Genomic DNA, 72,089 nt, shown 5'->3' with positions numbered 1-72,089 from the left:
AAAGATAGATGAGAACAAGAAGCTGAAAGATGGACCAAACACTGGCACAGCCAAAATGCTGACATTGCGGTTCAAGCTATAAAATACATGTTAAATATTCATTAGATCTTTGCTTAATTTTAAATATTAATCACAAATTATCTGAATGCCAAATGATCTGGAAGGATACAAAAAAAAAAACCCCATCATTTATGTAATATAATGAACGATTGATTTAGAAGGTAACGATGGGACTAGATGTCACTATTTTCATGTAACAATTTATTCCTTCTCTAGTTCAAGAAAGATTCACTGGATGTGTACCATTTGCCAGCTACCTTGCTAGCCAATGGCGATAGATGTGGAATGAGATGACGGAGATGATATAAATAGAGGCAAAGTTATCTCAATATTCCCTGAAAATAACTGATGTTTACAGCAACAACGTCAGACAGAATTTTATTACTTCTAATTCTCTTATGCCAAAACACACAGATAACTGGACAAAAAAAGCTAAGAAATACATAGGCAATTCAACTTCATGAAGGTGCGTCTTAGCACCCGAGATGGCCAAATCAGAGCTAAAAACTTCTGCTTATGAGTAAATGGAGTAGACAGCTTTTCCTATTCCCCCCACTAAGTGTCAGTAAACCCCCTGGACATTATACATATAAGGAACACAAGAAGACACTGAAAGGGGCAAAGAAAGCAGATTAGCTCCAGACCTTGGGGCTGAGACACAACATGTTGGTGAGATTCCTAGGATTTCTTTTGCTTCAACCATCCCAAAGAAGCCAGCAACTCAGAAACACCAACTGGGACAGACAAGAAAAGCCTCAGCAAAATCCTGCTCTCTCTAGCTAAAGGACTATGAAAGGGCAGCCTAGAAAGACAGAGGGCTTATAGATAGTAACAAAACCACAGAAATTAACAGTGCCTCCATCCCATCTCAGCTAGCAGCAAGGGCTGAATGGGAGCCTGGAATTCCAACCCTGCCAGGCTGTGCTAAGAAGTCCTTCCCCTCCCTCACTGGAATCAGATAAGATGAGTAGGAAGCTGAGACTTTTTACAGTTGATCTTTGAATAACATGGGTTTGAACTGCACAGGTCCACTTACACAAGAATTTTTTTCAATCAATAATTTGGAATTTTTTTGGAAATTTGTGACAATTTAAAGAAGCATGCTCTTTTCTCCAGCTTACTTTATGTAAGAATACAGTACGTAATGCATGTAACATACAAAATACATATTAATCAACCATTTATGTTATTGGTAAGACTTCCAGCTAACAGTAGGCTATTAGCAATTCAGTTTTGGGGGAATAAAGAGTCATAAGCTGATTTTTGATTTCCTAGAAGGTTGCCACACCTAGCCACTGCGTTGTTCAAAGGTCAGGTCAGCTATATTTTGATAAAAATAAACACATGGAGCAATGGCACTGCATAGACTCAAAAACAGACCCATATGTAATATGCACAAGTGAGTTTTCAAAAGGTACAAACAGTTAAATGGAGGGTAAATATCCTTTTCAACAAATGATACCAGAGGAATGCCCATAGGCAAAAGAATAAACATTGACCTAAGTCTCACACATTATAGCACAATGCACACAAATTGGATCACAAATTAAATAGTAAAACATGAAACTTGAGAAACTTCTAGAATTAAAAACAACAGTGGGAAGATATCTTCAAGATCTAGGGATAGGAAAAGAGTTCTTAAGCTTACACAAAAGGCATGATCCATAAAAGAAAATAATAACTCCTAGGAAAAATTCACCAAAAAACTAAAAATGAGAAATAAAGAGAAATCTGTGATGTGTGGCCGTGTGTGTGTAGAGAACCAAACTTTATATGCCTCAAAGATTGCCAAACTGAGATATTAACAAAAACAGACAAATAAACCCAATGGTCCAGGTTGTGTTAATTATAGGGCATCAACTGAAACAAACTCAAAATTTTGTGAGATGAGGTAGACAAAGAATAGTTCCCAAGGCATTGTAAGCTGAGCAATCTCAGAACTCCCAGGTTACTGGAAATGTTTTAAATTATGGCAAGACAAAATAGAGAGATCTCAGAAACACATGGGTTACTCATGACAGACACCAAATAGTTACATTTTAGTATTTGGGCTAAAATAGTTCTAGAGTAAAGGTCACTGTAGGCCATGCAAAAACAAACAACTTTTAAAAAATCTTGGAAATTATCAAGCTGATCTACAAGTAATTTGAGTGTCTATTAGAACAAAGTCAATAATATTTAAGAGATAACAGAAAAGCCAAACATACAAATGATAACATCCACAATGTCCAACATTCAAAAATATTTACCAGACTTTAAAAGAATCAGGAAAATGCGACCATAACTAGGAAAAATACATAGAATACATTTTTATTAAAAATAAAAACAAATAGAAAGATGCAGAAATGACAGGGATGGCAGTGCAGACCAAACTTAAGTACAGCTTTATGAACATGCTCAAGAATAAGATGAAATCATAAAAAGTACTGAGGAAGAAAATGGAAAATCGCAGAAAAGATGTCAATTTTACAAACCGAACCACTCAGTGATCTGTGTGGGCCAAAAGGAATCATTTGATTGGGCATGAAACTGAAGTGCCAAACTGTAGTTCATCTGGACAAGGGAATATTACCCAGTGACATAACGGAAGAAGCTCCCATGCCATGAAAGGATTTCAAGGAAACGGAAATGAACATTGGTAAGAAGTCAACCTGAAAAGACTACGTACTGTATGATTCCATGTACATGACATTCTGAAAAAGGCAAAACTGTGGAGGCAGCAAAAACATCAGTGGTTGCCAGGTGTTCAGGGGGATGGAGCAAGGGAAGGATGAATAGGTGGGGCCCAGAGGATTTTTATGGTAGTGAAACTATGTACTGTGATATACTGTATTAGTGGATTAATGTCATTATATGTTTGTCAAAACCCATAGAATGTACAACACAAAGAGTTAGACATATTGTAAATAATGTAAACTATTACATTATGTAAATTAAAACAAATGTACTAAACTAAAGCAAGATGTTAATAATAGGGGAAATTACAAGTGTAATGGGGGTAGGAGGTGTATGGAAACTCTCTATACTTCATGACAATTTTTCAGTAAACCTTAAAGAGCTCAAGGAAAGTCTTTTACTTAAAAAATAATTATCAGTATCACCAAAGGGACACTTGTTCATTCTGAGAATCATTTTATTTAATAAAAATAAAAATTTTCTTACTCGTTTCATACATGCAAACCATTAATGTACAAAAATTAAATGTCATTTTCAAAAAATGTCATAAAGAATTCTTTCAAGAAATACTGCTATACTAAACTTTTATTGAGTTTTTAAAAAATGCATACAATTTCTTTTAAGAAGTTGTCAAATTTTCATGCTTTTTATTACTTCAAGTGGACCCTCTCTATAGTTCAGTTTACATTAGTGAGAGTTAACACATATTAACAAAGGCTACTGAGATCATTTAAATTCTGGGGTATATTTGTAAAATAATTTTTTAATCTAAATTTTTTTCAGGCCTCTAAGATATCAAAACATTGCACATTTTGAGGATTTGTTAGTCATGAAAAGCTCAAATTTCCCATATGTATGAATCACATAAAGAACTACTTTTCATATGGTCAAAGAAGCACATCTTCTTGTAGATGGCAAAGATATTCTACTTTAATTCATTTATAAACATACATATTTATATTTTGTATATAACACATTTATATATGTTTATCTAACACATAAATACACACATATACACACAAACACTCATAAAACTATTTCTTCAATCAACCACAAGTTAAATGATAAAACATCAAAGACACACTTAAAAAAAAATCATACATGAGGGTCAATGAAAAGAAACAGCAGTTTTCTTTTTCCTGTACTATTATTATCTTGCATTTGTTTAGCCCAATTAGTTTGAGTAATTTAGGCAACTCACATAAATGGAATCACCATAGTCTTGATATTTGGGGATCCCAGATATTTTTGGCATCCAGGAAATGAGAAAACAATACTGACATCAGCATTTGTGTCAGGCAACCAGATTCCATTCTTTCGGAAAAATTTAGGGTCCAAAATCCCTAATAGGTAAGAGGACAGCGACACTGGGTAAGGTAGATTCTGGGAGCCCTTAGGACTCAGGATCAAGAGTGGGTTCTGACACAAACAGCAACAATAATAAAGCAGAGGCCAAATGTTTGCACTAGTAATGTTTATTGTCAAGTATAGGACAAACCAGGAGACCGGGGAGAAACTTTCTTTTCCAGAATCAACATTGTATGTATATTATTCTGACTTACATGGGATTCTCCTCAGGCTCTGTAATGGTAGTCTTTTTATAATACATTTGACAAGTTAGTAGTTAATTTCTTTTAAAATTAAACTTAAATAGCATGTTTAGAATGTTTTTAGGTTTCCAGGAAAATTGAAAAAATAGTACAAAGAATTCCAATATACCTAGTTGTCCCTATTATGACCATTGTACATTAATATGCTATATTTGCTAAAATTAATGAACCAATGTTGATACATTATTACTTACTAAACTTCATAGATTATTCATATTTCCTCAGCTTTCACCTAGTATCTTTCTCAGTTCTAGGAGCCCATCAAGGATACTAAATTATACTTAGTCATCATGTTTCTTTAGATTCTATTTGATTATGATAGTTTCTCAGACTGTCCTATTTTTTTGATGACCTTGACCATTCTTAGGAGTACTGGTAACTGTTTTGTAGAATGCACCTGTATGTCAATAACTATTGTATTTATTTGGGAAAAAAATCAGGAGTAAAAAAATCCTGTGTTTATCCTTCTAAAGATGAAAGACATATAATTTCCTTGTCTCAATAGGGTTTTGAAAATTATATTCTATAGAATTCTTTAGCTGAAAGGGACAAAAGACTGATTCAAACATGCTTGGGTATAAAACCAATCTTCTTGTCTCAAGCAACTGCAAGAGGCAAGGATGTCCATGAATTCAACTCAGCAGAAGACTCTTGTGTTTCTCTTTCTGCAATCTATTCCCATGACAGAGATTACAGCTATCTAAATTTAGGCTTACATTCTTGGAAACTTTTTGCCAGAAAAGAATAACACCTGTTCTAATCCAGGTTGAAATAATGCGGAGAAGTTACCTGAATATTTCTGGTTTGGGGTATGAGATAACTGTTTGGATCAGGTCACTGTGACCATGGATGTAAGGTATCATGACTGAATGAGCAAGAATAGGTATGTATTGCATTATGTTAATTTCAATAAAAAAGAACAAAATCTCATACAACTTCAGGAAAAATAAGTCCATATTTTCTTTTCAAAGTTCAGCAAATTTTATTTTGTCAAGGTGACTTCAATCAAGAGATTATACATCTACAATAATTAATTAAAACATATTCCTAAATACTCAAAAAGCAATTGGAAGTGTTAGAGAATCTAAAAACAGGGGCAGAGTGTAAACGTAATAAGCAAGAGATTTCTTGGAAGCATCATGAATATTATAAAGGAAGACAACATCGGTTGGAACTGCAAATGATCTCTTTATTTCATCCCTTGAGCATGGTGATCACACTCTCACTCACCTTGGAAAATAATTTAGGACTTACAAAATAAAAGTGTATCATATTTTGTGAATATAAGTACATCTATTAGACTCTAAAGATCTTGCCTGTATGCATTAAGGCTTTGGAAAGATTTGATCCTCTTGGCTGTTCGGAAGACTCACATTTTGGAAGAGATTTCTTCCAATCGTATAAGTAATTGAATATGTAGGACCGAAAAATAAAAAATAAAAGAAAGAAACAAAAAACCTGATACATTCAAAGCCTTATGATGACTGCTATGTGGTAATGATTCCTCCTTACCCTCAGAAATGCTCAGAAAACACAAACCAGATGCAAATGTCACATGAATACAAAACACTAAGGAAACAAGGAAAACAGCTACGTGGGAGAGGGCTGCCTGCTTGGTCATTGTGGGAAGCAGGAATACAAGACAGGCAAAGCCATGAAAATGGTGGGTTCTCGTATTTTATGATCTTCACTCATGACTTCTGGCAAGGGACAAAGTGTGGTTGGCTCTGGCTTATGATGGGAACGTGCTCTGTGTTGTCAGACAGCTACTAATTGAGAACATAGGAGAGAGAGGCTAGAAACTGGGCTTCAGGCTGCTCACATCCACATGCCCCTATTACCAGAGAAGAGCAACTACATTCTTTCCCCAAATTCCTTTTTCTCATATACATACCTTCAGCCAGAATAAGGATTTGAAAGAAAGTATGGGTAATCCTCTTTTGCGAAAGCAAAAACTAGATTTCTTTATCTTTCTCGCCCTACCCTGACCCCCAGAATATTTTTTTGAGATGTGAACGGAAACTAAATGCTAGTGGCAAAACAAGAGAGCGTCACACAAGTCTGTAAGAGTACCCTAAATTGCCAAGACTTCAGCTTTCACAGTAATTAGAAGAAACCTATCTACAGTCTTTGCCACAGAAGCACACCTTTAAGAGCTTGCCTGTTGGAAAATGAAAAGAACATGTAGAAGAGTTAGTGGGAACAGCCTGGGGCGGACCTCTCTCATCATCCGTGCTCAATCGTCACCGTGGGGTACTCGGTGTCTTTCTGAAACTGGAAGCCACCACCAGCAGATTCTTCTCTTGCCCCATGTAGAAAAGCCATTTTTCCTCTGAACTGCAAGCCTTTTTTTTTTCTTTTCATTTTATTCCAGCTCTGCCCATCACATCTGTAGTATTTCTAAAAAGCCACTTGTCTAGCAGACCACAGTCCTTCTTAATGAGCTTAAGTTCACTGCCATTCACCACTCCTCGTGGTAATGGGGAAAAGATGCTGTGGAGCGCCAAAATCTCTTGGTTAAAAATATTTAGCAAACCATTGCAACTGGAGGAAATTTACTCAGAATATTTTCCTACACTGCTCTGTGCCATAAAATTTTACGAAGAGTCAATTAGATAATTAATATGTTCAGGCAAATGTTTACTGTTGTATTCACAAGAAACTGTTTTGAAAATGAGTCTTAGATCTTCAACAATGAGACAAGCATTTCATCCCAAGCCTGAGAGACCTGATTACTTTTAGGACTGTGTGCTAAGATTTGTGAGTTGTGTCGATATTAGCTTCAAAGGAAACCCTTTTCAATTTTTGACTTTGAATATATATTTCACACTCTCATAAGATCTGCTTATAAACAAAGGGTTATTCATCTGCTATAACCAGGATTAAACAGACAAAAGAAGCTGAGTCACCAATGCTCCATATGGCTGACATTCATTTAAATACTATAGGAATGAAGAGAAAGAAGAATGATTCTGACTAATATGACATGACTTACACGAGGTAAGGAGCAAGTACATTTTTGAGTATTTCTTAGTGGGGAAATATATATTTCTCTAAACTGCCACTTTCAATTTTCAAGAAGAGAAAAACTGCTTTATAAGATACTGTTTCCTTGACTGTATACCTTACTCAGTCACTCAAGGAAATCCTCCAAGTTTTAATGAGAGTTTGCTGATGGTTTGTAGAACTGAGTGTTCTATTTATGCAGCCATATAAGCAAGTTATAAACGAATGGTTCATAGAACTAGATAAGAAATGATGATTAGCTCACCAGCCCACATTTCACCGATGAGGAAACTGAGACCGAAAGGAAATAGCTCTCCAAAGTCAGACTCAGTCTGAGGTTATAAAGCCTTTCTAGGGAGGCCAAATTCTCAGGGTTCATTTACTGGAATACAGAATAATGTAAAGTTAAATATCCTCTAGGTACCCTTCTTAAATTTCCTTTGCCACTATCTGATTTTTAAATTATATTCTTAAATTTCCTTTGCCACTATCTGATTTTTACTGAAATGAATTACATGAGTAGAAGTATTTAGCTGCCCTTGGACACTTCCCAATATCTTACATGCAACAACAAATATTTGTATTTTGATCATTTTAGCCACAAAGGCAATTCTTAAAGAACACAAAAATAACTGCCAAAAGCTTTGAGGATATCCAATAATGCATAATGATCAGAAATAGCAGCCAAACTTTGTATTTTGTAAAACTTAGTCTTCTATGTACTTTGGCATATGTGAAGCTGCTCTTCAATAGACTCTGGAATAATTTTCTACCATTGTATACAAAATGATTTTCTCAAAGAAATATATGTATTGTGCATATAAACATTCTGTGTCCTTCAATCACTGCAATCTTTTTCTCATGATAACAGTGAATAAAGAGCTTTATCTTACAGTCTTTTAAATTATACTTCCCCAAATACTTTTTATTACAATCCCCTAATGAGGACCTACAATTAAGTTTGAAAATGACATATAAAATCAAGTAACATAAGTATTAAGGAAGAAAGGGAAAAGAGAGCAGTCTTAAGAAAGCATTAAAATCATTTTCACAAATTAGATTCTTTAAAAAGGAACACCACTGAAATGGTAAAAAATCAAGACAAGAAATAAAAATTTCAATTGCATGTTGAGTCATACTATGTATCAGTCACTGTATTAAACATTTAATTTTATTTAAACATCTTTCAAACAACCATGGGAAGCTGTTATTATCCTGATTTTATAAATGAGAAAAATGAGGCTCAGAGCTGTCTATTCCTTATTCATTCATTTATTGAACACATAGTTATTGAATGTCTGCTATGTTTACTATTTTGTTCAGTGAACAAAGACATAGATCATCCCTAAGGTCATGAATTTACAATATAGCAAGGGAGATAGACAATAGAAACAGATATCTTCTCTAGGTCTTGGTAAAGATCAAGAGCAAAATTTAGGCAGAGTAGGGAATGTGGGTAATAACGTAAGAGTTTGTGTTGCTATTTTAAACAGTGATTGAAGTTGACTGTTCTAATATGCTAGTATCCAAGTAGAGATCTGAGTCAAGTGAGGTAGAAAACCATGGCAATGATTAAGTAAGAGAATTTCAGATAAAGGAAATACCAAGGGCAAAGTTCCTGCAGGCAGATTACCCAGAGTGACTCCCCAGGTAAATGATGGGTTCAAGATTCAAATCCTCTCCTTAAGGACTTCAAAGCCTTTGAGCTTACCAGCTATAGAATAGCAGTTTCTGGAAAGTAAGCATCTTCTGAGAGACAAGAACTAAGACATTATATATTATAAAGGCATATTTTTATGTAATGCATGATTTGCTACAATTAAGTATAATACAATCTTTTTTAGCTATATTTTTATTATTTTATTACAAATTTATATCCCTGGCAATCAGCGTTCTGTATTTGGAAATGGCTTAAAATAATAATTTTGTTTCTATACTTTTGTACATATTGTAGTTACATTTTACTCTAAGAAATCCCAATTTCTGATTATTAAAATTTGCAAACCATATTTTATCTTAAAAGATTCTTTAAATTATAATTTTCATATAACATTCAATCATTTAGTGCATTTATCTTTATTATTATTGGTCACTAATTAGGTTCCTGGGCTCAATTTCAATGTGTGTTTCAATTTCAGCACCTCCAAGAAGCAATGCTCCAACCCTGGCTAGATGTCCTATAATTCAACTCAATTCTGACACCATCTACCAAAGATAGCATCAGGTCCCACAGGTTAAAGGTTCAGTCCTATGAGACTGCCCCACACCACTTCAGATGCCAATCCTAAGTCCAGGTTGTCAGATCAGAGGTTCCCACAACCCCCTCCTGTTGTTCATCTAATTTGCTAGAACAGCTCACAGAACTTGGAGAAACATTTTACTTACTAGATCACTGGTTCGTTATAAAAGGATATAACTCAAGAATAATTTAGATGGAAGAGATGCATAGGGAAAGGCATGGGGAAGGGTTCAGAAGTTCCATGCCTGCTCAGGACATGCCACTGTCTCTCCATCTCCACATGTTCACCAACCCAGGAGGTCTCTGAACATTGCCCTTTTGGGTTTTTATGGAGGTTTCTTGACATAGGCATGATTGATTAAATCATTGACCATTGGTGATTGAATTCAATCTCCATCCCTTCTTCTCTTCCCAGATGTCAGAAAGTTCCCTCCATTCACTTGGATAGCTCCTCTGGCAACAGGTTCCACCCTTAAGGGCTTTCCAAAAGTTACCTATTTAACATAACTAAGACATCTTTATCACTCTCAACACTTCAGAAATTTCAGGGGTTTTAGGAACCAGGAACTACGCAGGAGACCAAATACATAAGACAAAGAAAGAGACCAACTATATAAGAAAAACACATATTTGGTCATCTTAAAATTTGTGTTTGCTTATAAGTCACAGTACTGTAGCCACTAGCCAATACTGGCTAAATGTAATATAATTCAACTCAATTCTTACACTTTCAATGTAAAACATACAGGATGTAAAAATTTCTTCCTTCTGGATGCTTGCCACTAATCTGACTCCAAAACGTGTTCATTTTAACAGGTTATCACATATCTTATCAAATACCTGTAGAAGATGTTGATAAACACCAGATTTTTAATTGGTCTCTAAAAAATACAGACCATTGTTGGACTTCCCATGATTTCACCAGCATTGGGTTATTTCAGGCATTTCAAATTTTAACAATTAAAAAGCTCACAGACTAGTTTATGTTCTTTTCCTTTTGCAATTCATTACTAATGGTTGAGTATTTTTTATAAATTTACCAATTATTTGTATTTCTTTTTCTCTAAATTGCCTATTCAAAGTCATTGTTTATTTTTATACTGGGTTGTTCACTTCCTGAAACTTAGATGTATGCGTACACAATTGAATATGTACACATCTATATATAATATTAATACTTCAGTTTATTACACAAAACATTTTGTTGTTTATTTATCATTTAAATTTTTTAGGGAGTTTTGTACTGATGGATGTTCTGAATTTATAAACACATAAATCATTAATTTTTTTCAAGGCTTAATCTGGACAATTATAAATTGAGTTAAGTATTGATTTTCATACATTTCAGAATAAAATCATCACCCATTATCTGTCATCTTCTGTTTCTATCAATCATGACAATGATATTTAAGTTCTTCACTATTGATTGGACTATTGTTTTAGGCCCCAACCATCATTTTGAATTAATATTTTCTATGTAAAGCATTCTATATATTGCTATTTTGATGAATTTCTCACATTTTCATATCATTTATGTACTCATGTTCGTGGAATACCTTACCATTTTCTTCAGTAGACTCTCCCTACATGCTTTTACTTTTTTTCTAAAGTTCTAATTAGACATATCAAAAAAAAAGTGAAGAAAATAAATGAGTTCTATGGTCAAATAAGTTGAGAAAGTATTGTATCCTATATTTATTCTCTGCTCCTATTCCCATCATTCCATGGGGCAGTTACAAGTCACAGTAAAAACTCTGGGAAGTCTTGCAGTAGATAAAAGATCTTGCTGTGCATTTCTCAAATTTATGTAAGTCTGGGTTATTATTTTTTTCTTATTACATCCATAGACATCTAATGTCATTCTTTTGGGAAAGCTTAGTTTGAAGAGAAAACTCATTACAGCATAACTGTAGGCCCTTCTGCTTCATGGCATTAAACACATCATGCCACTCCCTTCTGGCCTGTAAGGTTTCTGCTGAGAAGTCTGATGTTAGTCTGATGGGCTTTCCTTTGTATGTGATCTTATTTCTGCCTCTGGCTGCTTTTAACAGTCTGTCCTTATCCTTGATCTTTCCCATTCTAATTACTATGTGTCTTGCTGTTATCTTCCTTGGGTCCCTTGTGTTGGTGGATCTGTGTATCTCCATGGCCTGACAGACTATGTCCTTTCCCAGATTGGGGAAGTTTTCAGCAACTACCTCCTCAAAGACACTTTCTATCCCTTTCTCTCTCTCTTCTTCTTCTGGTATCCCCATAATGCAAATATTGTTCCGCTTGGATTGGTCACGCAGTTCTCTCAATATTCTTTCATTCTTAGAGATCCTTTTTTCTCTCTGTGCCTCAGCTTCTTTGTATTCCTCTTCTCTAGTTTCTATTTCATTTATTATCTCCTCCACCATATCCAACCTGCTTTTAATACCCTCCATCGTGCTTTTCAATGATTGGATCTCTGACCTGAATTCATTCCTGAGTTCTCGGATGTCTTTCTGTACCTCCATTAGAATGCTGATGATTTTTATTTTGAACTCCCTTTCAGGAAGAGTCACGAGGTCCATATCATTTAAATCTTTGTCCGGAGTTGTATTAACAATTTTACTCTGGACAAGGTTCCTTTGGCATTTCATGTTTGTATATGGCGCCCTCTAGTGTCCAGAAGCTCTATTCTGGAGCTACTCAGTCCCTGAAGCAATGTCGGGGGTCGCAGGGGAGCGGTACTGGTGTCTGCAGGGAGGAAAGAGCTGTTCCCCGCCTCCCAGCTGCTGTGCCTGTCTCCACTGCGTGAGCCAGTGGGCTGAGCACACAGGTATAAGTTTTTGTCCCAGAGCAGCTGGATGTGGACCCCTGCTTTCCACAAGCAACCGGAATCCCAGTCTCCCCAGGAACTCTGCCTGTATTAACTTTTGAACCCGGTAGTCATGGGAGTCTCATGAAAGCACCATGAAATGTAGGTTTGTGCTCCCAGCGCAGATCTCCAGAGCCAGGTATTCAGCAGTCCCAAGCCTTCCACTCCCTCCCTGATCAGTTTCTCTTCCTCCCGCTGGTGAGCTGGGGTGGGGGAGGGGCTCAGGTCCCATGGAGCCACAGCTCTGGTACATTACCCCATTCGGTGAGGTCTGCTCTTTTCTCCAGGTGTGTGCAGTCTGACGCCATCCACTTTCCTGTTGCTCTCTCAGGATTAGTTGTGCCAATTAAATTTTCTAATTGTATCCAGTTTTAGGAGGACGTCTCTGTCTCCTCTCACGCCGCCATCTTTAATCCCAATACAGCGTAATTGTAAAGGTGTTCTGATTTTGGCCTCAAAATACTCTCTATTTACACCACCTTCTGTTACCAGTACATTAGCACAGTAATTATAAGAATACCTCCCTTCTCTATTTGAGACCTTCATATTATACTGGTTTACCTGGTGCTGCATTTCTCTATGACAAGTTGTTGGTTGGACCTGACCTTCCTCAAAGGCTCCAGATAAATGACAGTCCCTGCACAGAAACATTCAAGTTCCTGTCTTGAAAAGTCATCTCACTTTCAGTGTGGATTTTGGAATGCACATGGTATTTCATCATATAGTGTGGCTATTTGTAAAACATCTAATCTACTAGCTCATTTTAGATGGTATTCCCATTATGATACCTGTCACGGCACTTGATAGAGGTTCAACTGGATTTTAAACTACACTCTTCAGTGTAAGGAAGGCAAATGATACAACTCCTCTGATTTCTCTCTGTGGATTAGTACTTCCTCTCTGTCACTTATTCTTGTTCTAATTAAATTTCCTGATGTAAGAGATACTTATTAGTACTAGTTAGTTTATTGAGCGACAGATAGGAGAGAGAAAACAATTTTTATTCCCAGAGGAGGAGTGTAGTCAATAAATAAGTCAATTTAGGTCATGATTAAATGGGTACAAGCTATCCATTCATTTATGTGTCCTGAAAAATCAATGATTGTAACAGCGCCATTGAAATGAGTCAATGTCCTATGCTAAAATGAATTTGTTACCACATTTTGGATATCATCAAGGGACATACAGACCATCTTCAGTATTCTCTTTGAATTGGAAAGTTCTAAACATAAATTTAGTGATGAATTTCTCAGAAAAAGTGACTCATTTCTAATATTAAACAATTCTTATATTTTGTCCATTCTGCTGTTTACCTTTCCCTCCATCCTACTGACTTCATATCTTTTTTATTTTGGAAGAAAGATCTAAGCATAGGATAATGTCTAAATGTTATGATACCTGTATAATTTCCTAATAAAAGTCAAGATGATACATGTGTAAAATACAAGATTAGAAAAGGCAATATTTAAGTTTCCTACTACCATATTGGTGATTCTATGAACTACATAAAATTTTAAAAAATCATTAAAATAAAGCAATGCAGTTGGTAATAAGTATAATGATTAAGAGTATGAGCTATGAAACTGAACATCAAATGTTACATCTTAACGTCTTATAAACTGAGCAGAAATGGACATAATTTCTTGGTATAAAGTTCTACATAGATTTTATAATCCATTTAATATCTGTAGTCATGTTCTCTCTATTACTCCTGATATCAATAGTGTATGCCTTCTCTCATTTGTCTTGATCAATATGTGGAGTTACATTGATTTTCTTATTCATATAGGACTAACTTTAGGTTTTATTGACTTCTTTTTTTTTCTTTGAATGACTTTAATCTTATTTTTATTTAGTTTTTCCTCCCATCTACTTACATTGGATAACATTTGATCTTATATTTCTAGTTTCTTAATATAGCAATTTAGATGATTGATTTTAAAACCTTTGTTTTTTTAAATATAAACATTTAAAGCTAAATACTTGTTGCAAAGTTCTGTAACCCATAATTTTTAAAGAGCTGCACTTTAATTTCATGCAGTTTAAAATATTTAAAAATTTCCTCTGCTATTCCTCCTGCTTTCTATTTTATTTAGAAGCTTAATTTATTTTCAGTTTTCAAGATATAATTGGCATACAGGTACTGTATAAGCTTAAGGTGTACAGCGTAATAATATAGAAGCATTATTTAATTGCAAATACTTGGGGATTTTCCAAATATTTTTATTCAGTTCATTTTATTGTTGTCAGAGAACATATTCTGTGCAATACAAAACTTTTAAATTAATTGAGACTTGTTTTATGACTCTGATTATTGTCTATCTTGGTTAACATACTATGTGCATTTAAAAAGAATATTTATTCTGCAGTTGGTGAATGGAGTGTTCTGTAAATTTCCATTAAGCCAAGTTGGTTGATGATGCTAAGTCTCCATATCCTTGTCATCTAGATATTCTAGCAGTTATTGAAGAGTATTGAAATCTTCACCTAAAATTGTGGATTTGTTTGTTGTGCTTTAAGTTATGTCGTTTTTTGTTTTTTTTTTTACTTAATGTACTTTGGAGCTCTGTTATCAATTTAGAATTACTATATCTTCTTGATTAATAATTAACCCCTTCCATTATGATATTCCCCTTACTATCTGATAATACTGTTTTGGGTCTGTTGTTCCTGGTATTAACATAGCTATCCAGACATATTATGATTTTCATTATTATTATTATTTCTTTTTTTCTTTTAACCGGTCTTTGTCTCTAAATTAAAATGGGGATTTTTTTAGACAACAGGAGTTGCATTTTTCTTTTTAATCCAATTTTTTTTGAAAGTCAGTCTTTTAGTTGGAATGTTAGTGTATTTATACTTAATGTAAATATCATATGATGGATTTTAATATACTATCTAGTTATTTGTTTTCTATCTGCTTGATTTTCATTTATTTCTTTCTTTTCTTGTCTTCTTTCATTTTATAACTGAGTTTGTTTTAATGTTCTATTTTATGTCCAATGTTGCCTGTTAGAAGTCCTCTTTGTTTTAAATTTTAGTGGTTGCTTTTGGGGTAATGATAAGCATTTTGTCAAATCATAACCTACCTTGAAATAATAACATAATACTTCACATATAATTACAACCATACATTATACTACCATTTATCCTACATTTTAGTTCTACATATGATGTAAATATATAACAATACATTATTACTATTTTGGTTTAAATCATCCTTTGTCCTTTAAAGATATGTGAAAATAAGAAAAGTTTTCTTCATTCTTCCCTACAAACTTTCTATTTCTGGAGCAATTTTTTCCAAGGTTCCTTCTGGTGTTTTCTTTCTTTTTTTCCTGTACAAAGAACTTCCTTTAACATTTTCCATAGTGCAGATTTGCTGGCACTGTATTTTTTTATAGTTTTTCACCAAAAATGTTTGAATTGGCTAAGGTTGTTCTTCAGTAGTTTTCCCCAAAGAAAAGCTTGCATGTTAAAAAGTATTCAACTATGTCATTTGTTTTTGAGGACTATTTAGTTTTTGGCTCGCATTTTCTTTTCTTAAAAATCTTATAACTATCACACCATCATCATCTGTTCTTGAATTTTGCCATGTAATTGCCAGAGTCTGATTTTTTCCCCCTTTAAATGTGTCTTAATATTTTTTGCCTGACTGCCCAGAGGATTTTTTCTTTAGTTTTGAAGTTCAGTAATTTAAGTAATGTGCATCCTTGTGTTGACAAGGGTAGGTCAATTTTTACTGATATACTAGATTCTCTTTGTGGAGCTTTAAGGCATCTTTTGCTTTAGAAAAGTGTTTCTGAATTATCGTATTTTTTAATTATAATAGTTGGACTTAATTTCAGGGATTCCAATTTTACATATATATATAGAGAGAGTCAACTTTGAATTTTATGTCTGTAATTTCCTCTCAAATCTTTAAAACATATTTATTTCCAAGATATTTTATTTATTCTTCTCATTTCTAGCTTATATGTCTCTTTTGCTTTCCTTAATGCCTTTTCATCCATGGTTTCTTCAATTTTATTTTATGTCAGTGATAATTTTACTTTTTCTTATACTTCCCTCTGCAGTTCTGTCAGCTCCAGTGCAACTACTTTTGCCTTCTTCCCACTCTTCCATGTATCCTTGCATTTCTAGTTTATGTTATTACTTTTTAGAATTGATTGCTTTGTATTTCATTAAAAATATATGTATGTGACTTCAATTTTCCTTTCCTACCTGGCAACACTTATCTGCTGAGTAGTTCTTTATCTTTCACTAAGACATGCTCTTCTGTTTCCCTTATTCATAAAACATTTTTACATAGATACTTAATCAACTGCTTTTAATTACTCACTATTGAATGGACTGGGTTTCCTAGACCAGCTATTTTGGAGGTTTTTGTGATAAAGCACAGGAAGTGTTTAGGATCTCTTCCTCCCAGCATTTCAGGGAAAGGCTATTTCTAAAAATAAAGCTTGCATGGCACCATCTCTTATGTATTTGTAAAATGTACTGGCTCTAGTGGTGCTTCTGTTACCATGTCGACTTTCATACTAGCTTAAAAGACACAACATATAGCTTTTGTACGGGGCTTTCTCATTTACAGGAAATGTATTCTTGTTGATTCTTTAGACATCTGTAGGCACTGGCCTCTCTTCAGCTTCTCTCTACTTCCTATCACGTATCTCCTGCAGTTTCAACTGGCTTTTGCCATTCTGCAATTAATTTGGAATCTCTCTCTAGTTTTTTCAGTATTTAGATTTGCATCATTTTTGTCATTCTTTCCTTTTAGTTTTTCCTAAATTTCTAGGAGTATAAGGGGGAATGCTGACTTTAAACATTCATTTAATATTAGGAAGTTTTTATCACCATGTGAATTTATTTATTCTATTACAAAATAAGCAATTTTATAAACTCCAAAAACACTGGAACTACCCACTGTATTTTCACTGAGTGTTTTACTTTTTGACCTTTCATCATATGCTTTTTGGAAAAAGTCTCCAACCATTGAATTAAAGGGCCATAAAATCGCCAGCAGCTTACAGAACTGAGTTGATTACTAAATCCAAAACCCTTCAATCTCAGCCATAGGTATTGCACATTGTTTTCTTTTTGTTACATTATTGGTCTCAGGCATTTTAAGGGAAAATATAAAATATTACTCTAAAGTTACATGAGTTTTTTCTTTTTGTATTCAAAATCCCACAGTACATTTAAATACATTTGAGTTATCATATTATAGAATGACTACCAAATGCCAAGTATTTCAGAAGTTGCTTTTATTTCAGAAATACTTGAAGACATGGGCTAGGGAAACCTAATGATATAGGGAGTCTGTAGACATCACTTCTTAAAGCAAGGTGACCACAAAAAGTTTATTTTAGAGTTCTGGCTTCAAAGTCCCTATGTGGGAATAACTGACTAATATAAATTCTAATTATCATAAACAAAATCAGTATAATTTGCAGATATTTAGAAATACTGTGCTAACATGCTTTCTTTTATAATAACTTTTTACTTTGTTAAGTTCTTTCCGTATGTGCATATTCATATATTCCCTCTGAAAATATGTATCCTATTGAAGGTATATTTCAAACTTAAATTTGTCTTTGTGCATGAGAGTTGAAAGAAACAGCAATGACTGGGTATTAATTTTGCCTGGTGATTGGTTGCATCTTGTTTCCATGGTGATTAACACAGGGCCCAGTTGCTGGTTTATTAAATATAACTTACATTCAGTTATGGGAACTGAAGCCAGATTTTAGTTAACTGTAATTCTGCCAGAAAGAACTTAAATGTGGTAGTCCTAGTAAGACTTGGCTTATAGAGAGACTTAATGATAGCATGTTTTCTTACTTTTTCATGTTTACCCATCTCCCTCACTGTGTATGTCAATCTCTCCAGTTAGGATGGAACTTGATATGTAGATGGGCAAAGATTGACAACTAAGAGTTACTAGTGGCTGTGACCTTCATTTCCTTGTTCATCTACGTTGTATTTATCTGTTTTCTTAGTGGCAAAACTTCAAGGTAGTTATGTTATCTATTTGTAAGTTACTTTTGATTCATGAGAAATGATTTAATTCCATTTAGATCATAGAACAATTGAGTAAAAGGTTGCTTAAAATTTAGACATGGTCCATTGCAGTTTACCACGATAAAATAATTTCTGGTTTTCGTTTCAGTGAAATCAAAGGAGTAGATTTGAACTAATTAGAGTAGGAGAGACCTTGATCTCCAGAAGAAACCAATTCCTCAAGAAGCCAGTGTTGCTTTGGAGGAAAAAATAGCTTTCTAGCTTTCGGTGGTGAGGAGGGGGAGAAGGCAAGGATGCCAATTAGAGTTTCTTAACTGAATGGAATTATACAATATTGAAGAGGTTTGTTTCTCTGACTAGATTCCTAGGTTGAAACTGTACATACTTCTAAGCTTCATACTCCAACCTCAGCATATTTTCCAGTATAGCTCAGACAATTTTTTAAATGCTTTTTATATCTGGTTTAATGGTATTAACATGTATGTAGCATTTTATAGACAAATGTCAAACTTATTGTACAGTAACTCTGTATAGTAATGGGTTCCTGTCTTAAAACTAAGCCCAAAGATGTAAAGTGAGTGGGTCTGGACTTTATACCTTAAAGTCTGATCCTGTGACCAATATCCAGCATCTTACTACTCTATCTTACAGATTTTCCTGAGCGTCTAGACCATAGTCTCCCATCCAACTACTTCTCCTTAGCTTATGTAGAGACACTAGAAATCATCTATACCAAACTTCATTGACATTACAAACAAAAAAACTGAACTCCAATGTTATACTTACTGGCCTAAGGGTACAGAGCCAATTAGTCACAGAATTGAAGAAAAACACAGGAGAGACTTGACATCATGCTACTAATGTCTATAGTGGGGTGTGTGTGTGTGTGTGTGTGTGTGTGTGTGTGTGTGTGTGCACATCTTGGGGAGTCGGGCAACAGGGCTGGGAAGACAGTGAATGAAGCAGTACCTACTTCATTGGAGGAGTGCTCTATAGAAGACATGAAGGCTTCTCTGGAAATCTAAAGGCAAGAAATAGTTCGTTCCCCCCCTCTCAATTCACTGCTTTGCTAGCACAGTCTCTTCTTCATGTTTTGAATATGAGTATTTTTTCCCAACACAAGTGGTTGAAATTTATTAGATGTTTCCATCTTTTTGCAAGCCTCCCTGTACCAGGACAGTAGGTTCTGAAGGCACTGGATCCTAAACATAGAGGGTACACTCTTCTGTCTCTAGTATTTAAGGATTTCCTGTGAACTACTAAAAACAGGGAATGGAATTTTGGTGAGCAGAGCCCTTAAGGTAAGGAAAATTTCATCCCCAGAATAATGAATATATTTTATATTTCTGTATTCTTTAAAGTCTATAAAGGGCTTTCTGATTTATGTGGCATATCAGACTGGGCTGCTAGTAGTGGTTGACCCTGGGTGTAGGTAAGAAGGTGATGAATTATCTGTAGAGAATATAAACAGTAATGAAACCGATTATAATCAGTCTGATTTTTATTAGCATCATGAATGGACAGTTTTGAACAATTACAAAGATAAAATACACTTCTGTGCCAAGTTGGACAGCTCCCACCATCTGCACTCCCGTCAATATCCCACGGACTAAATGATGAATCAGTTTTATGTTGCAATCACTTACATCATTTTGGCTATGTGAAGCTTGAAGTAGATTGATTAGGAAAGCTCCTGAGAATAACATTTTCTGAGTTCTTCCATTTTCAAGCACGTTTTGTATTTTTTCTCATGGCCTTCATGAAGAAAGACAAGTTTGGCTAGGTGCAGAATACTTCAGTTACATTTTATTTCCTATATTACCTTAAATATGCCAATTCATTGCTTTCTGGAATAGAGAATTGCTTTTAGAGCCTGGTAACAATTTTGTACTTCTTAATAATTTGTGTTTGGATTTCCAGCTGAGTTTTAGCTTTTAAAAGTGGTTAATTTTTATCTTATGTTTTTCAGTTAGGTACTTTTTAGCAGTCTTAGGCTTACAGAAAAATGTAAAGGAAAGTACAGAATTTCCACTATCCCCTCATCCCAACCTCCCCATATTCCCTATTATTAACATCTTGCATGAGTGTATTGCATTTGTTATAATTGATGGGTGAATATTGGTACATTATACTAAAGGCCATAGCTCACGTTAGGTTTCACTCTTTGTGTTGTACAGTATATGAGTATAATGACATGTGCCATCATTACAGATTCATGCAGAATAACTTAGCTACCCTAAAAATCCTCTCTGCTTTATTCATAGCACCTCCCTCCCCAGCATAGATCTTGTACTGTCTCCATAGTTTTGCCTTTTCTAGAATGTCTTACAGTAGGAATCATACATGTAGCCTTTCAGACTGTTTTTTTAACTTAGTAATGTATATTTGTTTCTCTCATATCTTGTTAATAACCTGATAGCTCTTTCCTTTTTAGCACTGAGTAACATTCCACCATCTAGATATACCATGGTTTAGCAATTTACCTACTGTAGGACATCTTGGTTTCTTCAAAGTTTTGGCAGTTATGAGGAAAACTCTTTTCCAAAGTGTCTGTCCCATTTTCTATTCCCTTCGACAATGAGTGAGAGTCCTGTTGGCAGGAGAGCTTCCTGAGAGCTTCAGTATTTAATACTGTCAGTGCTTGGGATTTTAGCCATTCTGATAGGTGTGTAGCCATATCTCATTGCTGAATTTATTTGCAAATTCCCTAATGATATGTGATGTTGAAACCAATTAATATGTTTATTTGCCATCTACACATCTCTTTCAGAAAGTATCTGCTCAGATCCTTTGCCCATTTTTAAATAGGTTGCTCATTTTCTTATTGGTAACTTTTTAAAGAGTTCTTTGTGTATTTGGATACCAGCCCCTTAACAGATATGTGTTTTGTAAAGATTTTTCTCTCAGTCCATGGCTTGTCTTCTCGTTCTTATAACAGCATCTTTCCCAGAGCAGTTTTTAATTTTAAAGAAACACAATTTGTCATTGCTTCCTTTTCTGGTTTGTGAAAGTCATCTTCAAATCCAAGGCCATTTAGATTTTTTCCCTTTGTATCTCCCAGGAGTTTTACAGCTTTGCATTTTACATTGAAGTCTGTGATGTATTTTGAGTTCATTTTTGTGAGGCATATAAGGTCTATGCCAGAATCTTTTTTTTTTTTAGCATGTGAATGTCCATTATTCCAGTACCATTTGCTGAAAAGACACTTTTTTCTCTTTTGAATTGCTTTTCTCTTTTGTCAAAGATTAATTGACTATATCTGTGTGGGTCTATTTCTGGATGATCTCCTCTACTGCCTTGCTCTATTTGTTCTTTCACCAATATCACACTATCTTGATCACTGTAGTCTTATGGTAAATGTTGGAGTTGAGTAATGTCATTCCTCCCACTTTGTTCTTCTCCTTCAACATTGAGTTGATTGCTATAGGTTTTTGCCTTTCCATGTAAAAATACAACATTTCAAAAATAGCTTGCTGGGATTTTGTTTGGCAGCATATAGAATCTATAGATCAATTTGGGAAGAACTGACATCTTGACAATGTTGAGTCTTCTTATCAATGGGCATGGAATGTGTCTCCATTTATTTGGGTTGGTCTGCAAATGATGGTTTTAAAAATATGTAAAATAAGTTTTAGTTTTACATAAACTAGTTTTACTAAAATAAGTTTCATAACTTTCTTAGGTACACAGTTGGTCTTTTAAATATTTAGCTTAGTGCTTTTTTTTATCACTTTATGAATATTCTATGGAGTAATACTTTAGTAGGAATTTGTCCCATTGCTTTGGTTGTATCTTTTTGGACTTCTACTAAATGTAAGTTGACCAGTTTATCTATCTTCTGTTATCTATTACTTTGTCCTTGTTCTGAATCCTTTTTATTCCTGTCTTCATTTATTTTTAGTTTTTAAAAATGGTTCTTCCCATTTTATATAACTAAGACAGTATCCATTATATTTATTTACTCTAGTGCTTTTTCCAGCTTGTCTTGATTTTTGAAATTTTTTTCTCCTTTTTCCCTGAGTTTTGTGTCCCCTCTTCTCGACTCATTCTTTATATACACCTTATTTTGAGCTTTTTAAAAAAATCTGGATTACATTATTCTTTCATAATTTTTGTTATTTTTAATGCCATTTTCAAAATCTAGGTAACAATTTTCATTTTGTAGCTTTATCTGTTTAAAGTGTTTTTATTATAGGGACTTTGTTATGCTTGATATTCATATACATAATTTGATTGCAATAGCTTTTATTAACAATTTTAAGTGAAATAAGTTTTTTTGTACCTTTAGAAGGGAGGGAAAGGGCAAGATAACTTTTCCATTTCTGTCGCTCTGGAACTATCTTGTACTGTTTTCATTAAGTGATTAAAAAAGAAAAAGAAAGTACTTTTAACTCTCTGAGATCTGCTTTCTCTGCTCCCTTCCTCACTTCTTTCTGTATCTTCTGATTCCTGGGATATTTTACATATCATTTCCCCTTCAGTATTGGGCTTTATTTTGGAAGAGAGCTCCATATTTTTAATTCCAAAAGGGGTTGGATGCCAGACTGTTTGCAGAATTATTTATGATCCCCTCTGGTTCCATTTGCTAATTGGCTTCTTCTGAAACCCCTCCTGTTTTCAGCTGTGACCTCAGAGATATCTGTGTACTTGGCAGAAGAGGGCTTCTGTTTTTCCCTGCTTCCCTGTGCACGTTAACTCGCAGCACATGGCTCGTGCAACTGCCCTGCTTTGCTTCTGTCTATCGGTATATTGCACCAAGTTTCCTTGTAGATACCATCTTTGGGTTTGTTCACCTGGCTGCCTTGCTTGTTCTAACTATTTTAATTGGAGGAGAAAGGAGTTTCAGAAACTAGAACACTCTTGACATTGTCTTCCCAGAATTCATTTGCTGACTTTATAATATTTTCTAAATGCTGCATGATGGGATCCTTCCCTCACTACTTTGCACTCTGATCTCAGAATATGGCACTTGCTCATTTTTATTCAACAAATACGTATTGCATTTTTTATGCATCGGGCAACTAGGAGAGAAACAAAACTCATAAAGCTCACATTCTAATAGTGAGAGATCAAAATTAAGAAATAAACAAGCACCTATATAATATGTCAGAGAGTGACAAGCACTGTGACAAGAGACAAATGAAATTGGGTTGCAGAATGAAGAATACAGAGAGAAAGCAAGCTTACTGCTTTAAAGAGGGTAGGTAAGAGAGGCATCTCTGATAGTTTTATATTTTTACAAAGACTGGAAAATAAGGGAAATATTTAGATTTATGTTTCCTGGGTGCACAGAGTAAACACTCCAGACTGAGGAAGTAGTATGGCAACAGACCCTAGGAGAGGCCAGGTGCGTTCCTGAGTAACCGTAAGACAGCAGCAATACACCCAGTATGGATGAAAACCAGTGTGTAAGAGTCAGAGTATAGGAGAAAAAGGCAGAGACGTCAGTGTGCAAGGTATGCAGGCTCTTGTAGGTCATTGCAAGGATTTTGGATCCTTGTTTGAGTGAAATGGGGAGCTACTATAGAGCTTTCTGCAGATTAATACCATGATTTCACTGATGTATTAAAAAGATGATCACCTCTCGGGAGGATACATTTAGGAAAGTGAGGGCAGAAGGGAGACCAGTTATCAATCCATAGCGATACCCTGGGAGAGGTTAGAAAGCTTGGATGAGGGTGGACAGGGACATAAAAGAGGCAATAACAAGTGGCAAAGACCTAGGCCTGTTCTGACGGTAGCAAGTTTCAGACAGTGATCTAGATCTCAGAAAGCAGAGTGAGTGCTGTACCTTCATATCTCAACCCTAAAGGGAAGTCCTGTAACCAGTCCGTGTGACAGACGACACACAGTTTCCAGTCTGTGCTTTGAGGTCCATTTGAGTCTCTCACTTACCCCCACAATAAATACTATTAATAATAATGTCATCTTTACCTTGCATCATTCAGAGTAAGTTTAAGAGACAGATGAATCCCAGCAGTTCTTCCCACGTCCTGTTTCCTTTCCTCTCAAACGTTGTGACACCTGCCATGCTCAGGAGCTTCTCTGTTTCCTCAGGAAAAGCTCTCAGAGGCTTTTTCTCGGTTCCCTGCTCCAGCCTGTTCTTTTCCCTTCTCCTTCTTCTCCATCAGCTCTGCTGTGCAAACAGATTCAGCTTCCTTCACCAGGGGCCTTCTCTGCCTCTCGCCTTTTTCCCTCATGCTTCCCCCTTCTCTGTGGATCGATTATGTGTTTCTGCAGCGCCGGTGCAGCAAAACACCCTCCCCGGCGGGGCCGCGGCTGCAGCAGGGGCGAGGGAAGAGAGGAGCAGAGGGGCGCAGGGGAGCTGAGGGAGAAAACCTGCTCTCCTTTCTCCAGTGGCTGCGGGGAGAGTGGGAACATGACACATTAATCAACTCCGTTTTTTCCTTTCTAGTTTATGCTGTCACCTTCTTTCTATATGGTGGCACAAGGAAATGATTTATGGTGTCTAACAACTTGAGAAACCAAAAAGCATTTATGCTCCCTCAAAACCACCCCGACTATATGGAACTCTGGGGAAAATAAAAGTGAGATTCTGAAACATTAGGTCAAGGACAAATAAGAAATGTGAACTCAACAGATTAAGGAATACGTATAGAGGTACTGATACCTCTGCTGTTGTCTTATTCCGTCCCCACCAGCCATGTGTTAAATGTGTTACCAACAGGCTCCAAGATGAGCGGACAGAGAGTTTTAAGAGAACAAGAGGGGGCAGGGCTGCGTCTTTTCCCTTTGACCCCTCTCAGGCCAAATCTTAGGCAGGACAACAAAATGAAGAAACATGAGAGGATTCTTTTTGACGGCAGCACTATCCTAGTACAGCATCTTATTTTCCTTTTGCAAAATTTTGAAGGCAGATTGTACTGTTAAGTATTTTATGACAAGACATGAGAAAAATGTAGTAACATTGCTCTAAAGGGGAGACAGTGGGACCTGCTCTGTGAATTGTCTACAGAAAGGAAAGAAACTGGTGTTCTGACCAAAGGTGGGCTGGAGGAGAAAGTGAAATGCTCTTTAAAGGGGATATAGCTTGTACTGCAGGTTAATGGCAGCTTGGACCTTATCTGACAGTAGATGGTTCACGAATCTCATGCTACTTCAGCTCCTTCTGCCAAACTTACTCAGATGCCTAGCTAAATTCACACCCTCTCAGCTGCAAAAGACGTGGTGAAATGTAATTTCTTAATGAACAGCCAGCATATCAAAGTTTCGCTTCTAAATCCTATCACTAAAGAGATAAAAAGACAATAGGTAATAACGAGAATTTTACTGTATCTGCCAAAAAAAACAAATGAGTATTAGACAGAGAACCTGGTATATCTGGAATGCACTATATTGCTTAACTCAGATTAAGTTATGAACTCAGAATCATATTTACTTTTGGAATAAATAAAATAACACTTTTGCACACCAAGAAGTAAGTGTGAGAGACAGTCCCAGATGAATCTGTAACAGGATATATAGTCTGATGATTGCTATAATAATCTGATCTAAGGGTGTAACTGGTTTACACAAATGCATTTCTGTAGTTTCTCCTTTGGGGAGGAACAGATAAGTTTCTTTAACTTTTATAAAATGCCTGAGGTTATCTGAAAAGGTATCCAGCTATAGTTCTTATACTAGAGTCATGAAAGCCCAGTGGAAAGAACTCAAATGTGTTCACAAATGGAGTCCAAAAGTAGAATGGCATTACCAATGGTCTGGGGGCTAGAGAGAGACTAAGTGGAATCAAAAGAAAGCAAATGTAGTCTTTTGTGCATAATATCCAGTGATAGTCTGGGAACTTAGCTAAGCAAAGCCACACTTCCTGAGTATCAAGGATGATTGTTTCAAATGTAGAGTCAGTCTGAACTTAAATGTGCACAATTCCAGGTCCTGGAGCTGTACGGGAGAGCTCCATTACCCAACAGGTCTGGCTGCCCTGTGGAATTCCCACTGCTCCTTCCTGGAGCCTGAGGCTCTGTGAAGAGCTGGGCTTTTAAAGAGGAAGGTCTGTCCTTTCTAGTTAGAGAAAAGGAGCATCAGGTGTGAAGAGGCAGGTGCTATGAGAACTTCGTATTAGTGAAGGCAAGTGTCTTATTTTCAAATGAGAATTCCCGACAGCATTAAAAGTCCAGTGGTGCACAGCTGTCTGTCTAGATCCAGGAATGAGAGCAAGAGAGGAAGCTGACCCTCCTGTCATCCACTTTGGGTTGGATTAACACACTGTGACTTGAGAGAGGGTGATTTCTTTAAAATTATGTGAGCTGGGAAATTTAGTGCTGATATAATGCCTCTGTCCCCCACATTTGTCAGGTTTTGAATTCTGTTCAACTGTCACTCTACCATCTCTAGAAAGCTGTGCTCCCTACATTCAATTTCACAAGTATGTCACAGAAATCAGGAAGAGACAATGCAAAGGATATGTGGATAAAATTTCATTATTATGGATAAATGGGAGGAAAGATAGGGTCAACTAGAAATCTCTTTCCCAAATGTAAAATACAGCAGTAGAAATGAGAAAAATATCCATTCAGTGGAATGAAATAGAAGAAAAAAACCATGGAAAACAATTCACAATTTCTTGTTAATGGAATACATAAGATATAGGCATTCTACAAAAGAACTCAGCTAGAGTGCTGGACAGAGAGATGTAATGTAACTGGAAGTAAAATCTGGGTCCTAGGATTCTAGATACAGGTAATCCTCCCGCTTTTCAAAAGGTCACATTATACCACTTCACGTTTACAAAAGACTTATAACAGCACTTGTTTTTGGTAACTGAAATCCAAAGAGGATTTTCGCTTTTATGAAAAAAGATGATAAGCAAAAATAGTGCTTGGCATTTGTGTTGCAGCGGGCCATTATAAGGACAGTGTACACCCCAAGGAGAGGGGGTGGCCTGTCAGGTTCCTTCCCCAGGAGCCACCGTCAGCACCTTAGCATCAAGCTGTCTTAGCTTTGACGTGTGTCTGCAAGCACCTGTGATCTACCTCAATTTATTTGGAGCAGCCATTAGCAAGATGTGTCTTAAGATACCAGAAAAGCATAAGGGAGGTTAGTTTTTGGATCTGGGAATGCAAAAAAAAATTGTCCATATAAATTGATGGCAATTGCTTCTTCATTTTATGCCATTTCAGCTTACAAAAGATTTCATAGGAATGCTCTACTTTTGGATAGCAGGAAAACCTGTATATATAATTTTTAATTCTTTGCTTTTTGTGAGAATAAAAATGTGTCTTTTAATACTAAAATCAATGGATGTTTCTTTAAAACATCTACCTCTGCCTTTCCCCAAAATATTTGGTCAACACAAAACATTTTTAACATGGAAATGTAAGCTTATTTTAACACTTCTTCATCATCCTATTTTCTCATTCCTTGGCTCAGAGGTAGTAAGATATGAATATTTCATGTCAATTTTGGGGGCAGTTTTTACATATGGAACAGCTTTCTTGCCTGATCACTTGACATCTATAATTTTGAATGATGTAACATCACAGGACACTCTTCTTAAAAATCTCTCAAATATACACATCCTATGTGCTTGCCAAATATAAATTAATTAAGTAAATGAGAAAGGGGAAAGGAAGGGATACATACAAATCAAAGACAAGCAAGTATACCTACATTAGAGCTGAATTCAATTTTCACAACTCTGACTACACTGGCAGAAACTGAATCATTTAAATATTCAGGATTCATGGATATAGTTGCAGAATCCAAATGCTTTCTGTTTTGAACTCACATGGTGACCTTGTACTATTTTTTTTCTCTCATTAGGAAGGGCATGGTTATTTCTATCTCTAATAGATATCTGGTCTGTGAAAGTACCTTAAGTAATAGATAATTCCCATGCTGCCCAAATGCTTAAGTGAATTTGAGGCATGAGTTCATCTTGAAAGCCATTTGGATAGAACAATCAAACATACACAACTGCTAGGACATTACACAAGGGAAGGCAGAAAATGCAATTGTTGGCAAAGATTGTCACTGTGAGTGCAGAGTCTGATAGCAGGAGGCTTTGTGGAATACCATGCTGTGCATTGTGAACAAGTTAAAAAAAGATGTCTTGCTTTAGTTTAAATTTGGAACAAAGTGGCAATGGTATAAGACTCCTTAGTGCATTGGGTAATGAAAGTGTAAAGGTTTTTTCTATTAAGGTCACTAAGAAGTAATAGCCTGAGAGAACTGGCTCACTGGGCATAGCAGAAAGTGTTAGAAGGGTGACAGCCCTGTGGTTTAGAATGACATCTTTTGTTTGGATACGACTATTGTGCTTTCTCTGGGTGTTCCTTTCATTCATACTAGAAAGGAGTAGCAGAGAAGATGAATAGCAGCATTAAGAATATCAAGTACAAATGCAAACACAGATAAGATTATGTATTTGAAAAGTGACTATAATTTTCAATGTGGTGAAAATGAAGAGAAAAACTGTTGAATGCTGAAGATAGAGGTAGTCATGGGTATTATGTTCAGAAAGTATTCACTGCAAGAAATCCAGTTAAAATGAGCTAATGTGCAAGAGGAATATAATCTAGCAGAGACATTCTAAAGCAAAGTATAAAAACTTGAAAAGATATCTGATTGGTAATCTTGATTGATACAAGATATTTGGATTTTACCGAAACATAAGGTAAGAGTCTATGTTTGTTTCATTTTGGCTTTCTAAGGTAAAATACTAGTAGTTTGGTCAACGACAAAAAGCAATGTAATAGAGTCCAAGATCCCTGCATAAAAAGAGAGAAGAGCATTAAAGGGCAGCATCAGGATTACCATGATTCATAAAGGAAGAATCTTATAAATAGTTTCAAAAGCTAAAAATAAAATTAACCTACCACTCTATTTTGAGCTTCTACAAATCACAATTAAGTGTAAAATGAGCATTTTTTGGATCTCAGATAAATTGATTTATATGTGAAAAAAGTAGAAAGGGCTCATCATATGGATGACACTATGATGCGATGTCCTAAATTTTATTTCCTTTGAGGCCCTGTTGTGCTGAGCTGTGATGGTGCAGCCTAATATTTAAACTAGTAAATGACGATTTTTAAATATCCTGTTAATCCACCTGCTATTTACTGCTGGCCTATTGCAACGATCCCCTTTCAATTTATAGTTGACTTCTCTGGCCAAGAACCAAGAGCTCATCTGTCTTAATCCACATATTCATCAATAGACTTGTTTTAGTTTTTCTATCATTATTACTTTGATTGATTTCCCATTAGAGTAGTGGCAGTTGAGTGTACATTTTAGAGATGAACTTCGGATTTCAGGTTCAGGAGAGCTGAGATGTACATCTTTCTTCACTACTAAAATCCAGTGAAAATGAAAAAAGCTATAAGAATAAAAGATAAACCTAGCCACTAGAAAATGCCTATCTCAATTAGTGGGCCTGAAACAGGGAGATGTCCAAAAGATAGAGAGCAAAAATAATTCAATTGCTGAAGCTGTAACCTGCAGACAAATAGGAGATATGAGTATATATTCAGGAAAACCCTTGCATCAGAGACAGCATGATCTGGAATAGAGTAACCCATGAGCAAGAGGAAGATATTTTGACAGAAGATTTCAGAATGGCTGCTCCAGAGGTCAGTCTCAGAGGCCAAGCATTAGTGTGTGCCCTAGGTAGAGCTATAAGAGCAGTTCTATATATGAAGTAGGTCACCTGCTACTTCCAATATTAGAAATTGAGGCCAGAAAGAGAAACACAGGAAGGTCCCCAAGGAATTTCCTCCCACAATAAACATGGAGTACCTCTTCACCAATGGGCACATTCCTGCCAGCTCTGAGAGAGATCCTGACCAGCCATAGAGGCCAGTCTGCTCAAAACAGCCAGGGTTGTGCAATTGACAGCAAATTGGATCACCAGGTAACCCCAGTAAGGTAACAGCCAAGGAAGTTCATCCCATTTGCAAAAAATGATTTAGACTTTCATATATAGAGATAATCTCTCTCTATATATAGATATACATAGAGATAAACAGTTCATGTATGTGCATATATACCTATGTAATATCTATCTATCTATAAATAGAGTTTAAGACTGAGAAGAATAAGTAATAACATGTAGTGGTTACACACAGGTAAATATATATGCATATATTCATGCATATATACATATATAATGTGTATCTCTCTATAAACAGATCACCAAGAGTTTAATACTGAGAAGAATAAATAATAACATGTAGTGGTATAAATAGCTACTGTAAGAAATAGAAAAACACTTCTAAAAATCTGTTCTTTATGCTAGAAGAGACTTAGTTGATAACATAGTTCTTTGAGACAAGTTGCTAAGAATAAACAATCATAAAAATCAAAGATTCTTTATATATTAATGATAACAACCAAGTTGAAGACTAGATGTGGCAGGATTAATCACCACAATAATGGAATTAATTTGACTAGAAGCCAATTAAAAAAGCGAATAAAACAAACAGTCCCCAAAAGAAAACACATGTAATGGGAGACAGAGAGAGAGAGAGATGTATCCAGAAGCTGCAATATTTGTTTAATATTAATTCCAAGAAAGGGAGAGCAAAAAGGAATGAGAGTAAGCAATAATCAAATAACTGTCTAAAAATGTCTCTACTGTAAAAATGACATGCTTCAGATGAAAGTGCTCGCCTAATGTTTTCCAAGAGTCTTAGCCTATCCAGGACAGATTTTCAGTGTCTGGACAATTTGGAATGGGTTATCTGGGAAAGAAAACACATGCTACTTGTAAAATTTGATAATACCTAATCATCATGCACCAAAATTTACTGTTAGACACAAAAGGCAAAGAATCAGAGGCCACAGTATCTATTTCTAAACAGCAGAACAGTTATGGGATATATCCTGGGGGAAAATACAAACTTTAGGGGAAAATCTCCTGAATTATATCTGAAAAAACCCTTAAAATAAACAATTATAAATTATGTGTTCCCAACAGTCAGATTTAACAGGAATGGAAAGGATAGAATGTAGATAGAAATGAAGAAATGAAGAACTTCTGCAGCAAACTGCAGTGTACTCTATTCACAAGAACTATATTAAAATTGTATGAATTTTGCTACTGTTTCAATTAAATCCTCCATTTTAACTCTTTTTCCCCAAAGCATAACAATTACAAAGATAGTTTATTGTGCTGGGATATAAATTTAGCTCTATTTCACTAAGACTTTCAATGACAATATAATTAATAAAACAAAGGCATTGATAAAAGGGTGGAATCAAACAGGAGTAAAATTTGCTTTTAAATCTCTGAATGATGATACTGATCAAGACATCTATAAACTGCCTACACCTAACTGTGTAATTGTTCAACTTACATTTTCGTTTTATTTCCAATAGTATCACAAATTTCTCTTTGAATGTTTTGAGGAACTGAACAAAGGCAGCATGCTGAGATGAACAGATATATGAAATTAGATACATTTGTGCTACAACACAACATCAGTGTAATCTTTAGTACGATAGTAATTTTCCCAAAACCTTACTTTCCCACCTACAAATGGGAATTAGATCTGAGCTGGGCCTGTGACTTGTTTTAACCCATAGAAATAGTAGAAAGGATGCTAAACCAGGTCAGACCTCAGTCTTCAGAAGGCCTGGAAGCTTCTACTCCACAGTCATAGAATCTAGATTTCCAACATGATAAGGAGAGTTTCTCTTTCACCCCCACATGCTGGGTGTGTAAGTCCTTTTGATTACATTCACAAATCTCCTTTCAAACACTTCTGCCCTGGTTTTTATGGGAAGCACTCTGTACTTTGCTGGGAGATGATTTCTCTAATGATTTTATCACATTAGGAATATCAAATCCTGTCTGTGAGACCTACAAACATTTTCCACGTGTTCCCTCTTTTCCCTTCTAGTTTTGGGGAGAAAGAAAACAAGAAAACTCTGCCTTTGTGTATAGTATTCTGCTGCATGAGATGAGAATAATAAACCTAAAAATTATATACTATCCCTCCACACAACCCCAGCTCATTCTAGGGCACCAACCATATATATTAATTGGCGTCTTTCCTGACTCATCTCCAATCCTCACAATGTCTCATGTGAACTGCAGAAAACCTTCTGATGACTCCCATCAAGTCAGTGCAGTCTGTCTTCATGCTCCTCAGAAGGTGTCATTAAACCCTGCTCTCAAAAGCACAGAGGCAGGGAAGCTGCAAAAAGAGGTAGAGTTGCTCTTCCTAAGCATTTTCCAAAGGGGGCAGCTTTTCAAAAAGCATTGAAGGTATTTTTCTGTACAAAATACTTGTGAGTGACAAGAAATTTGAGAAAGAATTTGGAAGAAGTACCCCTTCATTTAAATGCATGAGATGTGACTAGTCAAACACCTTTTTTACTTGTAGACTTCTAGTCATGCCCTGAAGCATCCACCCCCACAGGAGAGCTTATTTTTGCTTCTTCCTGCTGTTGGTCTATATTTTTTGTTTTCAACAATGTCCTCCTCCAGTTATGCTTTCCCCTCTAGACCATTTGTTTAGCTAAGTTGTACCTCTACACAAAATCCACTGTCCTGGGAAAAATCTTTGTGCAATTTGCATGGTTTCAAGGGTACAGATTCTGTTTTTTTGAGTTTATTTCTATTCCTTTCCCTTCTCATAAACAATATCATTCTTAAACTAATTTTGACTATCTACAGCTCCAAAGAATTTCTGTTTCTCCTCCCTCTGTCTTAATTAAGAACTTGAGAACTAAAAAGGAACCTAGAAACCATTCAAGTCTTCTCATTTTGAAGAAATTGAAGGGTAAGAAGGTTAAATGACTTGCCCAAAGTAACCCAGCTAATTAGTGGAAATTGGACGACAGCCCAGGTCTGGTGTTGACTCAGGGCTCATACTACTTAGCTATTAGGTAGGGTTTTATGGACTCTTTTATTAAAACAGCTCAGAAAAATTTTACTTTCTAATTCATAGAGGACAAAGGGGTGATCATTAAATCTTTTCATCTTAAAGCAGCTCCAAAATCCTGGCTAGTTGAGAGGAAAAAAAGACAAACATAAAAGATATCCTTGCAGACAGAATAAAATTTGCTCAAATGTATTTATTTCTTCAATCTAGAAAAGGCCACAGTAACCATACACTTCCTGCTAAACTACCAGGGTAAACATTACAAGGGTCCTACTTGCTCTACAGATCTTTTTGAAAAGTGGGCAGTGGAGAATCTTGAGAGAGCTGCTCTTAGTAAACTTGCCTACAGTCAGTGCCTCTCTCCTTCTATTCATCTCAACTCATTTTCTAGGAGTGTCAGTGATTCCCAGTACAAGGTAGAGGTTCAAGCCTTTTTCAGCAAATTTTGTAACTTTTGAGAGTAGTGACGAAATAATCCACTTTTCCCTTCCGCAGTTGGCAGCTTGCTGCAGGCTTCTGTACTCATTTTGGAAGAACTCTGTTGCTTCTCCATGAGTGTGTCCTGTGCCTTGGGAAGCTTCTATTTGTCATGGATTTGTCCCTTTTTGGGGAATTTGCATGATTATCATGTAGGATAGATTCATGAGGCAGTGGTTTTCAGAACTGTTCCTGTCCTCATGGCAAACATTCAGTCATTCTTTTGTTCAACACATAATTATTTTGTATGTATTTCCATGGCCTGTGCAGATGTTGGAGGAAAAAACAAGTTTTTGAGCAAGGATAACAATGCCCCTGACTTTCCATAGCTATGAATATTTCACAGAGATAAATGCTTAGAGTGTCATAAGTAATACAGTAGGAGAAATAAAAAGTGCTAATAGGGAATAGAGTGGTGGCAGTCTACCAGGTTTCAGCAAAGTCTATCTAGACAGAATGGTTTCTAAGCCAACACTTACGATTCATGGTCGTGAGCCAGCAGGACCAGCTCAAGAGCTTGTGAGCCCAGTGCAAGATGGAAATGTGCAGCCCCTTGTCCAAAAGTTTTTGTGGATTTCAAGAAAACAACAGCCAAGCATGAAACCAAGTCTGGGGCCCTTCTGAGCACAGAGCCCTGTGTGACTCATGAAGCTGGCCTGGAAAAGGAGTAGAGACAGAAGAACATCAGAGGCGGGAGCAGCATGGGTAGCAGCCTGGTGGTAGAGAGAAGGCACTGGATGTGAGAACTCAGCAAAGAACCCGTGGTTAGAAGAAAGAGAACAATATATGAGGCAACGTGGGTACCCTGAGGGCTTCTACCAACCTCAGTAAAATCACAATTAGTTTTTTTCCCAGGTACTGTTTTCCATGTTATGTGAATCATGTAATTCTCATGATGACCCCGTGAGACACACTCTGATTGTTGCCATTTTTAGATGAAGACCCTGAGGCAGGGAAGCTGAGTCATGTGGCCAGGTTCACAGTAGATACTGCATGGTGGTGCTGGGCTTCAAACAAAGACGAAGCAGTTACCAGTGTAGACATATGCAGCCAGGGACCTGCCTCCCTGAAGTCATACTCCCCATAAACCTTACAGACCTCATTTTAGTCCATATAAATTGCTGACTTTGCTTTTATTTATGTAGATAATTCTTCATCAATTCTCTTTGAATGTTTTTTCTCCTACAGACCCATCTCCTCTGTTGAATTCTGATACCTTTCTCAGAGGACTTCTATTCCTTTGTACACTATACCCTACCTTGCCCTACACCTTCTGGAGGTGCTTGCTTCGCACACAGACTCCCTCTGCACTGCTCCAGCAGACTGTATCTCAAATTTTATTCCCAGTCCCAGATTCTGGCTTACTCCCTCCAGACTTCAGGGAAACCCCTGCAAACAAATTGTTGGGTGGGCGCCCCTCACTTTGTGCTGAGTCCCCTGGGATTCTGATCTGTCATGCCAGCCATTCATTGTTCTGTAAATGTTTGACCAGTTTCCCCCTAGTCCAAATCTAAGACACATTCCTTCTCTTTCTGCAGTTCTGTCTAGGCTGAAAGCAGTGGTAGTGTCTCCTTAAAGGGTTCCTTCCTTTCTGGAGTTTGTTTTATTTAGATTTCTTTGTGTTCTCAGGTCTCTGCTGAGGTTAAAAAAATATGATTTGTCACTTTTCTGGATTGTTTTGGTTGTGAGGGTGAAAGTAATGGGTTCTTATAGCTTTGTACATAAAAACCAGCAGAGGAAAGCCTCATATTTGTATCCTAAGGAAATGTTTTACACTTCCCTGTGCTCATAAAAGTTCCTAGAGGCAGCTCATACTGCCTTGAAAAAAAGAAAAGACCTCGAATTCTGAATTTTGAATTATATTTACATCTTATATATACTGTTTGGAAGTAGGCAGTCAAAGAATTCATCTTTATGAATTGTATTTTCTACATATGTGGAAAGGTTGTGATTACATTTATGATATAGGCCTGGCATAGCAATTAAAAGAAGATAGTTCACATGTGGGAGGTCTTTAATTAACTTCAGTCCCTGTATTAGTCTGCTAGGGCTGCTATAACAAAATGTCACTGCCTGGGAGGCTTAAACAGCCATTTATTTCTAACAGTTCTGAAGGCTGAGGATTCCAAGATCAAGGTGACACCTAGTTCAGTTCCTGGTTAGAGCTCTCTTCCTAGCTTGCAGACAGCCCCACCTTCTATGTCCCCACATTGCAGGAGGGAGAGAGACAAAGACAGAGACAGTGAGACAGATAGATACGGATGCAGAGAGACAGAGAGAAAGAGAGAGAGGTAGAAGATATATCACCATTCATGATCTAGCCCCTGAAGTCATAAAGCACCAGCCCCATCTCATACTACCAATCAAAGCATTTACAAAGGTCCACCTGGTTTCAAGGGGACGCAACCCAGACCATACTCTTTGATGGAGATGTGAACATGGCCTATTGTAAGGAGAATGCATGGGATGGGATATATATTTGCAAGGCCACCTTTGGAAACATAACTGCAACATCTGTGAAAGAAATATTAATCATGTTCAGTACAAAATGACCCGGCTGTCACATGATCTAGTTCATTTTTGTGTCTTTTATAACACTCCATGGATGGTGTGACCTGAACAGAGTGGAACACAGCCATTACCTCCTAAGTTTTATTCTTAATTATGTGTAGACTTCAATCTTAAAGAAAATGCAGTGGCTTGTCATGGACTGCTGTTAAGCCATCTCCCACCATCTGTATTTCTACACAGAGGCAGTTGATTTTTAGAATCAAAAGCATTGCTTGAATCTTATACTTGGTCAATTAGATTTATTCCATACTTTTGGATCTTGAAGTTCTGCATACAGTTTTATTCTTTTACTTGTTTTTTACCATATAACTCAAATATGGTAAACATTTTTTATCCTCTTTTATGAAAACATGAAAGAAGCAAAGGTCAAGGCTCTCACTTTCAAAGCTTTAGAAGAGCCCCCTCTGTAGGTTACGTTAATCTTTTCATTGATTAAATAGTAAAACATTAAACCAGCAGTGATTAATCTACATAATTCTCTTGAAGAAATCACCTGTATTTCTCAATCTTGACCAGGGTATCATGAAAAACCATTTTACATACTTGATTGTTATCTCCATTCTCTGTGCTTACAGCATGTGCATTGTTTTACTAAAATAACAATCACATAAACCAAGGAAATATTTTCTATTTTCTTATTGCATTTATTTATGAGTCTGATGAGAACTACTTAGTTACATTTTCCAGCAAAGAACCAACAGACCACATACAAAATTGTTTTCCCTAGGTTATTTTGGTTGGTTAACTCCATCATTTGTGTGATTCACTGTTTTTGCCTATAAGGATAAGAAATGACATTTGCCAAATATCAGCCCCAGAACAGATCTCATCCTCAAATATTGCTCAGAGATTATCAGAAGAGGTCTGAAAATCCTGGTAAGTTCAGTATACATTGATGATGTAACTTTTTTACAGAACTAGTCTTATTTTAAACTTACCAGGCCATGTGTTCTCTTACAAGGTCACCAATTTCCATTGAATTTATTCTACAAATATTTATGATTACTCCATTTCCCCTTTCTAATAAATGGTGTCCCAAGCATCTTTGCAACTATGTGTGAACTAGAAAAATCTCAGAGAAGTTTTGTATTTTCCCCATTGATACACTGCAAGTGTGTGTGTGTGTGTGTGTGTGTGTGTTATCAATTAGTTACCAACTTCTTAAAATTGGGGAAAATTGGATCCACATGGCCAAACATTTGTAATTGGCTAGGACAAAATCCATTGTATTATTTGGAGTTCTTATTATCTATGAAAGAAGCCAAAGTTTAGAGACATCAATAAAATGTTGTAAGGTTAAAAAAAAGCTACTTATTGCCAGAGTCAGTATTTCAGCTGACACTTTGACCTCCACTCATGCCTTCATCCCAGTAGATTCTGCAAATCCTGCAACCATAGTTTAGAGGTGACATTACTAAGATTTACAGGAAACTTATAATTTGCCTAATGTAGCCTAGCTAGTAAGTGGCAAAGACAGAAGCAACTATATCCAGAAAGTGCTTTTTCTACTAAAACCCAGACCCCTATCATTTCCAAATGCACCATTTCTTTAGCTGAGGGTTCGATCTTCCTATTTCTTTAGCTATGATGCAGCCAACCCTGTCTTTCTAACTGATATTATTGCTATAGCCAACCACTGCCTCCCAGTTCTAATGTACTCTGGTGTTTAATAAACTTCATAATAATCTTTATCCCATGTCAGACTCATGAATAGATGTCAGAAATATCTTTCTTAATTAACCTCCTCTATCTTGGTAAAAAAAAAAAAAAGAAAGAAAGGAAAGGAGGAAGGGAGGAAGGAAGGAGTAGAGATCAGAATGCCTCTACGAATATTTATATCCATCCATGATTTCTTAAATAATTACATCTAGTGTGTGTGAGCAACTCTTCCAGGCACTGAGGAAATGGTGAAGAACATATAGGTGGCATTTCTGCTGTAAAGGGGTTTATGTCATAGCAAGGAAAGGAAGAAGGTAGAGAGACATTAATAGATGTTTGAAAGAGAATATATTCTTGGAGTAAAGAAGTCAGGATGAGGAATAAGAGCCTGATGTCCAGAGGATTGGGGTGGTGCATGGGTTACCTGTGGGTGGTCAGGTGAGGCCTCCTTCATGTGCCACCATATGACATGAGACCTGAATGTGAAAAAGGTTTCCATCTGTGCCCACAAGCCTGTTTCTCTTCTTCCATGCCCTGGTTGTGTTTAAGTGCTATGTGATCATGTGTCACAGGGGTCCAACCTGTCACCAGGGGATCAATATTATTTAGTGTATTTAAACAAATCCCGCTGACTGAGGCATTCTCATATACCATATGTAGCCTCAGACAATGAGACGTAAAGAGGCATCTCCTGAGGGCCTCTTCAGAACATTTTCTTCATTTCTGGAAGGGGAAGCATATGCAGACACTGGGCTGTACTAAGAGGCCATCTCTGGAGAATCTACTTGTGACCACAGGGGTTTGGGGGAGCTGCTTACAGATTGGATGGAACAGGGGACAGATAGAAAGATCACCAGCCTCGACGATATCATTAAATGTTTAACCAATCCAAGGAGAGTCTATGTCTGGACTTCTTGCTATAGAAGAAATAAAGCTCTTCATGCTGAAATCTTTGTGCATCTCCAACACCCTAACTGACACAGAAGTGATGCAGTGATGCGTGAGTGTGTGTGTGCCTTTTCATGAACACATGGCAGGTGGAGTCCCTTGTGAGGACCATTACTCTGCTGTCTATTGACTACAAACACTTCTTAGGATAGAGAGACAGCATGGTATGAGAGAGAGCTAGAATTAGAGGAATGACGAAAAAGTTTTGGAATATTTAGGTGATGGCAAGTGACCAGAGCTACATGACTAAAGAATCATTAGTGGGTGAGGCCAGCTAAAATTATGTGATCTGGTTTATAATCTCTCAGGTAAGAAACCATTGTGAATCTAGACAGTCTCTTTGGGACAAACAAGGTTTCTTCCCCCATGTCAGCTAAATTACTTATTAGAAGTTATTTGTGAGCCTGCAGTGATTAATTTTCATAAGTTTAATGGGACTATGTTATATTCATAATTCTGTTTCTTTAAAATATATGTATGATTAAAAACAATTTTAAGATATATGCATATATCAGGAACACCAGTAACTCTTAGTTCAATTGCTATAAAATCTCTGAAGTCATCAAATAGAAACAAATCAAAACTGTCATTTCTGTTTACCAAAGCAGGGGCCTGTCTCCAAGTCAAGACCTATTGCAGCTTTTTTGGCAGCATCTGAGAACACTCCCTCTACGTTCTCCTTCTGTCTGGAGAGCTACAGCGTCCTTCTCATGATTTCTAATGCTAGTCAATACCTGGTAAATAGGGGTATTTATGCCATCTACAGGATTTTTTAGAAAAAATGTATTTTCAAATACCAGATGTTGTCTTCTTTCAAAACTTCAGATGTGTAGTCTATTTTGATTTGTAATCTGAGCACTGAGACATCTTTCCAGTTCTCTGAAAAAATTCTTATAACTTCTTGGTGGATTACTTTTTTCACCCCGCAGACTTGAGTTGGCAAAAAATGGTTGGGTATAGAATTCTGGATAAGGTTTTTTTAAAACAACATTTTATCCTCAAGTCTTTGAATATATCATGCTGTTGTCATCTTGAATATATAGTGGTGCTGATAAAAAGTGTGATATCAGTGTGGCTATCGTTTCATTCTGGGGAACTATTTTTTTCACCTTGGAAACTCCTGGATTGTTTTTCATCCCTTGTCCTTTATCCTGGAAGATCTGGCATTTGTCAAGGTGCTGCTTGTTTTTATTTTTCTATCTTATGTGACCTTCAGTTGACTCAGTCTAAGTACCCAGGTCTTAGCTCTTTGGATTTCTTATCTATGATTCTTTTTTTAATATCTATCCTTCTCTATTTCTCTTCATTAACTCTGGAAGGAGATGGATGCTAGGCCTTGCAGGTATGCTTTATCTGACTCTTGTTTTTCTTTTTACCTTTTCTTATCAATTTTGTATTGCATTCTGGGAAAATTACTCAACTTCATCTTCCAGCTGATAATTTTTTTATTCTTATCCACATATTCAAACCATCTATTAAGCTTTAAAAAACACACTTCAGTTGAGGCTGTTAAAAAATAATGGTCACTAGCACACATTTTCAGCGATGCTTGTGTAAGTGTAAATATTGATGTACAATACCTACATTATCTTTAGTTGGCAGCCTTATCTTGTTTCTTGAATGTGACATTCTCACTTAGGTTTCTCAAGATATTAACTCTTCTTAACCTAGTGTCCTATTTTGTCGGTTCTATTGAATTTTTTAGTGCTATGGGCTCTCCTGCTCTTTGAGCTTCATGTCCCTACCTGCCATTTTTGGCTTTGCCAAAATATCTGTCTGTTCTTGACCACATCTTCATGTTTATACTTAGATTAACTCTGCTAGCAATTTTGTACAACCTGTGGGAATGTTTTTATTTTTTTAACATCCTCAGTTGAGGTGTGATACTGTGAGAGCACCACAGATGAGATGCCGGGGTGTGCGCTTTTTGGCACGTGAGTGCTCTGGTTATTTTCAGTGTTCACCACACCCGAGGGACAAGGTCCTATCCTCCCAACATGGGTTTCTTCCTCCCTTCTAGGTGCAAGTAGAACCTTTACTGCTTCTTTGTGGATCAAGGCAGAGTGACCTTGTTACATGACCCTGGGGATTCTTTAGATTTATGCACCCATCTCCTCTATGCATTAAACACTTTGCTGCTGTGCTTACTCTTAGTGGCTGTAGTCAACCGTCGGTTCTTAGCCATTACTTCCTTTTCCTGTATTATCTTTCACTTGCCAAATTCTACTTCTCATTTGCTAGTTTGGCTCTTCATGAACAAATGCATGAGTGGATGTATATGTGTATTTTTATATTTACCATTGTCATAGATTAGCTAGGAATGGAGAAGTTACAGAGTGCATTTAGCTTATCATCTTGAAGCAAATACTGTCAGTTTTATTGAGTCAAACCATAAGAAATTGCCATTTTTGTAAGTGTTGACAATTTCATATAGTTCTATGTGATAATTTGTTATTCATACCCTCCTGATAGCACAGATTTTGTGTATGGTTTGCATATCTTCCCTTGTTATTTGTAAAAAGGAAGGGCTGTTATTGTATATCACCCACTGTTTTATTTTCTGAAGTGGCTATTTGAACTTTAGTAAAGGAAGTTCTCCAAAAAAGCACACTAAAAAGAACACATCAATTCTTTCATACATCTTTATGGACATGGCCCCTTTGGGAGAAACGATTTCTCCGAAATGAAACAAGTTGAGGGGGTGTAGGCTTACCACTTGCATCTGAGTGGGGGTAACTCTCCGTGGTATGTTATATGTGGTTCGACCCCTGCCACCTTCAATTCTGAGCCTGCTTTGCTTGCCAAATTTCTCAGGGCTATAAACATGAGGGGATCCATTTTTCCTGAGATGTTCTGTGACTGTGCTAATTATGTACTAAGACTAAGATAGGCAAGTTGCCACTGTCTGAACTTGCAGAAATTCTGGATTTTCCCAACCAGAGAGCATTTCTCTGTCCCTTTCTAGAAGGTTTATGGCCTTGCAGGTACAAGGGTCTCATGAGCCCTTGGTTGCTTCCTACTATATAGCCTTTCGGATACAGGCTCCCCTGCCTTCCCATTTGAGCAGCTTGGTTTGGGGAAATCCTCCCAGCTAATGTTGCCCCTTCCTCCTCTGGAGGAGTCCCTCCTTTCACATATCTGGGACTCCCTTCCCACATAGCGTAGGACTTGAGACAAGAGAATGCATATTTTTCACCAGGTCTTGGCTCACTCACTTCCCCTTTCTGACAACTTCTTTTCATTTCTCTGGGTCTAACTAAAGCTGTGGAACACCGGAGCCTCGGCAGATCATGCCTAGTAGTGCTGATCCCTCTCTCCCTCATCTCAGAAGATGCAGGGGCCCTGGCTGCAAGACTGGACTCGTAAGTAACAAAAAATAATACAGCCACATCATTTTCAACAACTTGGAGCCTGGAAGAATAAATCCCTCATAACATTTGACTGGGGTTCTTGCCATCTTCCCCTTTTATCTCAGTTGGCCCCAGCTGAACAGTTTAAATAAAATCATTCCAGAGAGAGGAATTAGTTATTTAACATGCTGTTTTAATTTGAAATTTTTAACTTCCTTATAAAAGCACTTATTTTTCAAGAAGAAAATGGTTTTGAGACCCAGAGCTCCAAACTCCCAATCCTCATCATCAGGGACATTTTCTGATGATGAAACAGCAATAACAATATTAGTACTAATATGATGGGGTGGACTTGGGATTTGTGCAAGACTAAAGCTGGTCTATTCTTAGATGTTTTCCTCAAGGAAAAGAATAAAAAATGACAATCACAGGGTTATTTTAAAAATGAGAAAATGTATTTACAAAGAGAAAAGGAATAACAATTACATTTGTAAAGGCTTCCAGATAGACCAAAACATCACTAAATCCAGAAGAGAATTACAAGATTTTCATTAATCACTGCCTGGCCTCTCCATACTTTTCCTCCCTAATCGTTCAGCTCAATACTCTTTTATAAACTTTCCATATGATAACTATCATGTGGCATCATATGTGATCACAATTGTGTTATTGCTAGTTTAGAAAATTTTCTTTCATCTTCACACCTTTGTATTGGAAGTGTCATGTATGATTTTAGGATTGACAATTTAAGAGCTTAGGGTTTTTTTCACATGTGGGCCTTTTCTTTGTGAATTGTAGGTTTTGTAATACCTGACGGGAATTCCAGTTAATCTTGTTTTGCAATATTCCCATCAAAAAAGGTTTCTCAAAATGTCTAGCAAATTCTTGTATGTACCCTACTTTGAAATATATTTCTAAGAGGAGTGAACTTCCATTTTGACCAGGTGTTGTTGAGAAAAGAATCTACCACTACATCTTTAAGTTGCTGATGACAGGAGGCGTTTTGTAAGGCTGCCGGCAGACTTCATCCAAGGCACAGGGCTCCCAACCTGACTTACACACCTGGCGCCAGGGCTGCAGGGCACGTTCCATTTCAGCGCATCCTCTGGGCCAGCGCCTGCATGTCCCTATGCAAAGTGAGTTGTCACAGGGTGTACAGGCATGTTCATGGGAGCCTTTACACACTGGGAAGGCCAGCAAGAACCTAAGTCTTCTAACGGTGCTAACGGCGACTGTGAACTGTGTAACGTGCTCCATGAAACCCCAGTGTGGTGTGCCTTACAAATCAGCCTCGACTTTGTGGGATTTCAATACCTGTGGTCCATCCAACAGCAGTGGACAGGACGGGAAGCGTCAAAGCAAGTAGTCAGGCACGGCTATAAATTTATAAAGAGCTCATGGCTGTGTCACACACTGCTAGGGCCACTCCCAGGACCTTGAAAGTCCATGCAAACAAGGGGTCTGAAATTTGCTCAGTTTAGATCTTTATTGTAACGCACTTGAATTATAGCAAAATTGCTTAAATTAAAAGTTAAAAGGTGACTCTACTCTTTCTTGTTCCTTCCTCACCCTCCTTTATTTTGCTTCTAGAAAGAGGTATTTCAGTAAGAGTTAATCAAACAAATTGCAAAAATTCAGCCAAAGGGAATGTAATGTGAGTTTTTTCTGTAGGCAGCAATTTATATGCTTCAAACAACTGCTCATATTCTGGAATTCTTATATTACACTGGCAGCCCCATAACAAGGTATGCGCCGATTTGTTACTGTCGGCTAGAGCTACGGTAGATTTGGAAAACTCACATTAAGGTTGTGTCGTTAATACATTATAGACGGCTTTGAAGGAACACCTGAGGAAGTTGGGAAAACCTGAAGGGGCACCACTGTGCTGTCTCTTTGAATTAACGCTCTTGTGTGCCATCTGTGGTCATGATTGTGAAATTAAGCAAAGGATATTCACTCTAATGATAACTCTGTTGCTATTATAAATGGCCAACGTTCTTCCAACCATGGGTCAGTTTTCAGTGTGTATAATTATACTCTGTTGGTCTACAGGGATTGTACAGATGCAACTTAACAGTGCATACTTTCCGTGCCCTGTTCCAAACTTGTAAATAGCATTGTGGTGTATAAACAGCTTGGTGTGAGGTGATTCCTGATAGCCTGTGGCAACTTGAAATGCTTCAAAAGAATGTGAAAAACATCTATATCGAATTTCAAAACTGAATTTTAAGAGCTTGCCAGTATTATAGTGTGGTTTTTTTCCCTCCTGGATTACATAGTTATCCTTGCAGATCCCTTAGGCCCCTGGAATCTATAATTTTTTTCTAAAGGAATCTTTTTTTTTTTTGCAAAAGCTGCTCATTCAAGGCTGCCTCCAAGGAAATCTTTTCTACTTGTGACATGATGGGAATTGAAATGTGCTCCCAAATCATGAGTATGTATTTTGCATAAGTTTCTGTTCTATGGAAGTTTAGATTATCATTCTTGACCCTCAGCATCTTCTAAACTATGGAGATATATACTGGCACAAAAGAGGACATGTTTCCTCAGTGGGTGCTTATGTTGTTAAAAAAAAAAAAAGAAAAGGAAAACACATTTGATAATATTCAACATAAGTCCTACTTCTCTTTTTCTATACAATCTCTCTCACACACACATTCACATGTAAAATTAAGTTCAGTAAAACAATGCTCACTAGCACCACTATTATTTATTACTTATTGGAAGCAAAAGTCAATGCAAGGTGGCAAAAGATAAATCAGAAGCTAAATATCAGGAAAAAAGGAAGCCACATTATTGACAGCCTCTGATTTTCTGTATATCTGTAAATAGCTTTAAAAGCATTGCAGAGGAGTAGGAGACCATAGAACAACAAAGTATAAGATACTATATGACCCAGCAATTCCACTTCTGGGAAATTACCCAAAGAAAACAAAATCATTAATTCAAAAAGATATACACACACCTATGTTCATGGCAGCATTATTTATAATAGCAAAGATAATGGAAGCAGCCATTGATAAATAAATGAATAAAGAACATGTACATATACACAACGGAATATTACTCAGCCATAAAAAAGAAAAGAAATCTTGCCATTTGTGACAACATGGATGGACCTTGAGGGCATCATGCTGAGTGAAATAAGCCAGGCAGAGGAAGACAAGTACCATAAGATTTCACTTAAATGTGGAACCTAAAAAAAACACAAGATAAACAAACAGACCCACAAATAGAGACAACAGACTGTTGGTTACCATAGGGAGGTGGGTGAGGGGATGGATGAAACAGGGGAAGGAGATAAAGAGGTACAAACTGAAAATGTAAAAAAAGTTAATTATAGGAATGGAAGTACCACACAGAGAATATAACCAATAATAATTCTGTAATATCTTGGTATGGCAATGGGCTAACTGTAATTATCATGGCAACATCTAGTAATGTATAATTATCATGTCACTGTGTTGTACATCTGAAACCAATATAATATTGTATATCAACTTTATTCCAATAAAAAAGGAACAGTGTATAACTAGAACCAATAAGATGAACAGCAAGATAAATGGGTAGAAGTAAATATAAATTTTACTTCTATTTCTAGAAATGACAAACTAAAAAATATGATGGAAGCAATATCACTATATGTAATAAAGCCAGAAATATAATAAATGAAAAAGTCTAACAAGATACAAAACCGATAAGGAATCTAAAATATATTTGATTAGTCAAGAAAATAAATAGAAAATAGCTTGATATTAGATCAGGCAATTAATGATTATGTTAGTAGTTCTCAATTTACATCTTCCATGTGACTCGAATTTAAATTTAAAATTAAATACCAAAATAACCACACAATCATGAGACAGAGTACTAAAATGTGAGATTACTAGTAGAAAATATTAAACATGAAATTGTGATTAAAAACTCTGTTACTAAAAAAGAAACTTATACTTCAATGGGTCATATGGAAGCTAGTAACAAATTGACATATATTTATTCTGTGAAATATTGTAGTATCAGTGGAAACATAGGTTAAATTTCTGTATGCCTCTTAATAAAAAATAAGTATTTAAAAATGAATTCACAAGGCACTTGAGGGGAAAAATATGGATAACTGGGATTGTGCATAGCTTTTACAGCTTTTCCAGACTTATTAAACACTTGTATATAGCAAAAAGTACTACAACCAAACTTAAAGCTTATTAGAGATAAGATGGCATTTCAGTAGTTCATTAGTAATTTATTGTCATCCATGTGTGCACTTCACAAATAGAAATAATTTCAAAGTAAAAAAAAGTGCAAAAATTATTTGTAAAACATATGATAAATACACACACCCAAAGATTTTTATTTCTGAGATTTGAATTACTTAGAAATAGATTCTCATTGGGTAAAATAACATCCAATGTTAAGTTCAAACCCTATTCACTGCACCCTGAGATTTCCTCCATCAATGGCAAAAATATTTATTTTCCAAAAAGTCACACACACTACATATACTTGTGTAAATGCTCCCTTCGCACCAAGAATGGCTTCCCTGAAGTCCTGCATATCTAGCATTACTTCTTTTCTGTGTCGTTTTCAGGAGTTTTGAAACACTACAAAAATATTGACAGCTGTAAGTTCCTGTACAATGTATCTGCTTAGGTCAAATGCTATTAGGGAACAAAAAATCCTATAATCTGTCAGTAATCACCAAAACAACATGGGCCAAACCCTTAGTATCATAATGGTGTCTTCATGGTGGTTAGTATAGTCTCTTACCATGTCAAAAGAACACTCATAATAGTTGAAGACATTCTGACATTTTTCCAAAACATTTTCAATTTTTAAAAATTCTTTGGCCAGCTTACCTCAGAACTACTTCATCTGAGTTCCAGTTTTGACAAAAACTCTTGATCTTCCAAGTAAGAGCCCATCTATGGTCCCCATAAGACCATTAACTCATAAGTAGATGGAATGTGTCTCTCTTAAACCGAAGTAACTAACACTTGCCTTGATTCAACATTCTTCACAAAAGCAAAGGAGACGATCAACAGCCAACTTCTCCATCTGTAAGCCATTATTTACATTCCTAATCATTCCTTCCTCCCTGTTGGGCCTGATAACAATTTCAACACATTTTGGGTAAGCCAGCTTGATACATAGTTGATGCAGGAAAGGGGAAAACATTTTAAAACAATCAGGAAGACAAAACAAAACCTTGTACATTTCCCATGCAAACTGTAGTGATATCATGGTTTCAATAGTTCATCAAAAAGTGAGTCATGATTGTCATTTATGGCAGCACATTAAAAACACCTGGGGAGATAATTTATGTATCAAATCTCAGGCTCTACCCAAGACTGAATGAATCAGAATCTGTAATACTAGGGCTCATATAGGAGCATTTTAAAAACTGATCATCCCAGGTGATTTTATTGTGTAGTCATGGCTGAGAACCAAGCAATCAGATAGTCATTGCACAGCTTATTTCTCAATTAAAATAGCTTTCCTTGTAAAAGATAAACTATACACACTCCATACTTTCCATATCCAACTTTTAAGTCATCATTTGTTCCCTCTTCTTGATGAGCACATTGTCATTGGCATCAGCACACACATGCCTGTATCCCTAGCAGAAGAGAAGGGCCTAGTGGAAACGAAGGATGCCAAGTCCCTTTGTGGCAGCTCTAGGGGTCATCTGATTTCACCTGTGTGGAGGGCCTGGGTCGTTAAAAGATCTCTCTTGTCTCTCAGCACTATTTTAAGGTCCTTATGAGACTTAAAATGACTGATGATGAAGCTGAGATCCCTTCTGTGGGTAAAATTGTAGTATTTCCAGAATATCTCACCTGGCTTTGGTACATCTGCATATCAACAGGTGTTCAGAGGTGGAGAGAGGTATGGCTTTAGTGCATTTGCATCTTTCCTCAGGGGTGGAGAAGTTCATCTCCATATCAATGGGTGATTACCTGGGCAACAGAGGGCTTATCTGTACCTGAGAGGTGAGGGGGAGGGCTGGTGTTGTGGCTGCTTGAGGAAGAGAAGAAAGATGGCCTGGGACTGAAGTTTGTGAGCAATAAATGGGTTTTAAACTTTATTTCTCCCTTTGACTGATTTTGGTTTTTAGAGGTATTTTGCTCTGGGATTTCCTTTCCCCGGACTTACAATTGGCATAGTCTGCAGGATTCCTGTGTACCCAAAACCTGTCATAATGGGTGTGACCTTTGGGAAGGCCGCCTCTAGAAATGATGGGGAGTAGCGGCACTCACGCCGAGCGACATGTGTCTATACTCATGTGGTTGTGGAGACGACACCACCGCTACTGGTCATGCTGACTCTGGCCCATGGCCTGAGCCTAAGGCTACTGCTTCTGCCACTGCTGCTGCTCTTGCTGCCGGCTGGAGCCTGGCCACAACCATGGAAAGGAGCAGAGGTCCAGGTCACCTTGATAGAGAAGCAACTGGCTGCTGTGTACCACGCCTTGCTGGCTACAGAGCCCATCACCAGAACAGCTATTACCAAGGTAACAACCACCTATCCCATTGCGGGGTGGGTGCAAGACTGGACCCAAAGGCCACAGAGTGGCATGGCACAGACACCTCAAAAGACAATGTGGGCCCATCAGTATGGCTTGTCTTTCACCTTTGAAGAAGTCAACTGAGCCCAGAAGGAGTGCCCTGCATGTTGTGCAGATCAGCAAACCACCAAGAGGGGCCTAGAGCATCTCTCTGCAGCTTATGGTCGGTTGCCGGTTACTGAGAGTGATCAAGGTACCCACTTCATTGGACATGTGTTGCAAGGATGGGTGCAGCAATTAGGAGTAAAATGGACATGGCCCTGGACATTTCAACACATAGATTGGCTATGGCTGGCTCTTCTGGCACCTTGGGGAAAAGGTCTGGAAGCTGGCCTTCTGTGTATTCCTGTAATAACAGCAAATTGGCCCCCGACAATCACGGTTATTTGCTTCTACGGTCTTTATGTCCTGGATGTGCCCCCTGGCAGCAGCTGCTGCGTGATGGCAGGAATGGATGAGCTTTGGACTTAATCTGCATGGGACTTTGAACCTAGCTGAATCCTTTGCCTTGAGAATCATGATTGTGTTGCTGTTGTCAAGAAAATAATGTTTAAAGAGAGGCTTGACTTTGTCTAATGTTTGTGAAAGTTTTGTGAGCAATCTAGCATGATTGTTAGGAATGAGTAAACAAGTGTAGAAACGTATTTTGTGCTTAGTGAGAGATTGTGCTGTAAAGTACTTAATCTGCATAGGCTGAATCCTCTGGCTTGAGGATTATCAAGATTTTATTGCTGTTGCTATTGCATGTTACTAGATTGGTCCGAAGAGGGGGATCGAGTAAATTGTAAGGCGAGATTTCTGGAGAGGTGGACTGTGAGTAAAATTGGAACATTTCCAGAATTTCTCACCTGGTTTTGGTATATCTGCGTATCAACAGGAGTTCAGAGGTGTAAAAAAGTAGGCTTTAGTGCATTCCCATCTTTCCTCAGGCGTGGAGAAGTTCATCTCCATATTAATGGGTAATTACCTGGGCAATAGAGGGTTATCTGTACCTGAGAGGTGATGGGGAGGGCTGGTGTTGTGGCTGCTTTAGAAAGAGAAGAAAGATGGCATGGGACTGCAGTTTGTGAGCAATAAGTGGGATTTAAACTTTATTTCTCCCTTTGACTGATTTTGGTTTTTAGAGGCATTTTGCCCCGGGATTTCCTTTCCCCGGACTTACACCCTCCATGAAATGTCACTCTGGCTTTCCTTGTCTTTGTTCCCTATTTAGTTTCAATTTCAAAACAGTTTACATCTGAGCATCCACTAACTAGTTTTACTATGGATTATCTACTTGGACTCAATTCCCTTATAACAATCTCCGTGTCTTTATGAATATGCATCCCTAAATCAGTATATTAAGTACTAGCTGAAAGTGCTGTCTGCATAGGTATAGACTGGTTAAGCCAAGTCTTAATTGGATCAGGTTGGTTGGCTTATTGGGAAGTGTGTTTATTGTTCTAGCTCATAAAATATTTCTTAATGCTTGTATTGAGGGCAGGAAAGAAGATCCGTTGACCTCAGGTAGTATCTAGGGTGAAACTTTAAATTAAATTGACACTCAGAGATGCCAATTCTTTTTTTTTTAATCTGCAGCTGATTTGAAATGATAGCTCTGCAGTCAGGAGTTACTGAAATATATTACTTCTCAAAAGTGATGACACAATGGATACAAGGTTCACTCAAATAAAAATAAACCAATATTTTCTAATTAAAATATAAATGGAAACAGTTTTTTAATAGTTTAAAATAAAGGTTCACCAAGGGTGAATTTATAAGATAGAATGGAAATTTCCTTAAAAGAAATTATATTTTTCCCATTAAAATATGTTATTTATGAGTATATTTTTAAATGTTGCCCTGTTCTGCTCTCAATGGTCATAACAGACTTTTTCTTTTTATCACAATTTTCAAAGAACTCTGATATAATGGAAACAAATGCAATTTAATGTCCTCACATTGAGATTCCTAAAATAGGGATATCCAATTAAGTAAAAGAGAACTGTAGAGATGAAACATATTTTATAGAAACTTTTGAATCACACCTATCCATATTTTCTCTTTCTGATGTTTTACAGACTTGGCATTTGGACTAGATTTTTATGTTTGTGTCATTATGAAAATATGACAGTGTTTGAAGCATATACTATTTGATGTTCATAGTAGACAATCATTTCTAAGTATTACATTAGGCAAAATAACAAAATAACAACTACAATGAAGAATATTATCATTGTAATCAATTAACCCTGATCTCTATTACCTTGGAAAAAGCTGAAGCATTTTTATATCTAAAAAACAAAAAGTGGACATGGGTGAAGTTGAGAATTACTTGAATAAACATCTTGATTCGAATGCTAATGTCACTGGTTGGAGAATCCTAAGTAATATTATTACCATTTGAATGAAATATTATTTTATTGGTTAAGTAGTGTTTGAATATTATTTGTGATGGCTCTATTGTTAAATTATATTTTAATTTTATGGTCTCTTCCTGAAGCATTGTAGATTAATACTTAATTAGAATTTCAGAAATGAAGTCTTTGATCTTACGTTTAAGAAAATTGTCAGTTAACATAAGGAATTATAACCCCTTTCCCATTTAATATTTTTAAGAAGAGATCGTGTTTTAAAGCTGTTGCTCTTCATAAAGCCAATGCTGTTAATAAGTACATATATGTATAAAATTGTATCTACAGCTATGGTAAATAAATATAGATTTATAATACCTGACATTAAGAGATTATTTGAAACAGTAGATGGGTACAGTAATCTGTCAGACAAAATGCTGCATTTGATCTGAAAACTTTGTCCATGTCCTTGAAAAGACACTTGGTTTATCCAGAGAGCATGGGTGTATTGAATCTTGGCTCTGCAGCTATCTAATTCCATGACCTCGGACATATTTAACCTTTCTCATTATTTGTAAAGTAGGAATGACAATTCCTACCTCATAGCTTGCAGCAAGGATTTCATTTGATAATACCTAGAAATTCTCAGAGAACCATGAAAATCATAGTAGTTTCCTACCCAGTATTATAATCTCAATTCTGTTATCCAGTAAAACTTCCCAATATGGGATAACTCTGGATACTCAAGATAGGTATCTTTTTTTCATTTTCTTTCAGTAGTTTTTATTTTTGGGAATGTGGCATTATATTCTTTTGGCAGTAGAGGTAGAGAGGGAAAAACATGAACACCTGTGCTCTTTTCTTTTAAACAGTTAATTTGTAATGGATCCATGGTTCCCACTTCCAGCATAACAATTCCTATGATTTAAAAAAGAAAAAAAATGCTAGATTGTCAAATGACCCAGCAAACAAAGGAGAGAGACAGAGAGAAAGAGAGACAGAGAGAGGGCTAGAAACCCAGGAATACGAGGGGAAATGTTAGTTAAATTCTTTTTATCAAGCAAATGCTCAACCATTCTTTCTAGGCATCAATTAAGTAAGAGTGTGGTTTTAATTTTCTGCTTTTTCTTACTAAGTTCTGTTTCACTGTAAAATTCACTACAATGTGAACAGTTCCAATGAATGATTAGGAAGATTCACACAAAGCTCTTGGTTAGACATAGTTCCACCAAAGAATGGTTCAGGTACTGCTGAGAGTTAAGCATAGTGAGTTCCTCCGAAGCATTTCATGTATATATATATATATTTAACTGCAGTATCAGCCATTGTTCATCTGAAGCATAGAAACAGTCAAAGAATCAACCAGAGAATTCTATGTGAGTCAGCATCCAGAATTTGGTGTTGGAGTGGCCACTGTACCTGGTATCAATGAGCTGTCTGGGCTCAGCCCTTCTGGTCTGGTGTAGAGAACTCAGTAGCTCTTGTCAAAAGGGTGACTCCTGGACTCGGAGTTCGTATTCAGGGGCAGCAAGGAGTTTCAGGCTTCCTCAGTGTCCTGTTATTTCTCTTCCAGGACTTTGAATAAACAGAGCTGATCCTTCCTTGATAAAAGGAGCTCTAGGCCTGCACCTACGTATAAGCAAGACTACCTTAAATTTCTATACCCTCCCCTTCAGTGGGTGACTATAGTAAATTCCAACAGAAAGATCCCCTTCTAAGGAGATTGCCTTTAGTCTCTTAAAGGTGGACAAGCAATATACTAATAATTTCAAACTGTATCTGGACTTTAATAAGCCCTGCAATGGGCTTTAATAAGCTCCATCGGTCTTTATTAGTGGAGGTTACCAGGACCAGTATGAAATGTTCTGTTTAGTTTTTTCCTCTGATATGCTACTTCTTATTATTTTCACAAACACTTCATTGCCCACTACTATATCAACATTCCAAAGCTTACTACATATACCAGATACATATGCACACACATATTCACATCCACAGATGCAAACACAGATGATGACTTTCCAGAATATTTATGTACGTGGGTATAAAATTGTGAGAATTTGTGCCTTGGAAAAACATACAAATATCTTGAAATGTGTGCCAACAGTCTAACTTATATTTAAAGAAATAATTACTGTTGAAAACTTGATTAATGAACAAGGCTGAACAATGCTGGATGTGAGTCAAAAGCAAGTAAATGAAGAAATGTCTTGGGTTCTTGCTGCTAATTCCAACTACTAGTACTAAAAACTCCCCTTGAAATTTTAACTGAGTATTATATTAATGAGTATGATGAATTTTATATTTCAGTATATAAAAATGTTACAAATGCTCTTAATAATATGTGTTAAAATATCAAGATTGAATACTAGATGATGGTGTTGCTTCAAAGTCATTTATAAAGGCTGACTTAAAATTGCATAGAGTAATTGGATCCATAAGAGAACAAAGAGACCCACGAATCTGGCCTTGAATGGAATAAGAAGATTCATTTGAAAGAGAATCTCATTCTTGATGTATTTCTATATATTGTCCTGGTAATCTAAGCTTTCGCCTACGCTTTGTTTGATAGAACGTACAAACATTATGCACATTGCAGTCATTTGGTTTTAAAACAGATCCCATCTTTTCAAATGAGAAATACAGACTCAGATCATGCTTGCCCCCTGGTGTGTATGTAGCTGCATTACAACTATGTTCAAAGACGTACAATCTAAATGGAGTGATATAAGTAGTATTTTAAGAGAATGGATAATACGCAATTTTCAACTAGTTGACAGCTACCCAAATTATATAAGGTACTTTGTAAAATGGCTGTCACCTTCGGTATTTGTATTAGTTTACATTTATTTGCCATAACAAATGCCACAGACTGGGTGGCTTAAATTACAGAAATTTATTTCCTCAACTTTCCGTAGGCTAGAAGTCCAAGAGCAAGATGTCAGCTTGGTTTCTCCAGAGTCCTCCCTATTTAACTTTTGGATAGCCGCCTTCTCACACTGCATGTTCACCTGGGCTTTCCTGTGTGTGTGTACATCCCTGGTGTCTCATCCTCTTCTTACAAAGATACTAGTCATATTGGATTAGGGCCCATCCTAAGAACCTCTTTTTAACTTAATTGCCTTAGCTTCAAATACGGTTACATTCTGAGGTACAGGGAGTTAGGAATTCAAGATATGGATTATAGGAGGACCCAGTCCAGCCCATAATAGTATTCAATTATAGATTTGAAGTGGATACATAAATATCAGTATAAAACATCCTTGATATTTCAAGACAATGCAGCTTTTCCATTGGAGGGACCAAGAGCAGGCTGCCCCAAGATGTGCCATTGTGACATGCAGATTATTTCAGAGTTGAGATCCATCGAGGCCTAAAACACCCAGCAAAATACTTTGACCTCTCACCCCACAATTGCATATAAAGAATTTAGATAGAGGAACTACTTCCTGGAGAGTTATTACCATAGACAGGAATATTAGAATGTAAACCAGGTGTGGTAGACAGGGAGGGAAGTGGCTAAGCCTGTTAAAAATCCTCTCTGTGGCTCATTGTTTTGGTGTGGCCCATCAAGTATTTTGTTTACCAAACATTTACTCCTTTCATAATTCTGTGAATTACTTTCCTTTTCCTTTGAAGTGTCAGACTTCCACACCCCTCTCATTGGTTCAGGATGACATATATACCTCATTCTCCCTGACTGTCTTTGGAACCCATGTTTGTGGCTTCCCCATACAGATGTAAGTAATGTAGGTAAAGTTGCAATATTTCCAGAATCTCTTGCCTGGCCTTAGTGCATCTCCATATCTGTAGGTACTTCCAAGGGGTGGAGAAACGTAGCCATTTCCATATCAATAGGTAATTACAAGGGCCAGCAGGGCATATCTGGACCAGAGAGGTTGGGTGGGGTCCCTTCCTCCGTAGCCTGGTCCAGAGAGACCCTGGAGAACAGAAGTGCATGACTCTTGTAAGCAATAAATGGGTTTTTCCCACTTTATTTCTTTCCCTTTGACTGATTTCAGTTTCAAAAGCATTTTTCCCTGTAATTTTCTCCCTGGAGTTACAGTAAACATTGTTTTTTTTTCTCCTGTTTATCTGTCTCATGTCAATTTGATTCTTAGACAAGCTAGAAGACCCTTGAAGGGTGGAGAAAATTTCTTCCTTCCCAACAACCATCATTCATTTGTTTTTAGAGAATTTAGAGGGATTGCACTATATTTTGTAAGTTTCTACCAATGTGTAGAGTTCCAAGCACATGGTAAAATCTCAGTAAATTTTTGTGAATGAATGATACCATGAGATGGCATTATTTAAATTTAGAGAGCTGATTTCCTTACTCTCATTGACATCTTCCTCCACTGTCATTTCCTTAAACTGATAATTTCATTCCATTTTATGAATCTGACAGAGAACCTTTTGGGAAGGACTGAGTGCTTACAGGTCTACTGAAAAAGGAGAATTAAAAAGTAGGTAAGAACAGCCTACTTTCTTTAACCAAGTAACATAACTACAGTGGAAAGTATAAGTGTGATGAAATTTAGAAATTAAATTTTACTCTCATGATTTTGGAGACATATGGGTGAGTACAAGGTAGAGTCAAAAAGACTGTGCTCTTTCATCAATGCTCTTTCTCTCTTTGAACTGGATTTATGTCAAGGGTTCTCAGGAATTCTAATTGACATCTGACAAAAAATAAGGACAAAGTAAAATGAAATGTATTTTGATTATTACTAATATTTGAAGAATTAATATAGTCTCCATAAATCAAGAACGATTTTAGAGGTAAAAGTCTCAATGGGTTGAGTTTGTTCTCCTTGGTCCTTGTTCCCAAATGCAACAAAGAATTGAAAGGCAGAGACAGAGAAGCAAAGCAGAGTGAAAGTTATTTGAATACACTCCAAGGGAGGAGTGGCTGAGTCAAGGTAGACAAAGGTCCCAAACTTTGTGGGTGGGGAGGGGGGAATCACCTAGCTGGGAGGCCCTTCTTTTGATTGACAGGGTGATATCACTTGATTGACAGCTTTAGTTACACACCCATTCCTCTTGGTGCACATGTCTTTTCCCAGAATGCACACAGAAAAGCCCATGGGGTAGGGTGGGAGGCAAAACCACAGTTTTATTTTGATGAGATTTTGACGAGGTGTGTTTTGGGTGGGTCTTAGTTTTGTTCCATTGGGATCTGGTTGGGACCAGTTTGGCCTGGTCCCATAAACAAGAAGTTATCTCCCTGCTAATCTTTGTTGTCTTCCTGTGGGACCCCCTACCTGGGCAGAGTTTTTCCTTGAACCTTATCTTCACTTTCCCCAGCTGTTCATGTCTATCTTTCTACCTAACAGAAGGACCATACGCTATTTTCATTGAATGAAAGAAAACAGGTGCAATCACGATGGGCCACAAGACTTGCCACGGTCTGCTGAGATACTCCTTTTCTTGGACTGGATGGTGTTAGGCTGGAGGAACGAAAAACAAGGACATGCAAACAGAACAGAGAGATGCCATAGGGGGAGAACAAACTAGACCCCAAGGTCTGTGCCTTATATGGAAAGGGGACAGCTCTTCCTGAATTCCATCCTTCTGATGTGCCAACTAAGACCCCGATGTCAGCCTCCTTCCTCTTGGAAGGAAAAAAGTTTCTAGTTGTCTATTATGTCACCTTTAGCCAATCATACCTCTCCTCGCCCCCTAGGATAGCTTGCCCACTCTTCCCCCTCCTAATCCCTTATAAGCCCCCACCTCCCTGACTGGGTGTGACTTCCCCAGCCTGTAATACCCAGACCGCAGAACATCACTGGGGAGTGGCATTCAAATAAACTACCTGGCCCTTTGTTGCCTCTCTTCGCCTGCTTATTTTGGCTAAAATTTATCTTACAGATGGTACTTACATGGATGTTCTTTTGTTTTTACTCTTCTCAAGTTGCATTCATATTTATGTTCAGTTATTTGTATAAGTGTTTCATGTGTTGTTTTTTTCTTTAATTATTGACAGAATTAAAAGACTTTAATATTAATTCTAAAGCAGTCATGAAGTAGATATGAAAGTTTTGGCAGATTTTTTAATTCTCCCATGAATTTTCTTAAGTCAACTCAAGGTGCTGCTTGGGGTGGTCCAGTGCTTACCTCTGCAGTATCCATGAATTTTTTCTGCAGGAAGGGGATCACAGCATACTGGAAGGTTATAACTTTCACTCCCAGTTTGACCTGAGAGAGCATGGCTCACCTCTTGGCTGCTGTGGTCCAAGGTCTGAACAATCCCTACTCCATCCCTCCTCCAATTCCCTACAGCACAGACTCAAACTATACTGTTTATAAAACTTGGTCAATGACTAGAGAAAGACAACTGGGGGTTACCTTGAAGTTACATAGCTTTGCAGAGCCCTCAGATACTGGCCTGGCCAGTTGCCAGTCTCCTTGTGGACTTTCCCAGAATCTGCCTCTTTGAAAAATGTTCCAGAACCATCCTTCAGAGCCAACCTCATCCCCTCCCAGCAAGACGGAATTCAAACCTTCCTTTCAGAGCTATGCTCCTACCCTGTGGCTCAAAGGGACAATTCTTCAGATCTTAAAGATAAAACATGATTCTGAAAGATACTCTTCTGCCTCTTTAAACACCATCTTTTAATTTTTAAAAATCTTTAAAAGTCTAGATGGCTCAGAATTCAATACCACCAAGGGGAGTAAATCAATGGCCTAGTTGGAGCTACACCTTGAGCACTTCATTTCTCTTTGTCATCTTCCTTCAGGGTGGAGTTCATCTTGCCTGCACATAATTCCTGTAGTCTACATTCCTAGCTCCTGGTCCTAGGAGCAGCTGTTCACAAGAACAGATACACTCCTCCACAAAGAGCTGTTTGCACCCATAGCACACAATACTACAACTTAAAAAATAAATAACATTTCTCCAAAGTCCATATTAACTAGAGATACCACTTTGCATAGAACCCTTTCACATCATTGCCCAGAAGAGTATAGACACAGGTTTTCAAGTATCTCTGACAGCGTCTCTTCTGTCTGTCTTACTTTTGCAAATCTCAATGGCATTTTATGTGGCCTTCCCTAAAAATGGACTGTTTGCACTAAAGGTGGATTGAAGTCATTAGACAAATTCCTTCCAGTTTTGAAATTTGATAGATATGTCCAGTTTCCTTTATGTCCATGAAAGTTTTAAAAATCAAGGGCAAAAAGCAGGGCTTAAGCAAGTGTTGCCCTCCATCTGCCTTCTCAGCCATCTCTAAGAGGAGTGACTTCTCATGGTAACAAGGTTTAGTGAATAGCAGTACAATCTCAAGATGTTGCCAGAAAGTTTCCCTTCCCCTTCAGTGTGTTACGAAGATTGCTTTCTTTTCCTCATGTGATTGGTCTCTGAGCTTTTGTAATGTCCACTAACTGAACAATCCCTACTCCATCCCTCCAATTCCCAATTCCCTATAGTAGAGACTCTAACTTTACTGTTTATAAAACTTGGTCAGTTTTGAGTTTATCTGAGACACTGAACTGCAAAGAAAGCATAAAATAGCTACATATGTATCATCATATCTCCTTTTTAACTTTTCTAAAACAAAAACAACATGTTTCAACAAAGTAGTAAAATAAGTACAGAAATACAGACATATGCACATACTCTCTAGGTTAAAGTCTTGGCTGACAGAGTGTTGTGTTGCTAGATTCCCATGATACTGGTTGATAGAGCACATGGCCCAAGGAAAAGAGGCCACTGTTGCTTCTGTTCAGGTCCTTATCATCTAATTCTCTCATTCAGTCAACTTTGCTATGAGGGTTGCTAAATACAAATCACACCCATGTCCTCAAGGAGTTTAGGATTTTTTTGAGGGTGGCAACAGATAAGAAAAGAGATTCCGTTGCTGTTAGTATGTTATGCTGGGTATTTGCATAAAAGCAGAGCAGGAAACGTAGACCATCATTTGTGGTTAGCAAAGGGACTTGTCTTGTAGTCAGAAAGCCTGAGAAGTGGCAAAAAAGAATTTCGGGTTGAGTGAGCACATCTACACCCACGGGCAGGTGGAGGGGGGAACATCTGGGAAGCAGCTGGAGAGCAGAGAGCCTCCTGCCTGGGAGCAGGGAGGAGGCGGGGAGGGAGAGATGGTACATCTGAAAAAGTAAGCCACAACAAAATTACAGAGTTGTGCCATCTTCCTGAAAGACACTGGGAAAACTTTGAGGCTAGGAACCCCCTGGTCAGCTGTATACTACGAACTCCCAGCTAGAGAAAGAATGGAGGCTCGCTCACGAGAGACAGGGAGAAATGTAAAGGAAGAAATGGAGTGCTCCAAGGGTTCTCAGCCAGAACGTTTCTGATCATGGCCAGCACCCTCAGGATAAAACAAATCATTCCTCACATGGCCTTTAAGGCCTTCATGTGACTCAATATGCTCACTCCTTTCCACCCCGGCTGCCTCTCTGCTTTAGGACCACTGGGTATGGTTCCTGAATACTGCACCCTCCTTCAGCCAGGCAGCTCTTCAAGCCATTCCCTGTCCTTAGAATATTCACGGATATTCTCCCTTTCTTCTTTCACCCCTTTCTGGCCACTCCTCCCTTCCCACTTCACCTGGCTAGCATCCACTATTCTTTAGCAAAGCATTCCCCTGACCCGGAGCCTAATTGTTTTGGCGTGGTGGACCAGATGACTCAGAGCACCCTGTACCAAAGTATGCAGTGATGTATGCTTCTGGAATTTTCATTCTTATTCATCAAAGGGTTAGGAAGATGCATATCTTGCAGACTGCTATCAACACTAAGGTCAGAGGATAGAACATATATCCTAGTCAAACATTTGTCTAATGAATACCAGAAAGTGCTGAAAATTTTATCAGAGAGATCTCCCCAGTTACTATAATCATCTAAAAAAAGGCAAAAATTGGTGTTAGAATTTCCAGAGTATACAGTGGAGGGAGGGACATAACCAAAAAAAACCAGTAGGGAGCTAAAAAGTACAGAAAGATATTCTATATTATGAGAGTAAGATGATAATGAAAATTTATACTACTAGTATATATTAGAATATATTGTGGTATGGTGTTATAATACAATATGAAATCAATTAGCTTGACCTTCATAAAAATTCCTTTTGTATGGAACATTTTGGGCAAAGAAAAACCAACCAAAGTGGGGAATTTATTATATGACAGTACTGTAAACTTATTATAAGATAGTGTTATGCACATTTCACTTAAAATGTTTCTAAAAAAGAAATAAATAAATTAACCTACTGTAATACAATATTATGCATATTTTATTTTAAAATTTCCATTTGTGACAGGGTGAGTACATATTCAAATCAAATCCAGATGTTGTAGATATTTTGACTTAGTAACTGTTGAATAATCTCAGTGTACCCAAAATGTTAATCATATAACCAATATTTTCTCTTTCTATTTAGGATCCTGATTGCAAAGTTAGGAAAATAGAATTAGTGTATATAAGGAGGTTTTGAACCTGTAAGGATAGAAATTAGAGCATCTCAATAAATCCTCAGCTCTAAGAATGAATGAAGTCTGTTAAAAACCAAAATTCAAACAGGGGAGGTTGAAGATTCAACTGGATTTACAAGCAATTCATAAATCTGGCAGCAACCCATCTAGCAAGTAAAGAGATGCTCTGAGGAATTGTACAAAATGGGAAGGGGCAGTGAAATTATTAGCCAAAGAAAATAAAGGATTATTTCAGGCTAGGTCACCCTCTTAGGAGGAAGAGTGGGGGGTCTTAGCATGCAGATCTTCTTTTAGGGGGATGAAGAGGGCCATGTGACAGATTACCTCATTGGTGCTGACCAGAAAATTCCTGATTGACTGTTTAAAGGTCACATTCCTGAAATAGGTTGAAACTGTAATTAAGTCTTGGCTTGGGGGCAAATGACTCTATTTGGCCTTGTTAAAAAAGTAAGTCAGATGAGCTGTTTGGATTTACATTACTGAAATATAAAGAGGAAGCTCAAAAACAACTTCACACTTATTCAAACAAATTAGAATCAGGGACACCTAAGATTTTCAATTATTTCCTCACAGAGTAAGCTGTTTCCAATTTCATAGATAAAATACACTGGAATATCTTCATAGTATAAATTATTTTTCTCCTAAAATTTGGTATTTAATGTGTTTAATGCAACATATTTTATATGCACAAAATTATTCAGACCTCATAACAGCTCATGACATTATTCTAACACTCTGTAATGTAACATTTTAAACTGATTATAATAAAGCCAAATTTAAGTTTCAAAGTGAGTGAGGCCTTCAATAAGTAGTGATATCTTTTGAGTATGGTGATATAGAGATTCTCAGACTTCATTTACAGTTCCCTCTATATTATATTTACGTGTGTGGGTGTATATTGATGCCGTGTCTGAGAATGTGTAACCTATCAACTTTGCTTTCCTTGTGCCATGTCTCATTTATTTAAAGAAGGGAAACTTCAGGCTTCTTTGTGAAATTCCCTTTTGGGAGACTGTTCCTGAAATTATGGTTGAATAATATGCTCTTTTTACTTGAGACTGGGCAATGTGAAATGACTGACACGCTGCTGATTCATTCTCATCAAGTATTTGCTAGAGAAGTGATTTATTTTGCTATTTTGTCTTTTGATCAGATGAAATCAAGGCATACACATTAGCAGTATTTATACATAAAACGTTTGTCTTATTTTCATTTGCATCATCTTTTATGTAATGCTGCCATCGTGTGGTCACTTGGTCAAGTTTTAAAAATTATATTCAGGGCCAGGGTACCAGCCTGACCTGCAAAGCACTACAGAATGTTATTACCTTCCAACATCACAGAGGATATTTATTCTCATAAGTATTAGCTTCTTCATTGTCACTGAATATCTGTGATTTTTTTTTGTGGCATCTGAAAATTTTAGGTAATTTTCCTGAGGATTTCCTTACTTACTTAAAGTATATATATTATATACTTTAATATAATTCGATATATTAAATTCTATATCAATTAATATTAACATCTGCCTAGAAAAAGGAAATGTTTTAAAATACTGTCTTCACACAAATTTGTATTTCATGATGTATATCCTATCATGTGCCTGTGTACAATAAAATCATTTATATTAAATCAAGCAATTTCATATTTTCTGGACATATAAAGTAAAGTAGAAAAGTTATAGTTAGAGCTAAAGATAAGTGGTCCTTGTCATTATTCATGCTCTAGGATATGGAGTAATTAAAAAATTTGGTTGAATTTCATAATTGTTATAGAACCTATAGCCAGGAAGGAGTTGAATCATTTTTTTTTCTTAGATTAGGTCCTTTTTTATGTTGGTTAAATTTTTTCTCATTTCTTAAAGACTTTATCTTTACAAAATAGTTTTAGATTCACAGTGAAATTGATCTCATATAGCCCCTGTCCCCACACATGCATAACCTGCCCTGTTATCAACATCCCAACCAGAGTAGAACATTTCTTATAATGCATGAATCTACATCAACACATTCCTATCACCCAAAGCCCATAGTTCATGTTAGGTTCATTCTTAGTGTTGTACATCCTGAGCTTGGGCAAATGTCTACTGATGTGTTGGGGAGGAAGAAATTTCTTCTACCCAATGAGGGTCTTACAGCTGGTCGAAGAATCAAATTGACATGGATAGATTAACAGGAGAAAAAAACAATGTTTACCTACACACGTGTGGGGAAGCCACAGACGTGGGTGGGAAGACAGGGAGACTGAGGTAGATGTCATGCTGAGTGAGCCACGGGGAGGAGTGGTGCTGGGTTGGGGGATGGGACAGTCTGAGACTGCAAAGGAAAAAGGAAGCAACTCACAGGATTGTGAAGAGAGTAAATGTTTGGTAAACAAAATACTTGATAGGACATGCAGAAGCAGTGGAGAGGCACAGAGAGGAACTCTTAACAGGTTCAGCTGCATACCTCCCTGTCCACCACACCTCGTTTACACTACGCTAAAACTCTGTACAGTGACAGCTCTTTTTCCTTCTACTTCTTTTTATGCAGTTGGGGGGTGGGGGTCAGAGTATCTTCCTGAGTCTTTTGGGCCTTGATGGTTTTCAACTCAAAATAATCTGCATATCACAATGGCACATCTTGGGGAGGTCAACCCTTGGCCCCTACACAGAGTATCCAATATTAGAATTTCAATCATACAGCGGAATTTCACTGCCCAAAAGTCCTGTGCTCCTATTTATTCATCCTTCCCTCCACCATAACCCTGAGCAACCACTGATCTTTTCACTGTCTGCTTACTTTTGCTTCTTTCATTTTTCTTTAATCTTAACAGCAAGATATGATACTCTACCCACTGTTAGGGTACACAAACCATTCTCTACACAATTCAATATTATGTGACATTCAGATAAAATCATTGTGTTCTCCACTCTCCATCTGGACCTTAGCACAAAGTATGCTTTATTGGAGCCTTTCTGCTCAGTAGCCGTGCGATTTACTCATCAGACACTGCCAGATGGGAACATGAGAAAAGAGAGGAGAACAGACTTTGAAAGAATCAAGGGCCATATGCAAAAGGCCTGGTAGGAATGACCATAGAAAAACACAGGCGAAAGTCACAGGGTGCCCTTCCATTTCCTCACCTTGTTCAAACGTAAGGAGTATTTCCTCTCCTGAGATCTAGCAGTGTTTCCAGTGCCCAGGACCTGAGATGAGTTGCCTCAGTCCTGGGATTAGTCACAGTTACTCTCGTTCTCCTTTGGTGGGTCTCAGTTGCTTCTGAAAGAGCTTTTCCTTATCAACAAGGACAGTAGGTTTATTTTAGTCTTGTGGACACTCCCAGAAGTCCACAGGCCTAATCTCGCCTAGCCGTGAACAATGAACAGAAAAGAGCATTTATAAGTCCTAGTGTTTACTCTGCCATTAAATTTTGGCACACCACAAGAGCATACAGTTTGGTTGGGCTGAGACTTAGAGCTGATGCTGAAAAGATGGTGCTCCTCAGTGAGGACACTAAACCAAGCAATTTATTTAGCCTTATTGAGGATGTTCCCTCACCAGGCAACTTGCAGTCTAATGTAAGTGGCTGGCATAATGCCCAAGAGCTAATAATGCACAACTCCAGGGGGGCCTGTTACCCTGTGATCTATATTAGTGGCACCCCCAGAATTCAACTTATATAAAAACACATTATGAATGGAGCCCCATGGACTTGTGCCATATGGTGGCCCTAAATGCCAGGTATAGAAAAGAAACTTGATATTGGTTCATGTACGTGTCTTCATGTTTTCATAACCTTTTATGAGGAAATAGGTGCCTATTGATAGTTTATCATTTGGGGGAAGCAGGTACTAACTGGGGTAAATATTTGATATATTCTATGCAATCAAAAAATTATCTAAGTATTCTGCTAATAAGTGTCAATGCACGGTATTTTTCATCAGGTTCTGAAATCTTTTCAAGTTAATCAAAATGATAGCTATCACTTAAATAACACAATATATATCAGGAGCTGTTTTATGATATTTGTGTATAGTGAATCTAGTTATACAATGTTACTACTTTTTCTTCCTACATTGAGAAAGTAAGGCACAGATTAATCACCTTTTCCAGAATCACGAACGTCTTGCTGGTATGAGTTAGCGTTGAAATTTTGGCTGTTAAGAATCAAGCCACTTGGTGGATTTCTCTAAATAAATAATAAACAGATCATTCTATCCATGCTAACATGTAGATATGACCCATTAATATGACTAAAAAATGTCTTATGAGATTAAACATGATCACTAAAAATATTGAAACATACAAAAAGGAACATATTTTCAGCTTCTCACATTTATTTTTTGTTTTTCTAATTGCCTGTGTTTATAAATAGATGTATTCACTCTGTTTGTTTATATCTGCCTCTAAAATCTAGCCAAAAGCTATGAAAATCTCCTTCCAATCTGATGTTTGAAATTTCAGTAGATAGTAGAATATTTTTACTTGAGTTTGCTTTTATGCTGTAAGAGAAAAAGGAAAAACAGTGTGCAAGGAATTACTGATTCAATTATTCTCCAGAGGAAACAACCAGGGAATGTTCTTAGTGACATATTGCCAGAACCCAAAGCGAGTCAGACCCACCTCTGTATCCCAGATTTGACATTCTTAGATGCACTATGTTTTGGTTAAAGGAGGCTTGAGAAGACAGTGGAAAAGCAGCGTGACGTTGGCACAGCAGCAGGTTTCTTGAGCTCTAGTGGAGCTTTGTGTACAAGGACACAATGCATGGCACGATGATGCCAGGGGCTTCTGGAACAAGGAGGAGTCTTGGACAAGGGAAGCAAGTGCGAATGTTTGGGGAGTGGTTTGTTAAAGCAGGTGAGGTGTGCATTTAAATTTCCCAGACACATTTGAGGACGGGTGAGGTGCAGACCACTATGGCTAACTTAACACCAAGTCTCACTCTCCTCCTTAGTAACAGAACTCTGCCTTTTGGAGTTATGCTGCCATCCAGAACAAAAGATTGCATTCCTTCATCCCCCTTGCAGCTCTGTGTGGCCACATCACTAAATTCTGGACAATGAAGTATAAGTAGTTGAGTTTTATGAGGCTTCTGGAAATGCTATTAAAATGAACTCATTTCTGTAAGAGGAAGTTTTGACATTTCTCCTTTCAGTTTGAAAAAATGAACTTGATGGCTGGAACTTCAGGAGTCATTTTGGGACAGGAGGTGAGACCTTGAGAATGGAAATCAAACACTGATGATGAGCAGAAACTCAGGTTCCAGATCTCTGAAGAATGCAATGTATCTGATCTATCTTCCTTGAACTTCCTGTTTCTGGGTTGCTTTTATGTGAATAAATAGACATAATCTTTACTGACAAATTAGTGTAAGAAGGATTCTTGAGTTCCTAATGTAACAGTTGGAGGACAAAGAATCAATCAGGGTAATAAAATATGTGTGTGTCCACAGCCTGATCATGCATAGTAGTGTTTTGCCTATAGTTTTATAAACAATAGTTAGACTGCAAACTGGTTTGGAGGAAAGAATTATCATTTAAACAATAATTTCTGAGAACCTACCATAAGCCATGCCCTGTGAAAACATGGTAGGTTTAGTCAAATAAATGAAAACTTAGTACCTGCTCCCTTCTTCTATGCAGAAGGAATACAAGCTTTTTATAAGTAATATAAAACAAGTTTTAAAAACATATTTTATTTTTAGTGCAATTTTAGGTTCACAGCATTGTTGAGAGGAAGGTTCAAAGATCTCCCATATATCCCCTTTCCCCCAAATGCCCAGCCTCTCCCATTGTTGACATCCACTAGAGTGGTACGTTTATTATAATCAAGGAACCCTCCCTGACACATCATTATCACCCAAAGTCCAAAGTTTACAGGATTCCCCTCTTGGTGCTGTACATTTTCTGGATTTTGACTAATGTGTAATGGTATGACTCTACCTCAGTGGTGTCATAGAGAGTAGTTGCACTACCCTAAAAATCCTCAGTGCACTCTTTTAGAACAATTTTAGAAGTGCTGTTAGAGCACTGACAAAGAAGTTATTATGCTGTGGCTGGAGAGTTCAGGTACTGAGACATCCTGGCAGTCTCATTTATATGACTGTAGGGTGTGTAATGTGTCCTTCTGGGCTTGTCTTCCTAACAGGGTCTCTGCAAATCCCTGGTTGTACTCAAGCTAGACCCCTTTAAGAAGTCATGAAATAGACTGTAATACATTCCTCGGTCTAATTCCAGGATGTTATTTGTTATTAAGTAGTCAGTTGATTGAGCTCACATCTTTGCCTATGCTGTCCAGACTTGGATTTCAGATTTGCTTGTTAAAGTGCATCACACAGTATGACACCCTTTCCAAAAATCCAGTGCTTTAAGTACCAAGCTGGTATCAGTAATACTTGGCTTGTACAGATTGAAAGAGATGTTAGCAAGCTACAAAAATGACTGTGTCATTCTCAGGCAAAATTTCCAAGCAGATCGGGACACAAATTATTTTGAAGTATTGTATTGGAACACTTACAAAGAGGAGTGATCATTTACAACTAAAGTGGTTCACCAAATGTCAGACTATCCAAACTTAGATGAGGTGAATGCTGAAGATGCCCATGTATGTCATATGTGGCAGGACATTTTCAAAATGTTTCTCTGTTCAGTAGTGAATACTGGAAAAATGCAAACTGGGTGATAGCAATCAGAAAGATTTACATTTAAGGGAATGACTCATGATTTTTAAAAGCCTCATTTCTTTCTGTCTTAGTTGCCAATTCTCATTTAGGTATGTGCTCAGACAAGGGAGAAACAAACCGTGAAGAGTGAAGTATGAAAATATGTAGAGGGAGTACCAACAGACACATTTTGCACAAGGTAAGAATGGAAATAGGTAACAGTTTACGAGAGTAGTTCGGCAGGCTCGGTTGCCTGAGCTTTGAATACAGCAGTACTTATATCCAAGCATCTCACCTTCTGTGAGGTTTAATAAATTAACTGATAGAAATAAAATCAGATGTTACATACAACTGGAACATACCATGAATGAAAACTGAGAAACAGACAATAAGTTCAACAATCAGCCTATAATGCAAAGAAATGCAAACTTGCATTCTCATTACATAACTTGGTGTGATTTTTTTTGAGTATCTGATGTTTAAAAATATATTTTTCTCTTAAATTATTATTCAAATTTCATTTTATTTTGAAAGGGTGTGTATTTGGAGGGGTGGGAGGAATAGATCTTAACCCAATTAGGGAAAATTCTCCATGAAGGTATATTCTCTTGGAAAAGTTGATAAAATTATTATAAACTTTAGATCTATTTAAACCCTGACTTGAATAAAATATTCATCCCTATAATTCCTAAGCATATATTAAATAAACATTTAGTGAAACCACATAAATATGTTTGAAATTTTGTCCCATTTAATGCTCCCCTGACCCCTACCCCTGTTCACCAAGCTAAATCCCGTATTTCTTGTAGAACAACAGATAATCTGTAACTCCTCTTGATGTGAAGATGAGACAGTCGGTTATTGTACCTTTCCTGTGCGTCCCTGTCTGTCCTCGCGGGGACCCGTTCATGTAGACATTTTGGGATGTGTTTACTGCTTAGTTGACTCCAAAAATAACACACACTGCCTGTGCAGGAGGTGCTAGGCTTTTGCCAAAGGCCTGCATTTCCATGGAAACCAGACCAGCAGAAAAGAAAGGGTAAGTGAATGCAATCACTCAGCGTTGAGATACAAAGACGAATGTAGACTGCCTGCCTCATCTGAATTCAGCCTGTGAAAAACAGGATCGTCTCTGAGCCTGGACTGCTGAAGGAGCACATGCTCCCTGCTGGCTCCAGTCCATGAGAAACACATCTCCTCCCCACGCTGGGTATATTTTAAAGGCTAGAAAGGCAGGATTTGAAATCTAAGAGCCAAGATTATTTCTACCTGCTACCATTCTTTGGTAATCCCAAGGTCACATTTCTGTTCTATAAAATGCAAAATCACAAAAACATTCCCAGAGTGCTTATCATTTCAAGTGTTATTTAAATATTCAAGGTTATTCCTTCAAGCTTAATGAACAATGCTTTGAAATCCTTAGGAAATATTCCCTTAAACAACAAATCCTTCTTCATGGTAGCTTAGTCAAGCAATGGGTATGTATCAGATGTCTGTGTAAGACTTGTTTTTAGCAAGCAGGAATGTCTTCTATTCAGAAACCAAACAGCTGTACATCCTGGGAAAGAAAACTGAACATGTCTCTACCTTCAGAATTTCCCTGAAGTTTTGATTTAGTTGATACGAAAAGTGCTACTAAAACTACATGCATGTTGTGAAATGTAAGTCGCTTTTCTGCTTGTAAAAACCACCCAACCCAGAAAGAAGAGAACCTCGCCCAGCCGTGCTGAGTAACTGCCTCTCCTCTTCCCACTTCTACCCAACTCCCACACACCCCTAGCGTTTTGGTTATTTCATTCCAACATTAAGAGGAATAATGCTTGCCTGATATGTATTTTCTAGGTTCCAAAAAATGAGAATATAGATGTAGGTTGAGACCATTCACTTTAGATTTATGTCTTTATTCATGCCTGAGGTTATAGTTCAAAGATTAGTTGAAACTTGATTTAATTTATTGACCTGTGTGTGTGCAGGTATGAATTATTTGTTGGTGTGGGACAAGTATGATGCATCGGGATTACTTGGCCACCACAGAACTGAGACATTATCTGCTAATCCTGTGCCAGCCTACATAAGCAAACCAAAACCTACGCATGTGAATGTCCCACAGGTATGAAATCAAAACACTTAGGATGACCAACTGTAAAGACCCAGCTGGGATTTAAGCTAGCGCCAAATCAAATAATTTCCTGTCTTTGCTTCTGCACCTGGTATGCCTTTCCCCTGGCTCCTGCAAGAGGAATGCTCCTAACCAGGTATGGTTTAGCATTGCCTGATTTGAATTAATATTTTGTCACATAAACTCTTAAAAATTTTGATATGCCTCAGTTTATCCTTTCACAGCCAAGTAAAGGTTTAGTTTCTGATGTAAAGAAACTTACCCCCCCCAAAAGAAAACGTTGAAGATAAACATGGCCCCCAAACAATAGGTCATTTGAGTAGGTATGTACCTCTCAATCTGAACCTCCCCCAGTTTTCCTGGACTCATGGAAGATTCTTACATGTTAGAGGTTATAAAAAGGAAAGAGAAATATAAAAGAACAATGTGAAATAAAGCTTAAAAAGTGGAGTGGGAGTCCTGAGAAGAGAAGGTCATCTAAGCTGGAGTGGAGACATGTACATTTCAGCCCACCATAGTGATTTTGCAGTGTTTTAGAGAGCTGAGCCAAAGAGAAGCCGTATCTGTGACATTTCAGAGATCATCACTGTAATGAAAAGAAAGACATGTTGATATTGGGTGAGAACAACCAGAATGGAGATACTTCTAAAGAACACCTATAGATATTCTAGCAATCACAAATAATTAGAAACTAAGGATTTGGACCTGAGCCCCCTGTACTTTCTGGGTGCAGGGGACAGTATTTTGCAATTTTTATTCTTATTGTGGTGATGTGACATCACTGAGTATTTGCCACTGTTCCCTCAGCCCTGTGAATCTTTAATTCTGTTACAACCTGGTTCTCTCTGGGAAGTTGTCAACTGGAGAACAGACATAAAATTATTGGGTCATGAGCTTTAATAAAATTCAGCCCATTTGTAATGGAGATGCAGAAAGAATACCTGTGGAAACAACCCCCGTCCCTCCCTCCTCTGTCCCACCCCAACACACACACAGGAAAATAAACCCCCCAGGAGAGAGGGGAGATAAATGGTTCTTTGAGAAGGGTCCCTGTATTTAAGCTCTCTCCTACTGTTAGTCCCAAATGGTAGGAATAATGGAATCTCCACATAGTTTGGAGATCTGAGATTATAGAAGGTCTATGTTCCACTTCCCACCTTGTTCTGGGGGGCAATTCCCACAGAAAGTTTCTTATTTACTGTGGCTTGGGAATGGAGCATGAATAGAGACACACATGTGCCTACTGAGAGATGATGGCTTTACCAGATCCAACAGAGGACGTACACACACACACACACACACACACACACACACACACACACACACACATGGCACTGAGGGACTGGCAACCTGAAGAACTCTTGTGACCTTCCCCATAGGTCACAGCAGTTCAAAGACAATGGAGCTGGAGACAGGGTGGGGTGTGGAGGGCAGAGAAGCCTATGTGATGCCAGCATGACTCCATAGAAGTGCACCCACATCCAAGGACTGATCAAGCTTTGCGCCTTGGGAACTGGAGAGGAAGTGCATTGTAGTGATGGAGTTCAGTAATGGAAGCCAGACTGCCCGGTCCAGCTATAGGAGGTTAGGCAAATAACTGCATATTTAGAGCCTCAGATTCCTTAGACATAAAAATCTATGAAAAATTAAGTAAATGAATACATAAATAAAACACATAAAACAGTATCTGGCATAGAGTAGGAGCTCTAGAAATACTAATAAATTATTAGTACTTACCCTGCATGATATGGCCACAGGATAGTTGACCATTATTGCCCACAAAGGTCTAATCACACCCTCAGTTTCCCAGCCCATGCAATGACATTACACATACCCTGAGAAGTTTACACTTATCTTGGGGGGAAAAGAGGCCAGGGGATAGAAAAAACCCAAATGCACTGTGTTCCCTTTGAGTTGATTTGAACTAACATTGTCTTTTCTTGTAGAGAAAAAGGTGATTCATAGAAAAGGGAGTCATGCCATTTACAAAAGTTTGGGGTTATGAAAAAATTCATAGCTGCTACATTAACATTTTATTTGGATTCCAAATTTTGTCTTTATCAGCTGCTCATCTTTGTTTTGTCACTCTGATTTTCTGGTGCTCATTTATATCCTCATAAACTGTACAAAAATACTCAACTACCTGAAGACATAGAGTGGAGCTAGATTGCCATCTTTTTTTGTTTTCTGGGGAAAAATATCTAATACTTTGGAAATACAATATGGATGAATATTCCAGTGTTCCTAGCCTGATTTTTTAGAAAGTTTATATACATTTTTGGAATCCTAACACTACATCATTCATTTTTGATGATATAGCAATCTGTTTTTCTCAATTTTAAAATGCATTGAGAGGTATACATTGCTTAATCTATTCATTTGTTCAGCCTTTCATTCATGCATTTTAAGAATTAAAATTATTTACAGTGAAATAGTTTTAAGGAGAACTTTTTTATCTGCTTGGGATAAATGGAGACATAAGATTCTCACAAAACATAGCTAGGAATGCTAATTTAAGAAGTTTCATAAATAAATGGGGTAATCAACTACCTTCACATTATTTATACTACTTAAATTAAAAGTTTAAAGTTTTTTAAAAATCACAAGAATTTGGTTTGTTTGTTAAACTGAATAACCAAAAGCAAAGTTAGGAGCAGCATATAGGAATAC

The 72,089-nt window shown here is 37.2% G+C and overlaps 1 long non-coding RNA gene across 1 annotated transcript; it reads right to left on the bottom strand.

Annotated features, from left to right (window-relative positions):
- Positions 1-33,527: 33,527 nt before the first annotated feature.
- LOC118918185 (uncharacterized) lies at positions 33,528-63,891 on the bottom strand. The gene is made up of 3 exons (XR_005027039.2): positions 63,780-63,891; positions 37,666-37,740; positions 33,528-34,045 (listed from the first exon to the last, which is right to left on the bottom strand). It is a non-coding gene; the product is annotated as an uncharacterized LOC118918185 (long non-coding RNA).
- Positions 63,892-72,089: the final 8,198 nt, after the last annotated feature.

Source organism: Manis pentadactyla, chromosome 2 (genome assembly GCF_030020395.1).
Source record: "Manis pentadactyla isolate mManPen7 chromosome 2, mManPen7.hap1, whole genome shotgun sequence".
NCBI lineage: Eukaryota > Metazoa > Chordata > Mammalia > Pholidota > Manidae > Manis > Manis pentadactyla.
Note: the sequence above shows the minus strand (reverse complement) of the source record. Positions and strands in the feature narration are given on the sequence as shown.